This window comes from Antechinus flavipes, chromosome 1 (assembly GCF_016432865.1).
Source record: "Antechinus flavipes isolate AdamAnt ecotype Samford, QLD, Australia chromosome 1, AdamAnt_v2, whole genome shotgun sequence".
In the NCBI taxonomy this organism is placed as follows: Eukaryota; Metazoa; Chordata; class Mammalia; order Dasyuromorphia; family Dasyuridae; genus Antechinus; species Antechinus flavipes.
In genome coordinates, this window is record NC_067398.1 from 180,834,632 (window position 1) to 180,906,720 (window position 72,089).

A 72,089-nucleotide genomic window follows, 5' to 3' on the forward strand; every position below is an offset into this window, starting at 1 on the left:
GGGTATGCACAGCTTGATAACTTTTTGAGCATAGTTCCAAATTGCTCTGCAGAATGGCTGGAGGCATTCACAATTCCACCAACACTGTATCAGTGTCCCAGTTTTCCCACATCCCCTCCAGTATTCATTGTTATCTTTTCCTGTCATTTTAGCCAATATGACAGGTGTGTAGTGGTATCTCAGATTGGTCTTAATTTGCATTTCTCTGATCAATAGTGATTTGGAACACTCTTTCATAAGAGTAGAAATAATTTTAATTTCATCATCTGAAAATTTTCTGTTCATATCCTTTGACCATTTATCAATTGGAGAATGGCTTGACTTCTCATAAATTAGAGCAAATTCTCTATATATTTTGGAAATGAGGCCTTTATCAGAACATTTAATTGCAAAAATGTTTTCCCACTTTATTGCTTCCCTTCTAATCTTGTCTGCATTAGTTTTGTTTGTACAAAGGTTTTTAAATTTGATATAATCAAAATTTTCTATTTTGTGATCAGTAATAATCTCTAGTTCTTCTTTGGTCACAAATTCTTTCCTCCTCCACAAGTCTGAGAAGTAAACTATCCTATATTCGTCTAATTTATTTATAATCTTGTTGTTTATGCCTAAATCATGGACCCATTTTGATCTTATCTTGGTGTATGGTGTTTTTATGGGTCCATGCCTAATTTCTGCCATATCAATTTCCAGTTTTCCCAGCAGTTTTTGTCAAATAGTGAATTCTTATCCCAAAAGTTGGAATCGTTGGGTTTGTCAAACACTAGATTGCTATAGTCATTTATTATTTTGTTCTGTGAACCTAACCTATTCCAATGATCAACTAATCTATTTCTTAGCCAATACCAAATGGTTTTGGTGACTGCTGCTTTATAATACAGTTTTAGATCAGGTACAGCTAGGCCACCTTCATTTGATTTTTTTTTTTCATTAATTCCCTTGAATTTCTTGATCTTTTGTTCTTCCATATGGATTTTGTTATTTTTTTTCCTAGGTCATTAAAATATTTTCTTGGGACTCTGATTGGTATAGCACTAAATAAATAGATTAGTTTAGGGAGTATTGTCATCTTTATTATATTCGCTCAGCCTATCCAAGAGCACTTAATATTTTTCCAATTATTTAAATCTGACTTGTGTGGAAAGTGTTTTGTAATTTTGCTTATATAATTCCTGACTTTCCTTTGTTAGATAGACTCCCAAATATTGTATGCTATCGACAGTTATTTTGAATGGAATTTCTCTTTGTATCTCTTGCTGTTGGATTTTGTTGGTGATGTATAAAAATGCTGAGGATTTATGTGGATTTATTTCGTAGATTTCCATAACTCTTAAAACAACAAGGTCCAGTAATGTGCCCTCTTTTGGCTAGATAAGTCACAGTAAATGTGCAGATTCCCAAGTATAACAGTATTTATTTTGGGTGGGGTCCTGTCTGCATTGTATATTGTGAGAATGTAATTTTTGGAGGCAATAATAGAGGGAAATCTATGAGTGAGTGAGTAGTTGGCATTACAGTTGTGGCCTAAAAATACAGATCTTTATCTTTAGGGATGACAAAAATTTAAACTAATTTTTTTTTATTTGCAAAGAAAATATCATATGATATTAAGATCATAGAATTATGGATTGTAGATTTAGAACTAGACAAAATCTTTAAGTCATTTAATCTAATGTTCCTCCAACTCACATGTTTGAGGCCCAGAGAGCTTACTTGACTTGTCACAATTTGACACAACTAGTAAATGTCTTTACAATTTCAGGTCTATTAAACTATCTACTGCACAACTTCAGAATCATTCAACATATTTTGAACAGGTGTAACCATCAAGTGTAGCTATTTATAATATTTGGAGAGATGAGTAGAAAACAAAAGTAAAAGAAAGATGTACTCTTTTTCTCTCCTATCTTGGGATGTCAACTAACCATTTGTGAGATAGTGGCCATTTCCTCCAGAAAATACCTTCCTCCTCTCACTGAACAGCAACCACTGAACATGACCTTCCTTTGATCCATTCCTCTATTCCATTCCAGGCTTTAGAAACCAGAGCTTCACTGAAATGTATGTATCATAGACTACCTGATCTGCCTCACCAATAACTCAATTAACTTATATAGGTATATGGTTTTTAGTCACATGATTTATTTATTCTTGATATTTAGATTCATATGAATTATTAATAAAAATTTAAAAAAAGTTTATTTTTTTTAAAAAAAGTTTATTTTCCAATTAGCTTAGCCCCAAGTAGAAAAGAAACTCATTCTAGATAGCAATTTAAAACCCTAAAATATTTACTTTTATATAAAAGCAGATCCCAATTACTGTGAATAATGAATACCATGAAGTAGCTGCATGTATTCATATTAGCACTATTTGAAGTTATAATTATGCAAAGTATGATAATTAGTTCTAGCCCAAAGGAAATATATACATTTCAAATTCAAATAAAGTTACTGCTTCTTAGGATTCCTTTTTTTTTTTTTAACCCTAATTGATCAGGACCTAGCTATAGACCAAATTAGTTACTAGCATCTTCTATTGTACTTCCCACCTGCACATGATTAATATTTTTAAGTCACAAATCAATTATTTCTGGCCATAATTTATAGAAGAAAAAATTCAAGATGTAAGAATTTTTAAAAAATAGAGAAAATAATGTATTGTCTGCCAGCTATAGACAACAGAAAAATAAGTTATGCCTTTATTTTACTTGTAGTGATATTCAGGAACAACCACTGCCAGCAATGTTATTCTTTTCTAGCAATTCCCATCAGAATTCTTTCTACTAGAGTAACAGTTATTAAAGTATCATCTGAGGACCCTTTTTAAGGGGTGGCATGGACAAATGATATTTTTATAACAATATCATTATTTTAAAATTTGAATAGAATAAATTTGGACAGCTATAATTTACATAAAGCTTTTGGGGAGTCCTCAATAATTTTTAAGAGTATGAAAGGGTTCTGGGATAAAAGAGCTTGAGAGTTCTAAGGAGTGGAGACAAAAGAATTGAGAACTACTATTCTAGAGAATGGAGCCTAGTCACTTAGGTCAACCTACAATGCTCTGAATTTATATAAAACATGGGAGTCCTCCCAATAATCATCATATTGTTGCTGCGAGGACAGTTAGCAACAGCATAAAACCTTCTGATAGACCCCAACATAGTTGATGTCAATGGAGTTACTGCCATTGCTGTGATTCTCACAAAACTAGAACAAAATCTGAGGCAAGAATCTCAAATCATCAATCTGCCTGCTACTAATGAATCTCAAAATAAAGTTTTGGTTGCCATGGTCAATGTGCCAAGTAGGTTCTCTTAACGATTTTAGTTATTTTTAGTAAGATAGTGCCATACAGATATTTTGCTTTTTTTGAGTCTTCTGCCCCACCCACTAATCTTCCCAGGGATTCTTAGCCAAAACGTGTTTTAAAAAATATTTTGATGATTGCATTTTAATACCTAATGGGGTTTAGGCAGACTTCTATAACTTGTTCAGATTCTGTCTTACCATGTGGAACAGGCTAGAGAGCTCCTCCTGGGAGAAATGGAATGAGATACAAAGTAAATATATTAGAGAATCTGGAATTTGGGTCTGGTTGGCTAATTGTGTGGTTGGGATGAACCTTTTTCTATGGCCTTCGTTGATGAAACTGTTGATATGTTCAAATAGACCTTTAGCTGGTTTTTTGTTTTTTTTGTTTTTTGTTTTTGTTTTCCTGTTCACTGTCTTCAACTGTTCTTTAGTAATATAATTCCATCTGGTGAGAGACTTGGTAAGGTCGACCTTCTCCCTTCTACCTTAAAGTAGACACCTTAAGTGATATAGTATTCCCTTCTTTTTTCCCCATTATAAGATAGAGCCTTTGGGGATTTCTTTGTTCTTTTTAGTTTTAACTGCAGGGGGTGGAGTCTCCAATATTGGTTTAGCAACAGGAAATCAGGATTGGTGGACAGGTGTTACTGTTAGTTCATCAGAAGTGCTAAGAATCAAAGAGATATCTTTGGGAATGATCTTTGGGATCTTAGCTAATACTTGTCTCAATTATTTTTTCTATTACATTAATTTTGTCTTCTCTTAGGGTATTTGTTTTTGAAATTCTTTTCTCATCTTTGTCATAGGTAACATTTCTATAAACTTTATCAAATATTACTGAGAAAAATGGGCACACATGTTTTATTACTTAATTTATTGAGACAACTTCCAGCATGTCACCATACAAATTATTCACAAATTACATTTAAATGCTTATTCTTTGAAGGGTTTTTATCTAAATGACTATAGAATTTTATCAAATGTCTAATTCTTTTTCTATAGTTTTGATGCAGTCATGTTTTTTTATAGTTTTAAAATTTTTAATATTAAAGCACCTTTTAATCCTTTTTGAAGTATATCTTAGTCTCTTTTTCAGATTTATTTTGTATCAATATTCATTAGTTTTTAATATATAGCATTTCACTGTTATTATTCACTTTATTGACTGTGCCTAAAAAATAATCCTTGATATAATATAACTGCAAGTGCCTGATCCAATTTTGGATAGCCCCAAGTGTTAAAAAAGATTCCCCACATCTTACCTAAATTTACTTCTAAATCTCATTTTAGTAGATGGACTTTCAAATATTTATATGGTTATTATGTCCCAAAATATTGTCTTTTCCAAATTAAATGTACCCCATTTCTTCCCCTGAATTTATCTAATATGAACTTGAGGTCCTCTTTCTGCTTGTTTTCCTCTCTTCCTAGCATATCAATGAATTCTCTTAAAAGTAGTGCTTAGAACTGAACAAAATCCTTTAGATGTTGTCAAAAGAGGTCTGAGTATGATGGAATCACATTTATTCTTTGTGTCTTTCTTAATAGAAAGCAAATAATATCTAAAAGTTCTATTTACTGTCTGAGTTGGTATTTGAAAGTGTTGACTTATACTTATAGTCCAATAATGAAATATTGTTTTTGGGTCTAGTTGGCTAATTGTGTAGTTGGGATGGTGGAATAGTGGATAGAGTGCTAAGCCTTGAGTTAGGAAGACCAGAGTTCAATTTTGACTTTAAATACTTACTACCATGTGACCCTGGATAGTTCACATAATCCTGTTTGCCTTAGTTTCCCCATCTGTAAAATGAACTGGAAAAGAAAATGGCAAACCACTCCACTATCTTTGCTAAAACAGCAAAAGCAACAACAAACAAACAAACCTCAAATAAAGTCACAAAGAGTTGAACATGACAGAAAAAAATGACTAAACAACAATAAATATTCCCAGATCATTTTTAGACAAGAAGTGTTTAGGCACATCTCATGTATATTGTATTTTATGAAGTTTATTTTTAAACTCAACTGTAAAACTTTGTATTTGCCCTCATAAAATTTCATCTAATTAAATGATGCCCAATATTCTAGTCTGTCTTTAATTTTTAAAATTCTCAATTCAAAATGTTAACAGTTCTTCCTAGCTTGATGCCATCTTAAAATTTGATCAGTATGCCATCTACATGTTTGCTGACATAATTGATACAATTGTTAAGTAGCCCTGGGTCTAGGAGTACTCTAATAGAGACCTCTTTCTAGCTTTACATAAATCCATAATGACCATTTTCAGATCCAGTAATTCAACTAGGTCTAAATTTATTTAATTTTCCTATAATCCAAATCACATATCTCCATCTTTTTTCAAAGAATAGCTTGAGAAAGTTTTTATAATTAAAAAAATCTAAATAAATGATATTTTGTAGCACTTCTATACTCTACTATTTTAATGATTATAAAGTTAGTTTTTGAAGACATGTTTTTGATGAATCTCTACTGACTTTTTGTGATTCATTTTCCATATAGTAACTAACTAAGTATTTAACCGTGCCTGGGACATAGTAAAAGTTTAATAAATGATTTTTCATTCAATCATTAAAAGTCATTGGCCTTCATTTTACAGAATCCATTTTCTAACTTTTTAAATTTGAAAATGATATCCTTGTGGCATTTTCTACAGTCTTTTAAACATCTGTAACAATGAGAACAATAGCAGCTGTCAATTTGTTCAATTCCAGGGGTCCTCAAACTTTTTAAATAGGGACCCAGTTCACTGTCCCTCAAACTGTTGGAGGGCTGGACAATAATAAAAACAAAAACTTTGTTTTGTGGGCCTTTAAATAAAGAAACTTCAAAGCCCTGGATGAGGGGAATAAACATCCTCAGCTGCTGCATCTGGCCCATAGGCTGTAGTTTGAAGACCCTTGTTAGACTATAGTATATATGGCTCAGGTGACTAAAATTTAAGTATATTCTGGTATAGTTTAATAGTCTATGATATTGGGCATCTACTCTTCATGTACATTTTTATGCTGTTATTTCTAATACAAAAATTATTATTCTTGGTAGAGAAAACAAAAGGAAATTAGTAGTAATTACTTCCTCCTTTTCTCTCATGTTTTATCTCCATCCCAAACACCTTTAGCAGCAGTCCTGTCTTATCCTTTGCCCTTTTGTTACTTATTGTTCAGTTGTTTTCAATTATATCTAAATCTTCATGTTTCCTTTTGGAGTTTTCTTTGCAAAGATACTGAAGTAATGTGCCATTTTCTTCTCCAAATCATTTTATATATGAGGAAATTGAGGCAAATGGTTAAGTGAAGTTCCCAGGGCATCTGGCTAGATAGTCTGAGACCAGTTTGAATTCAGGATGATGAATTTTCTTGACACTAAACCTAATACTCTCTTCATTGTGCTACCTAGCTGCCTCCTCTTTTCCTTATTATAGCCTAAAATTAAGTCTTTTATTATCCTTAACTTGCTTTACCAATTTAAGCTCATTATGAGTTTCAGCCCTTCTTACATATTTATAAGGGTATTCAATTCTTTTTTATTCATTCCTATATGACCTGTCATTTTTCTATTTTTGGCATTTGTCTTTAAACTTCCAAAATAGTAAGATGAATGCATTTGTATTGATATTAGCAAATTAATTACAATTGGAATTGTCTTTTTGTCTTTAAAATCTCATTTTTAAGAGCAAGAGAAATTCTGGATTGATTTTTTTTTCTTGGAGAATATTAGTACATCAGACTTAGGAGTATGTGGGCACATTCTGTAACTTTTTCCAGCTTAATAGGAGCCTCTCAGTTGACTACAGCTGAAAAGCTAGAACCAAGGGGAAAAGACTTTTCAAAAGGCTTTTTTTGAATTGGCCTCTCTCTCTCTCTCTTCATTGGACCACTTCTATTAACTTAACTTCTCTTCAATGGACTTCTTGCTGCTAGATAGCATCTGATGAGATACAGTGCTGTAAGGGAAGAAGCCTCTGGTCTTCTTTCATATGCTGACGTGTCAATCCATGAATGTGGACCTCAGTCCTTTCTTTGCCTCGACATTTGTTCTTTCATTACATATGGAGGAGCTTGATCTGGGGGTCTACAATTTTGTATATTTTGAAAGGTAAGGAAAGCAAGTAACTTGAGGTTACAAGCAAACTTAGTGGAATTTATACTATGTAACTTTGATTCCATCTCTCCAGAGACCAAGGCGGTATAGAAGATTATGTGCCCCCAAGTGTCAGTCTACTCTTGGAGTGGAGTCAAGTGTTCTAAGTCTTCTAAGTCAGTGTTCCTTTCTAAAAACTAATTAGTATTAGTCGATTAAATGGAAGTGGAACTAACAATATGGAGATCATACCAAGAATGAGACTCAAGCTGATAACATTAGGGAAAATTATCTCTACATTCAGAAGATATCCATAGAATCTTTAGGATAAATAATGACTAGCCAGAGAAGTAAGGTCAGAAAATATGCACTTCTTATATATACATATCTGAAACCAAATCTTTTTTTTCTTTCTTTTTTTTTTTTTGAGGGATTTTTGTCTCCTGTGAATTTCTGAAGGTCTCAGAATTGAGACCTTTTTCGGAAAAAGAATGACAGAAAATGGCTATTCTACTTCTTATGTTATAACCTCTCTATGGTGTGTAATACACACATAGTATCTATATGTGTGTGTGTACATACATATGCAATTTCCTCCCTTGTCAAAAGACAAGAAACAAAAGTTTCTTGTTAAAGGTCCTTTTGATCAGATTTGTAAGATACAAGGTAGAGGTAAGGACATTCTTTGCCCATGATAATTTTACTTGTTTCTGGTCCAGGAACATGTAATTACTACTAAATTCCATGCAATAGTCTAAAAATTCAGATTCAATTCTCAGATACCATCTTCTTAATCAGATGTTCACTTCTGAAATCTTGTTCTTTTTGGAGTCTCCCCCATTCAGAGGACAACATTGATAAAAATATCAGCTGTGTAGCTGAGATATTTAGTTTCTTACCTGTAAATGCTCTAACCCTGGGCAATGGTTTTTAATTAACTCTTAGTAACTAGTGCTCCTGAGGAATATCCAGAGTGGGTAGTTTCTAAAAAAAACTTGGACAGCTCTTTGTCCCATCCTAAATAATTCTCTAAGAAGCTGGAATATCTCCCAATAGTTATCATTTTTATGGATGGTTACCACAATATTTTTCAGCATGGTATAATAAACTATCACAGCCCTTCTTTCTCTGACTTTACCATGACTTATTAGGTTAAGCAATTTTTGAGAGAATCTAGTTTCATTAAGCACTTTTGATTTGGTAAGCCTTCTATGGACTATGCACTATGCCAATCACTGAGATTATAAAGAGGGCAAAAGATAGCCCCTACCTTGAAGTAACTAAGAATCTATTTGAAGAGACAATAAGCAAACAAACACGTTAAAAAACATGAAAAGAAATAATTAACAGAGGGAAAGCATGAGATTTAGGAGGGTTTAGGAAAGGTATTCTATAGAAAATAATATAGTCCCCTTCACTTTGGCTTGAACTTCAAATTTAATTCTTAGTTTCAAGTATTCAGTGGCCTTTTTCATCTGTGTAATACTACTATTAACCTTTCAACACTGTCATTGTTCACTTCTGCCTCTTCAAGTGTCTTTTATTTTTATTTTCATGTTGATTAATTATATTCACAAACATAATAAAATATTGATAATTAATATTTCCATATCTTTTTGATTTTTACAAAGTGTTTTGCATACATCATCTCATTTGACACTCAAAAGTTTTAATTTAATAACATTTGTTAAATCATTTCAAAGAAATGCTAATATTCCTTTTAGGGTCTTTGCATTTAAATATTCACTTTTTTATTCTCTCTATTCCACTTATACAATGTTGGCCTTTTGGAAAATTAAATCCTTTGCTCCCTAACTTTATTCAGTGTTGCCAAAAGTATGATTATCGTGTTCTCCCATATCTGATTTGTCATTTGTTAATTTGAAATTATTTTCTTTTTCTGAGTTTTGTCCCCAGAAATATTAATTTATTAGTAATAAAATAATTCTGTTCTAAGGTTTGCAAGGCATTTAAAGCTATATCAACTTACTTGATTTTCAGAAAAATCTTGAAGAGTAAGTACAATTAATCCTCCCATTTTACAGGTAAGGAATTGAGACTGAAAGAAGTTAAGGATCTTCCAGAGCCTTACAGAGTTAATAAGTATCTTGGGAAGGATTAAAACTTACATCTTCTTGACACTAAGTCCAGTGCTCAGTTTAATATATCAATATCTTAGATCAAGGTCTTTAGGAATTACCCAGTTTCATATAGTAAAGTAAAAAGAGTTTCTTACCAAGAATTATGGGACTAAAGCCAAAACCAAGATCCTCCATTCATCTATTACCCTTCTTGGTGTTAATATATCATTCCTTTGCATTTTTATAGCATCTCTCATTCTTCTACTGTTTGTGCAAGATACCTCTGGGAATTTGGATTTCCCAATTCTTTGAGATAGAATGTAGTTATGAGTAGAATTTTCCATGATCAGATACTACCATAACATGCTTGCAAAATAATTTCACCTTCTGCTTTTCATATAATATATAATATTTCTATTTATATATAATTATATATTACCTGTATAATATTTATATTCTATATATAATTGTATATTATATATAGCTGCCTTTTTATTGCTCCATGCTACAAGAAAATGTATCATTGGGCCCACACAACTTTCTTCCTCCCTGGGATAAATATAACTCTTCTTCCAACCCACGATTATGAGCACCACACAACCTACTATTATAAGCACCATACCCCACATTTTGGCATTCACATATGTAGAAAACCATGAAAAACAGAGTACTGTTTTTCTTCAAATTCTAATTGCCAAGCACCATTGCTTCTACTAAGGAGAGAATATACATTTTAAGTCTAGAGAAAGTAACTCAATTTTTTACCATTTTCAATTTCTGTTTTGTTTGGAGTCTGTTTATAGATTTTTTTGACTATCAAACATGCTATAAATATAAACACAGGTGTGTGTATGTACACAGACTTATATAGGTATATGCTATATGTTTATAGTCATGCCATTCCTAAAAAAGCATGTTAGCTACTTCTTGATTTAAAATTTTAGCTTTTTTTTCTATTTATAATTATTTTTTATCTTTCTCATCTGTCCTTTTTTTTTTTTTTTTTTTTTTTTTAATGATTTTGTATGCCCATTTCTTCCCAGGAAGGACTCAAGTTCTTCCCTTTGCATGTGAGTATACGATTCTTCAATGATGATTAAATGCAAGTTCATAGAAAAGTTTACTTTAAAGTTCAAAACAATTTTAAATTTCATAATTTCATGTTTAACATCCCAGAATAAAATAATTTTTAAATTGAAAGGAACTTCATTGACCATTAGTCTAACTTCCACTATAGAATACCTGAAAAGAGGTCATTTAATCTCTTCGTTGAAGAGAGGGAGTATTTACCATTTCCCCCTTTTTGTTCTTGCAAATGAAAACTAGTTTGGGGCAATTCATTCAAAAATTGGTACATGAAAGGCTTCCTTGGCTAATTCTACTGTTTGTTGCTTACTGTTGAAATTTTGAAATCTGTCAAACTTTTTTTGATGAGTTAAAATTAGAATTTCTTTCTGTCAAAATCATGTGTATTTTATAAATGTATCCTTCAACCTCTTTTTCTCATACTTCTTGGAAACTTTTCTTACAAGATTTTCTGAATTTAAAATTGTTGCTAAAATTGTTTTGTTATTGCTGATGTTGTTGTTGTTGGTTTTCTTCTGGAAGAGCTATGATTCCAAGATTATTTCTACACATTCCATCTTCAAAGTTAATTGCCCTGACTTTCAAGATCTCCCACAATTCCCAAATATTGTTACCTTTTGATTTCATTTTGTAAAATTTTAATTTACCTCTGTATTTTTAAGCTCAAAATCTTTAATTTTATTTTTCAAAGAATCCATTCTTTTGGGAACAATTTTCTCTCTTTATCTAAATTCTCTTATATTTGCCATTTAAATTTATTTAAATTTCTTCCCTAATTTCCATCCTTATTTCTCATTTTAATCCTTTTATTACTTTTTTAAATTATTCTGGAAATTTTTGTAATAATTCAGTTATCATATCTGCTGATCTCAGAATAGATTAAAAAAAAACCTCTTCCCTTTCATTAGGGGCTTGAATCAATTTTTTTTATTGTATAATACTTATTCTTTCCCTTGAATCCTTACTGTGAATGTTTACTCATTTCTTTGTTTTATCAGTCTCTACTGTTTATTCACTAGTATTTTTCTTCTTTCTTTCTTGTTATGTTCTTTCTTTCTTTTTTATGTTCTTTCTTTCTTTCTTTCTTATTATGTTCTACTAGTTGGCAAATTTCTTTCTATTTTGAGATAGGAGGGAACTAATTTTAAATAAGACCTCTCACTCAGTCATCTTCCCAGAAGTTTCCCCTACAATCTATTGAATTTATAAATAACATTCATCATTTAACTATATGTGTTCAAAATTGTGTGAAAGTTGATTATAACATATGGAGATTTTGAGATTTACTTTGCTCATTAACTATCTGTCATGACTATAATCACACAGGTGGAGAGAGATAAAGGTGCAGAATACTGATATGTTTTGCAATAACTGTGACTGCATTTTGGTGTCAAAGTTATAAAAACATTTTTTCTATGAATTTACTTAATGATATTTGTTTCATAAAAATTGGTTAAAATGAATAGAAAAAAATGATTATCTGTTTATTGATTAGATTAGCTTGATAATTTTGAAACATAATGAAGAGTCAAAGAACACATGTTTAAATTTGTTCCTTAGATGTTAGCTTTCTTTTGGAGATCCTTATTGCCCATTTTTAGCCATTTTCATTTATTTGGCAAGGAATGTGCTATAACAAATTAGTCTCAAAAAATAAAAATCTTTTTTGTTAAAAAATGTGATGAATGCAGTAAGTACTATACATCATCCCAGAACATTGCCTTAGGGGCAAATCTTGCTTGAAATGCATCAACTGATTTAAAAAATAACAAACTGCAGAAAATATGAGAAAAACAATAAACCTTATAAGTTTATAGGAAAGAATATGTAAATTAGAACACATTTTTCTACTTAGAAATGGAACTGTAGCATGTGTCCATCCCAGAAAAGACCGGACACTGTTTTCATTAAAAAGAGAACATCTGTAGTCACTGTGAGCAGATTAGGAGAATTTTGAACAGAGGCATAGCATATGGTGCTAAATACTGTGAATGTGGAGACACACTTGACTAAATTTAGAACAAACTAAAATTTCTAGGTTTCACTTTAAAACCCAGTGTGAGTCATTCTGGTGTAATTTACCATTAAATAGAGTTAATGTGAGGCTTCCTGGTTCTTACTGATGTCTTATGGCGTACTGCAAGTGTAATGCAAGCTTTCTGATGGGACCTTGTAATCCTTCCACCAAACACATGGCATTTATTTTGATAGACTTCCATAAGCAGCGTATTGTATAGAATAAATATATAACATATATATTTGATATGTTTATGCATATGTATACAAATATATTAAATTAATATATATGCATATAGATATGTATATTTGTACACACATATGTGTATATGACATTTTATATGCATATATACTTTTAGTAATAGCTCTCTATATTTCTAATCTTTCACTTATAAAGCAACTTTATTAGAGCTTTTGATTTCTTTACTTCTCAGATGATATATTACCAGGTGATCCTATTGAAGCACCAAATATTGTCATGTGAGAAAATCTCTTATAAAAGATAAGCAAGAAGGCACTTATATCCTTTTCTGGAAGGTTCATATCTCTGGTAGGTATTATCTCTCAGATCTATCTAGTAGGTCCCCATCTCCTGCTGCAATGTCATTTATCTTCTAGGGACTTTCTACTCTTAATTCTAGTATGAGTATGCTGTGCTCTTTCTTCCTCTGGTTATCTAAATTACTATCAGATTGGCTAAAATGATTGAAGGGAAAAGTGACAAATACTGGATAAGATGTGGAAAAATGGGTACACTAATTCACTGTTGGTGGAACTGAGAACTTATCCAACTATTTTGGAAAGTAATCTGGAATTTTGCCCAAAGAATTATTAAATTGCCTATGCCCTTTGAACTAGCAATAACATTAGTAGGTCTGTTCCCAAAGATGATTATGGGGAAAAGTTATATATGTGGGAAGTCTAACTGTTCTACAATATGTGTGGCAACTATCTTTGTGGTGGCAAGAACTGGAAATTACAGGGATGCCCGTCAATTAGGGAAAAGTTGTGGTATGTGATTGTGATGGAATATTACTGTGCTATAAAACATGATGAGTTAAGTGTTTTAAGAAAAAATATGTGTAAACTTGCATGAAATAATGAACTTCAAAATGAGCAGAACCAAGAGAACATTGTATACAGTAATAGCAATATTATTTTAAGAATGACTTTGAGCAACTAAGTAATTTGACTAATGTACATATCCAAATTAACTACAAAGAATACATGCAGAAAGATACTAACTGCATTCAGAAAAAGAAGTAATTAATAGAAATATGCATTAAATGATTTTACATGTTAGTCATATTTGTTTCTAATAATAGCTATCTCTGGTGGGAGAAAAGAAATAAAAAAGGGAAAAATTACATGATGGCTTTATTATATATATAGTTTTTTTTTTTTTCCCCCTGAGGTGATTGGGGTTAAGTGAATTGTCCAGGGTCACACAGCTAGAAAGTGTTAAGTGTCTGAGAGCAGATTTGAACTCAGGCCCTTCTGAATTCAGGGCTGGTGCTCTATATTAATATTTTAAATGAATAGCAAATTGTACATAATAGATTTTCAGTTTCATGTAGAATCATCTTTTTGAAAAATTTTACTATATTATGGAAATATTTTTTAATTTCTAAAGATAGGAATAAAATAAATACAATTTAACAAAACCATCAACCAATCTCAACAAACTCAGATGATTTTCTGCCTTCATCTTTCAGCTGACTTTTTATGCCTTGATATACTTTTAATTTCAACATAATAAAATCAATTATAGCCTCTTTTATAGCTTTAAAGTAAAACTCTATTTTACTTTGGAGTTAGAGGACATGAATTCACATTCTTCCTCTTTTACTTACTATTTGTATAACTTAGAAACATCACTTAATAAATCTGAGTCTCAGTTTACACAGCTATAAACATAAGGAAAGGTATACTAGATAATTTTTCAAGTTTCTTCTGGCTAAGATCTACGCTCTATATCTTAAGAAGCTTTTGCTATAGCTAATAAGAAAATATAGATCATGGATCCTTTTACCTTTGGACACATATAACACTAAATCCAATTTGTACTCTGAAATGGTATAATTTTTTAACATTTCACAAATGAGGAAATTGATATTAGGAGCAGTGGAGTAACTTGCAGGAGTCACAAAGATACTGTTTCATCTCAGACAAAATTAAAATTATTTTAACTCTTCACTAGAGAACTAGTGCACTGTCCATTGAACCCTTCTGCTTCTATTGAGAAGAGAAGAGGAAAAAGACTTTGCCCATACTTGACAGGAAAAAAAAATCTTTTCTCCCTTCTTGGTCCCATTTGAAGAGTGGACCTTTCTTTTTTGTGGTGAAAGGAATGGGGAGAGAGCTGTGCATAACTTGAAGTCGTGAATAAAGGTCCACTAGCAACACAGAAATAACTTTTCTGTGTTTTAAAGATTTTATCCTTTTGTTTGAAATATCTCCCAATGTAACTATTGTAATGTTGTCTACTCCTTAGTAAATCATTTCATGAGTTGTTATGGATTTTAAAAAAATCATGTTCAACTGCCTGGTATTGAGTCATAAAGAATTTTAATTAAGTTTAATCCTTAGTTGAAACACACACACACACACACACACACACACACACACAGCACTACTGCAGTTTAGCACAATCCTCAAGCCTCTCCTGAGTAGAATGATGGAAGGTCATTTTGTATAGGGACCACTCTTTCCAAATATCTTAGCACAGTACATTATTCAGTAGTATTTAATATATGTGATTATTGTGCTGTATATCACTGAATTTAAGGTGAAGAATCTAGGATCAGTTCCACAGAACTAACCATCAGGATAGTTATTATTATTAAGAAATTATTAAATTATTATTACAAAATAAAACTGCTTAGTGGTCTTTCCCTTTCATCCCAACTACTGGAGAGAAAGAGGCCGAAAGAGCTCAATAGTTTTCAACTGCAGTGGGTAAAATGAATTGTGGGTCTACACTAAATTTGAAAACAATGGGGTGAATTCCCAGGAGTGGGGTGCCACCAGGATTGTTGAGAAGGCCTGATTGCCTCAAGTAAGAAGCAGAATAAGCCCAAGCTTCCATGCTGATCAGTAGTTGAATCTGGTTGTGAGTTACACATATAATAGAGATGAGATAGTGAGATTTAATAAAAAGGAAAGAAGGATGAAAGGAAAAAAAGGAAGGAAAAAAGATAGAAGGAAGGAAAGGAAGAAGAAAGCATGAATAATCAGAAAAGTTATTTATTCCTCCTTCCCTTTATCCTTCCCCTGAAAAAGATGCCCATTTCTTGTGTTTATTTTCTGAAGATATATATAATCATGGCTTTTCCTCAAAGGAAATAAAATAAACTGGTAGCTAAAAAGCTTAAGATTAGGTGAAAGAAAGCCTTTTTTTTTTCCTATAAGAATAACAGATAATTTCTTACCCAGAAGGAGCGTTGGCAACCATGTAGTCTGATCTTTTCATCACAACCATATATCTTTTACTCTAATTGTTAGAACAAGCAAAATTTTAAGGTTCTTTCTAACTAAAGCAATAGTTGGCATTGTTACATTTTATTATATATACTTTTTATTTTTATTATATTTATATAATAAATATTTTAAAAATGTATTATTTTATATATAAATATATTATATTTTATATTTTAAAATTTAAAAATTGTATTTTTATTTATTATATATATTTTATATATATATATATGTATGCACATATAAGAGATAGTACATATACATTCATGTATATGTATGTTTATATATAAATATACATATACATCTGTGTGTGTGTGTGTGTGTGTGTGTAATTTTTTTTAGACCAGGTTTCAAATATGATCCAAGCCAGAAATGCAGCAGCCAGTCATATGAAACTCTCAATATTGGTCATCATGGAAGCTTTTAGCCATTCCATTTCAATCTGAATGTGTTTGTTCCTCTTTGGACAGACTTCTGCTTCTCCAAACCATCACTCAACAAATTAGTGCCTCATTTAATTTGGATACACAGTTGGCTTAACCTATTGTACTCAGAATTCTAATGCTTAAGATATCCTCCAGTCTCATCCTCTTTTCTAGCAGGTATTACAGGGATAACCCACTATGCCCAGTTCTGGTGCTTTTTTTAATTGTGGTAATTATGCTTCATTCAATTGTATTGTATCTAGCATCACCTTTAAATTGACTTCCAGATATATGTCTCATTATCTATTTTGCCTTGCACATTTTCTGAAGATGAATCAATGGAGGAGTCCCACAATGGACTTAATACATTTAATGGAAGAGAAATCAGATATTGGTGAAAAAATTCTATGATCAGATAATTGTGTCTCTATAGTAGGTTTCTATAAAGAAGACTGTCAAAATAAGTATAAATTTCATATCAAGAATTTATCACCTTTATCTATTCAGTGATCTCCACCAGGTTCTTCTTTATACCACAGGGAGGAAAATGTGACCATTATTGTAATTTTTTTTTCAGTTACTGAAAAATTGAAATACAAAGTAGGTAATGCAGCTACTTCTGCTATAGAGGAACAGTAACTGTGTCTCAGCATATCTCAGCATGAAAGCTTATTTTACTATCACTTAAGGAAGTCATTACCCTTTTATGAAGTTGACATGCTGCTTTACTAATACAGCACTCTAGTAACATTATGGAAGCAGCATTATTCTTGCCAGTGGCATTTTACAAAGCAAGGAAACAAGTTGGAAAAGCACCGTCTTAGTGTTCATAGGTTTTGTGCTCTACTAATATTTCCTCACACTTTCATTAGTCTTGGTTTTATTTTAATGCACCCACCATCTGGAAGCTGTTAAAACATAAGGAAATATGCATGATCTTGATGTAATTATAGAGAGAACAGACTTATTTAGATTATTTTTAATAAAATAATGAAGAATTCTGACTCACATGTAATCAGGAAAAAATAGAAGTTTAATAGTGACCATCATCTTACTTTGTATTGCTTTCTAGATAGAATTTGTATACATATGGAAATAAATGCCAGAGGTTCAGTGTTTTGATGTCTTTGCTCTAGCCCATCCCCCCAAATCCATTTAATATTTATGTTTAGAAATAACAAATTAATTGATTTCTGGAATTGGCATGAACATTACAATTATCTAATTCATTGGTTTTCAACCTTTTTGACTATTTACATTTTCCTCAAATGGACCCAACTAACTCTTTTCTTCCTACTTGATTTTGCATTTATCGTTGTCTGTTAGAGTTCAAATGTTGGAGTTTGTTCTTCTCAGGGCACAGCCGGTTTAGAGGCTTAGAGCCCTTCGGATGTCTCCAAATCCAAAGGTTCTGCCCTTCAGCTTCTGCCTCTGCTTTCTTCTGCCTCCAACAGAGATGGAAGATCTCTCTTATCTCCTTCTGGGGAGCCCAGCACCAACTTGCCGCGGAGAGAGGGCTTCTGGCGTAGCTCCACTGAAATCCCAAAAGTGTTCTCTGCAGCAGAGTCGTTTCTCTCGAGTCTAGCGCGATCAGCCAGCCAAGAGGAAAAATGTATTCTGGAATGGCTGTCTCGCCTTATATGTGAACCTTCTGAAAGAATGGGATTATGGGTTTTTTCCCATAGTGCTCTCTGGCCCAAAGAGCTTTAAGGTGTGGACTTTGAGTAAAGGTGGGAACACAAGCCTTGTCTTGATTAGTTCTACTTAGTACCTTGTTTCAGGTTCTGGCCAAAACAACTTCTTGTAAGATTAGATCAACTCTAATTACTTAGCAGTTAGTAAGGATTCCAACAGTTGTCCCATTCAATATCTACTCAAGATAGGCATAATACTGTACCAAACGAAATAGTCATTAATTTGCAGACCCTAATATGAATAAGCATTGTTCATTCATTTCCTTTTTTATATATAGAAAAAAAAATAGGCCAGTCTCTTGAGTAATTATGGATTTCATTTAAGAGATTTTGTAATAATGGGAATTGTGATGACTAGAATACTTCTTTCATAAGCAACAGCATTAGGAGGATTTTGCTCACCTTAGATATTTCTCTTCTTTTTGGACATTTGTATAATGTCAGTGAGAAATATATCAGACAAGCATACAACATGTCCACCATGATCATAATCACAGGTTCATTGAATTATTTGTATGACTACATTTATCAAGGTATCTTGTATAAAGGTCTCTTGATTAGAAAAGACTTTGAAGCTATGATTTGATATACCTCCTCAAATCCATTTGTATAATCAACAAATAATGGCTGTAATAGCTTCTTACATTGTCAAGTGAGTGCTATTATTTCTGTGACTTTTATAGTTTGTATAGTATTAATATTTTTCAGTAGAAAATACATTTGCAAAGGCCTTCTTATTCTTGCCTCATTTTGCTTCAATAGATAGCCATTCTCAGAAAATTTTAATAAAATTGAAAAGCTAGCCAAATGATAATGCAGTTAATCAAGTTTTCTGGATTATTTTTATGGGCTCATAACTTTTTCTCTTTCTTAATACCTTTAATTCCCTAAAATGTGCTGTAAGATGATCCTATGTTTTCAAGATTATATTGCTTCTGGTGTGAATTCCTTGGTGTACACTTGGTCTTGTCTAGCTGCTCTTTCTAGCCTAATTTTCATAATGGCCATTTCAGTTTAATCACATCCAGAGAGGGGCTGCAGCCAACTCAACTTTGCTCATGAGAGTCAACTGTTAAGTTTTCTGTCTAAGCATTAATACTTTGTATATCAGCAAATACTAAATTAGGGCTTGATTTATGTATTTATTTGTTCATTCATTCATTTATTTATGTATTTATTTATTTACTCTAATTATTGTTAATTACTTTTAAGAAAGTGATGGAGAAAATGATAGTAATACCAATTAACTTGTATTTAATAGCAGTTGGTCATTTGTTCTTTTTTGGACATACTTGCTTTTGAATTTTTACAGCACACAAATGATCATGTCCCATAGTGAGATTGTAGAGAGGGGGCCTAGTTCTTAGTTTCAAAATGTAATTCAACCACCAATGATGATGAAAATAAGTCATTGTATACATAGTATACATACATACATAGTATCAGATTTTCTCTATTTTCCATCTTTTTGTGGTCTTTATGCCATCTTTAACTATAAAACTTTTGGAGTTGATATGGCTCATTTGGGTATTATGCTGAACTTTCTGTATATTTTTGTTTTCATTTCCATAGCCCAGTATTTTTTTTTTTTATGATGCAGTAGTACTCATGATCTTCTACTATCTTTCTCCACAATATTTTAACATTACATTGATATTGGCTGTGGCCTTTCTACTTGGGAAAGGGATTAAGCATTTTATTGATTATGACTGTTTCTGGGATCTTTAGATGAAGGTGAATGCTTTGCATTAGTCAGGATTATGTTGTAAATGTTTACACTCTACATCAACATTTTTTTTCGTCAATGTCCACATTTCCTACGGTCTGATTTCAACATTGACAGCTGATTGTGAAATGATTCCCAGATCAGTTGTAATCAGTTATTTAATAGTCACTTGCATTTATTTGGATATTAAGCTGTGATTGTCATGTCTAGATACTTCTGATTATTTTCTGAGATATATATATATATATTTAAAATATTAGAGAGATCCAAGAACTTTTGGTAGCTTTTATTCTTGAACTGAAACAAACTTCTGAATGTGCCTTTTTTTTTTTTAACAGTTCTCCCCTCATCCGCTTTTGCTTTGAAGTTAACTATTCCCAAAGCATTTTTTGACCTTTTTTGCAGGGTATTTTTAAATTATTCACAGAATTCCTTTACTTCTTTTTCCTTTGCAAAAAGATGTTGGTATATAAGGCACAATAATTTTCATAGTGCCATTTTTGCTTATGCTTATCATAAGCACAGCAAGGTGAGATGACAAATTATTCCATGACCCAATATGCATTGCTGTTTATGGGTTTCTGATTAAAACACTCTTTTAATAGCTTCATTTGCCTGTTCAAACAGGACCTATGAGCCATCCTCTCATAAAGCTACAATTTCCTTTTATCTTTCAATTTTGTTTACCATAAGAATATTAACAATGATGCAGTGCAGTTTTTCTATTAAATTTCAGTGTGCCAATCATAAAGCAAAGCTCTCATAGTTAATCTATAATTAGAATATTTTCTCATCTTCTAAAAACTATGTGATTTTTATCACCCTTTGTCCCCTTTTCCACCATAATATCACTGTCACTAATTGGTACTCAGTGCTAAGGATCATTCTTTTTTTTTTTATTTTTTTCAAGAATTTAATACTTTATGGATAGCCTACTGAAATGAAAAGCATTTCCAAGTTGTTTTTTTAACCAGCAGACTAGATCTCTCCATATAAGTTTGAAAATATTTGTTATAATTCATACACCAATGATATATAGTTTGCAGCACAGCCTACAACAGTACAGGCAAGAAAACAGTATGTTGTGGCAATAACTATAGAGAGATCCATAGAAATCAGAATTGAAATGGAATATTAAAAATCATCTAGACTGAGCTCTTCATTCTAAAGATGTGAAAACCGAGGCTCAGAGATAGCAAATAATGTGTACAAGATCACACAGCTTGTTAAAGGCAAAGGTGGTACAAAATCCAAGTTTCCAAATCTTAGTTCAGTGTGTGTCCTTTTTTTCCCTAGCCTATATATGATAAGGATACACCCTAGTTAGCTTACCTATTATAATATTTATTTAAGGGCATAGTTGCTGGCCAAAACATTTCCTACCAACACTTTCCTTGGGGAGTTTCAATAAAGTTGAAATATCCTTTAAATAAAACTGATCATTTCCTCTCTTCTTCCCCCAAAGAAAGAAAACCATTTTACTATACTATAGAAGAATTCTAGCTACCTGACCAACTTTTTTTTTTTTTTTGGCTGGCCCTACATTGAACTGGGATATACGCCAGGGCAGCTGGGGCAAGATGGCACTTCAGGGACCTGAAAAATGTATAACTGTGAGGGCTTGGATACTGAATAACAAATTTGTTCACTACTTTATTCATTTTACAACAGCAAATTTTCAAATGCTAACTTTTCTTGTAACTGGGTATGGTGATACTAATATCTTTGTGTATGTTAGAATTTGATGAGTTAAAGCATAGAGAGGAAAAACCATTATTCTGAACCAACATGCAAATGTTGAAAAAACACTATTATTCTGAACCAATGCATAACTGTTGAGGTTCACATTTTAACTATAATTCATACTTTTGTAGCTGTATTTAAGAAATATGCCAGGTAAATTTGCCTGAAGGCCTAAAATACCAGATGGACAAAAGAGACAAAATTATTGGAGGTAAGTCAGGTCCACCTGCATATTTGGTTTAACAATTTACAAATCAAAACATACTACGCAAACTTTATTATAATTGAGACCAAAATATCCTGATGAATGTTTGTATTTTTAACTGTAAAGAAAATTGACTTTATTGTTGAATTTACAAATATAATTTATTATCATTCAATTTGGATTAAATTAGAAATTTGAATGATATGATCAATCTTCTCTAAAGAAAAATTATGATTTATAAGTATTCTTGACAAATATGTCATAAATTCCTTATTTTTATCACAATTTAATCAATCATCAAGCAATTTATTGAATAACTAATATCTACTAGTACAGTGCAAGGCAATGGATGTAACAATAAAAAGATACATATAGACATAGATATAAAATATTTGCCATAAGGAATATTCTGTTGGGAAGAGAATAGCATGTATTTAAATATATATTTTTAATTTTTCTCTCTATATACATACATACATACATATTTATCTACATATGTATATGTACTACTATATGACATATATATACACACACCTATACCCATATATGTACATATCTACATGTGTGTACACACACATATATGTATATATATGAAACATAGACATATAAAATATGTATAAGAAACATGAGGCACTGTCAGTAGACATAAGCTATTGTAGACATCAAGACAGATTCCATTTAGTTGTAGGAACTTAAGCTCAGCTTTGAAGGAATATTAATTTTGAATGGACATGAATATAATGAACATTCCAGTGACTCAGTTTTCCTCCTTTTGTGCTAGAAATACCTTTAGAAAGTTTTAATTTCTTCAATATGAATATTCTATCTAAATCTAAGTCAATAATTTAAAGGAGGAATTTTCTTTGTGGAGATGATGGGGATAATATTGCCTCATTCATCAAATTTTGTAAGCATTAATTGTATTCTTGATTCTGGTTATCTCTTTAATTCTAAGAATGAGGGAAAGAAGAATAAATAACTCAAAATAAGTTGACAGAAATGCTCCATGCTATCTTAGACAGTCCTTCTGCCTTTTCTATGTCCATGCCTGTACGATGATATCAATGATGCATCTTCTTCACTATTAGGAAATTTAGGGAAAGCAATAGGGGGACTGACGATGTATAAAGTCATGAAGAGGTGACAGAGCTTGGCTTTTGCTGCATGTTTCAGCATCTGCTTCTCCTTGCATTGAGGCGTGCCTCTAAATGGGATTATTTGGCAGAGGTTCACATTCACCACATCGATAGAAGAACTGCTTCATCTGAGAATTGGGAAGGAATTCCTTGATTCTGAACAAGACAAGTGGTAAGATTATCTACCATTTTTCACTCTTCAGAGATTGGGAGTCTGAAGGAAAATGAGAAAAGAGAAAAATTTTAAGGTGAAATAGGAGCAAGAAAGGATTAGAGTATTGTTTAGCAGAATGGATTTTAACATGGGATCTGTGCTGTGATAACCAAGGATTGTGAGATTGATTAGTCAGAAGACAGGAAGATGGATCTTATTTCATCCTACCATAATAATAATGTCATAGATATGTCTCCAAAAAAAGATATAAACTATCCTTCCTCAATCATAGGTGTGTCTCCAAAAAGAAGCATAAACCAGCCTTCTTCCCTTATATTTCAATATCACTCATCTCCTTTCACTGGCACCCAGGAATTGTATCTTTATGATTTTCTCAGGGTGGTAGTAATATTATCGTAGACCTTTCTCCTACACAATTCTCCTAGATGAGCAATATATGACTTTTTTTTTAAGTGGCATCACAAAATGCAAAGGTACATCCATCATGGAAATGTTCTTTTTGTCAGAATTGTGAATCTTCCTCAATAGGACAGTGCTAGTGCTGAAAAAAAAAGGGGGTTAAAAAAATAAAGAATTAAAATGATTATGTTTGTAAATTTCCAAATTATTTAAAATGAATTAAATTTACAAAAGCAAAAAAAATCAGGTTAGTGACAAGTTAGAATCATATCATTTGTGAAGCAGAACTAGATTAGAAGCAGAACTAGATGAGAAAAACGAGAAACAGAAACGCTATTCTTTTACTCCATCCATTTCCAATTTCATTTCCCAAACTTGATGACTACATTCCTTGTCCTTCATCTCATAAGTTTTATTCCCAAATGTGAAAGACAACATTAGCCCTCTTTGAAGAATATTACTGAGAAAGCTGTAGAAAAGAAAAATATGCAGAGAAAATTTAGAAATTAAAGAGGATTCCAATAATAGTTTTTCATTACATTCATATAACTCAATCTGTTTAGCCATTCCCCAACTGATGGGAATCTCCTAGATTTTCAATGCTTTGAACCACAAAGACATCTGCTTTAAATATTTTTGTACACATGAGTCATTTTTCCTTTTATGATCTCTTTTGGATACAAACCTACAAGTGGTATTACTGGATCAAAGAGTATGCACAGTATGGGCATAGTTCCAAATTACTCCAGAATGGTTGGATCACTTCAAAACTGTACAATATAGTTAAATTTTCCAACATCTTCTTTAACAGTTATTATTTACCTTTTCTTTCATATTAGCCAGTCTGATAGTATCATATAGTACCTGAGTTGTTTTAATTTGCATTTTTCTCATTAAGAGTGATTTGGAGCACTTTTTCATATGACTATAAATAGCTTTAATCTTTTCTTTTGAAAAGTGCTAGTTCATATCCTTTGACCATTTATTAGTTGGGGAATGGCATGTGTTCTTATAAATTTGACTTGGACTTTTTGTTAGAAACACTGGCTGTCAACAGCTTTCTGTGTCCCTTCTAATTTAATCTAATTGGCTTTGTGGTCTAAATTTTTTAATTTAATGTGATCAGAACTATCCATTTCGTATTTCATAATATTCTCTGCCTCTTCTTTGACTACAAATCTTTTCCTTCTCCATAGATTTGACAGGTAAACTATACCTTTCTCTCCTGGTTTATTTTTGATATCACCCTTTATGTCTAAATCATGTATCCAATATCTTGGTATAGGATGTTAGATGTTATCAATCCATAATTTTTGCCAGGCTATTTTTCCAGTTTTCCCAGCAGTTTTTTTTTTTTTTTTGACAAATAATGATTTTTTATACTAGAAGCTAGAGTCTTTGGATTTATGAAACACTATATTACTGTGTTCACTTATTATTGTGTCTTGTGTACCTAATCTATTCCATTGATACAGTACTCTATTAGGCAATCCCAAGTAGTTTTGATGATATCTGCTTTCTAATATGGTTTCAGATCTAGTACAGCTAGACCATTTTCCTTTGCATTTAAAAAATTACTTCCCTTAACATTCTTGAAGTCTTATTCTTCCAGCTGAATTTTGTAATTATTTTTCCTATTTGTATAAAATAATTTTGGTGGTTTGTTTTGTATGGTACTGAATAAGTAAATTAATATATGTGAAATTATTATTTTTATTATATTAACTTAGCCTAATCATAAGCAGTTGATATTTTCCCAATTATTTATATCTGACTTGATTTGTGTAAAAATGTTTTTCAGTCGTCTTTATAGTTTTTGAGTTTTTCTTGATAGGTAGACTCCCAAATATTTTATGTTATTTTGCAGTCTACAGTTATTTTAAATGGAATTATCTTTCTGTATCTTGCTGCTGGAATTTGTTAGTATGTAGAAATGTCAGCGACTTATGTGGGTTTATTTTATATCCTGAAACTTCGTTGAAGTTAATAATTTTAAGTAGTTTTCTAGTTGATTCTCTAAGTATACCATCATGTCATTTGCATAGATGATAGTTTCATTTCCTCTTTGCTAATTCTAATTCTTTCAATTTCTTCTTTTATGATTGCTAAAACTATCATTTCCAGTACTGCACTAAATAATAGTTTCACCAGTATATAGCAGATACTTTTGCTTTACTCCTGATCTGATTTGGAAGACCTCTAGCTTAACCCCACTACATAGAATGCTTGCTGATGATTTTACCTAGATACTGCTTATCATTTTAAGAAAAATTCTGTTATTTCTTTGCTCCCTAGTTTTTTTCATTTCTCATATTTTTTTAAAAAATAAATTTTATTTTATTTTCCCAAATACATATAAAGATATGTTTTTTGTATTTATTTTTTATAAGCCTTTTGTCCCAAATTTTTCTTCCTCCATCCCTTACCTTCCTCATCCTTCCTGGCCATTTCAGACAGACCTTTCCTGAAGAAATATCTTAAGATAGAAAATAATTACATTCCAGATGTTTGTGGGTTCTGTTACTCCAAAATCCATCCACAGGCTTGATAAAGCTGAGGAAGTGAGAGAGCGCTCAAGTAATGTCCGGTATTCTCTTTAGCATTTTAGTTCCATCCCCTTTTTAGTGTTTTTAATAGATATGAAAGCTATATTTTATCAAAAAATATTTTGCATCAATTGAGATGATCATATTATTTCTGTTGGTAGTTATTAATATGACCAATTATGCTGATAATTTACATAATATTGAACAAGTTCTGATTTATGCATCTTGGCATAAATTTCACTAGGACATAATATATTATCTTTCTGGTAAATTGCTATAATTTCTTTGCTAAAATTTCATTTAAAAACTTTTCTTCAATATTTACTAGGGAGAGGTAGCTAGGTGGTGCAATCGGTAGAGTACCACCCCTGAAGTAAGTATTTTTTCCTGAGTTCAAATCTGGTCTCAGACACTTAACACTTCCTAACTGTGTGACCCTGGGCAAGTCACTTAACTCAGCAGAAAAAAAAATCATTATGGAGATTATTCTATAATTTTCTTTCTCTGTCTTGGCTTTTCTTAGTTTATGTATCAACATCATATTTGTGTCACAAAAGGAATTTGCCTATTTTTTTTTTTTGAACAGAGGAAGTTTCATTTCATTTATTTATTTATTTTTCTAATAAAATTTTCATTTTTAATACACATTGTTTTATGAACCATCTTGAGAGAGAAAAACCAGAGCATAAGGACAAAATCATGGGAGAGAGAGAGAAAAAAAATAATTAAAAAAAAAGAAGTGAACATAGCATGTATTGATTTATATTTAGTCTTGGTTCTTTTTCTAGATGCAGACAGCATTTTCTGTCCAAAGTCTATTAGGATTGCTTTGGATCACTAAATCACTGAGAATAACCAAGTCTTTCATAGTTGATCATCTCACATTCTTGCTATTATTGTGTTCAATGCATTCTTGGGACTGCTTGTTTCATTCAGCATCAGTTTATGTAAATCTTTCCAGGGCTTTCTAAAATCAGTTTTTTCATCATTTTAAAAAATAGAACTATAATATTCCATTATCTTTATATACCACAACTTGTGCAACCCCTTCTCAATTGATGCACATCTACTTGTTTGTAGTTCTTTGCTACCACCAAAAAAGTTGCTACAAACATTTTTGGACATAGCTCCAAATTGCTCTTCAGAATGGTTGGATCATTACACAACTCTGCCAAAAATGCATTAGTGTGTCAGTTTTCCCATATCTCTTCCAACATTTGTTATTATCTTTTCCTATCATCTAAACCAATCTGAGAGATATTTCTGTTTATTTTTCCAAATAATTTTTGTAATATTAGAATTCATTGTTTTTTGAATATTTGGTAGATTTCACTCATGAATCCATTTGGGCCTTGACATTTTTTCTTAGGGAGTTCATTGATGGTTTATTAAACTTCTTTTTCCCCCAAAATGGGGTTATTTAAGGATTTATTTCTTTTTTTTATTAACCTGGGTAATTTATATTTTCTAAGTATCCATTTCACTTAGATTGTCAGATTTATTAACATACAATTATTTGAAATAGCTCATTGGTGGTGAATTCACTCTTTTCATTTTTGATATTGGTTATTTCATTTTCTTCTTTTTTTAAAATCAAATTAACAGAATAGTATTTATTTTATTGTTTTCCCCTAATATCTGCTGTTTTATTTATTAATTTAATCATTTCCTTATTTTCAATTTTACTAATCTCTCCTTTGATTTTCAGAATTTCTAGTTTGGTATTTAAAGATTTTTGATTGGTTATTTTATTAGCTTTTTAAATTGCAAGACTATTTCATTGATCTCTTCTTTCTCTATTTTATTCATGTAAATAGAGATATAAAACTTCCCCTAAGAACATCTTAGACTACATTTCATAAGTTTTGGTGTATTGTTTCATTCTTTGTCTCACTGATGAAATTATTGATTGTTTCTATAGTTTGTTGTTTGATCCATTCATTATTTAGGATTAGATATTTAGTTTACAATTAGTTTTTAGTCTATCTTTCAAAAGCCTTTGTTACATGTAATTTTTTTAATGCATCATGATCTGAAAAAAGATGTACTTAATACTTCTACCCTTTTGCATTTGATTTTGAAGGTGAATGGCAAACTATGTATTTCCCTCAATCTTATTTTCTTATTTATAACTTTTTTCTTTCTTTTCACTGTTTCTCCTTATTAGTATTTTACTTCTATTGACCACCTCCCTCAAACTGCTTTCTCTTCTATCATCCCACTCCCTTTTTCTCTCCCTTTCCCCTCCTACTTCTGCCTTCCTTTCTATCAACCTTCCCTCTTTTCTTAATTTCTTTTTTATACCATCACTTCAATATCAAATTATACATATACCGTCTGCTTATATATCCATGAACATACAGTCCTTAAGAGTTACAAGTATCACCTTCCCATATAGTTATGTGAACAATTTAACCGTTGAATAACAATTTTTCCTTTCTCATTTAACTTTTTATGTTTCTCTTCAGTCTTGCATTTAAAGATGAAGCTTTCTGTTTAATTCTGTCCTTTTCATAAGAAATGATTGAAAGTCCCCTATTTCATTGAATATCCATCTATTCCCCTGAAAGATTATGCTCAATTTTGCTAAGTGGTTGATTCTTGGATATAGTCAAATATGTTTTCCCTTTTAGAATATCATATTCCAGGTCCAATCATTCTTTAGAAGATATTATGTTTTGTATAATTCTGATTGTTGTTCCTTTATATTTGATTTGTTTCTTTCTATTTCCAGCATTTTCTCCTTGACCTGATAATTCTGGAATTTGGTTACAATATTCCAAGGAATTTTCATTTTGAGATTTATTTCAGGAGGTGATCAGTGGATTCTTTCAATGACTATTGTACCTTCTGATTCTTGGATATCAGGACAGTTTTCCTTGATAATGTCTTGAAAGATGCTGGCCAGGCATTTGATTTGATCATGACTTTCAAGTAGTCCAATAATTTTAAATGATCTTTCATGTGTTTAATTTTTTTCAGATTGTTTTTTCAAGGAGGTATTTTACAATTTCTTTTATTTTTTCATTCTTTTGATTTTTAAACTAATTCTTGTTGTCTCTTTAAGTCATTAGCTTCCCTTTGCCTAACTCTAATTTTTAAGAAATGATTTTCTTCTCTAAGTTTTTTACGTTATTTTCCATTTAGCTAATTATACTTTTAAAGGAATTGTTTTCTTCAATGAATTAACCCCCTCCCCACTATTTGGTCAATTGTATATTTAAGGAATTGTTTTCTTCAGTTAATTTTTGCCCTGCATTTTCTATTCTGATCTTTCTCTCTTTCATACCTCTTGTTTTCTTAATTTTTCTTTTATCTCTGTTATTTGATTTTTAAAATTATTTTTGTGCTCTTCCAAGAAGGTTTTTTGGGCTTGAGATCAATTCATATTCCTTTTTTGAGGTTTCATATTTTGCCATTTTTGTCCTTTTCTGAGTTGGTATTTTTATATTCTTTGTCAACCTAATTACTTTCCATAGTCAAGATTCTTTTTTGTTTTTTGCTCATTTTTTTGTCTATTTCTTGGCTTTCAAAGTTGAGCTCTAGTCCTGGAGCACAGGGAACATTGACCCACACTTCTTCTATTAAGGATCATGTGTGGGGTCACATATTTTGAACACCGGGACCTCAGGTAGGTTGCTCAATGTGCTGGGGTAGCCTGACTGAGTCACGACTATTGTCTGGTTTTCAGGTAGACACTTTGTTTTCCATAATGGGGCTAGAGGCTTCACCACTGGTTTGCTATGCTTATATTTTGTTGAGCAGTGGATGATTAATGCTGTGACTAAGAGCTTCCCACAGACTTGCCAGGACACCATCTATGGTGAGCTATGCTTCCCTTTCACCCAAGTCAGACAGACCTTTCTTGGAGTCTTTCCAAGCTATTTTAAACTGGAATTTTGTTTCATTCTGTCATTTTGTAGGTTTTGTCATTTAGAATTTGTTAAGAGTTTTTATATATTTTGTTTCTGAGGGAAAGTGGGCAGAGCTCAGGTAGATTTCTGGCTTTTCACTGCCATCTTGTGATTTGAATTTAAGTGACGTGGACTTGCATAGAATTTTGTGTCTCACTCTGTTTTCCTGAGTCATTAAAACACAATGGCAGGATAAAAGACTGGTGACTCCTGGGATACAGTGGACAATCTTGCCATCTTCAATGCCTTATCAACCTCTCATCACATTATTACACCTGTTTCAGTCTTCTTCATAGCTGTTGGAATAAATTGTTCTCACTCACTTATTTCACCAGGTAAAGTCTTCATATGCTTCATAGGCTGTAAACGTATAGGTCTGAGTCTTGTCAGTTATTTTCAGCATGGTTTAGCTTATCTGCTAAGACAGTTTTATTGGGATATAACCACTGTGTGACTGATGGAACTACAAATGACAGTTGATTGAAGGTGGACACCAAACATTGTCCAGTAGCTTGAAAAGTAACAATCCTTTCTGAATCCCATGCCAGTAATTACTCTCACTGATGACCCTTTCAACATTATTGGCTTTATGGATGCCTCATTTTTTTTTTTTTTTGACTTGTGTTTCTAATTTCCCTCTGTATTTGTAATATCCTTTTCATAAGAAGGTTCATTATGATGAAGCATAAATTTCTTTCTAAACAGAGAAAAGATAGAGTTTGTACAGTTGTTTTCAGAATCAGACTAATGATTATTTTTGGTTTTTACCATAACCTTGTCTATTACCTTGATAGAATTAGTCTATCCTCCTTTTATTTATATGAAACACAAGAAAATTATCCCTTAACTTCCCACCGATTTGTTGATTGGATTTTCTAAAAAAGATGTCTTTATATTAAAAAGGGTAAGACAGCCGTTTTCAAGATTCTCAGTCTCATTGAATATTCCTCATTGAGGATTTCTGTTCTTTTATATATCATAAATCATGCAATAACTATCCCTTTGTCATGTTAACTAAAAAAAATTATAAATACAAAACTAAGTGACTGGTGATTTATCATTCAGGTAGGTAATCACTAATGGTAAATACCATTTATTGTTTGCTCCTACATTACATAGCCTTCATGTGTGATTTCTGCAACTTTCTTGATAGTAATATATAGCAAAATCTGTTTGAATTCATTTAATAAGAGTGGAGATACAGGAAAGAAAGAAATGTTTGGTTTTCTTACCTTCTTAATATCTGCCAAGAATGTTTTTCCTAGTGTCCTGTCATGTACATTTTAATTCTTCTGTCTATAAAGAAAATTAGAATGCTATTCAATTACTGATTAATTCTGGTCAGTCCACACAAGCAATATTTTTAAGGAAATATTCTTATATGTTCTTTTGGTAAAGCTATTCATGGATTAGAGATGTTATTTATTTATTGTCATATATTAAAGACTTGGACAGGTGGGTTATACTTTCTATGATGAGAAAAAAATATTTATATATACAGAGTTTTCAGCAATATTTGTTTAGCAATATCTCTACATAGTAGTGTCTGACTAATAGGCCACTAAAATATAATAGGAACAAGAGCATTGGAGTTTTAGTTGAAATTCCTTAGCCTCTAAGTTTTTTTTTCCTCATCTCTAAAATGGGATAATAATATTTGCCTTATATATTTTACAAAGTTATTGTGAACAAGTGACATAATATTTTGTTAAAGTGATTTAGAAATTGTAAAGTGCCATATAAATATAGTATTTATTTAATTATTTTTTCAAATGTAATTATTTTTTTCCTGTCAGCTACCTAACAATCACCCCACAAGCTATGTCCAAATTAAAAAAAAATGTACAAATGCTTTTTTTTCAAGGTGGGGAGCCCATGATTATTTCTTAAGGACCCTTAAATGCTTCTTTATTTGGGGACACAAGAAATACCCTACATGGAAGAAAAAAGAAGGTGCCCTAAAAGACTGGGGTTTGGGAAGGAGCAAGAGTTATATCTTTTGTTGGAGACAAATGATCCACCACATAAAAGGAGTGGAAATTTTCAAGTTGTTATAAGGAGGATACATCTTTGAGCCAGAGGGAGGCCTAAAGAAACATAGGAAGCAGTTCCATTCTAATTCTTAATTTATATAGAGTCACAGCTCAATGCCAGTTAGCTGCTCCAAAGTTTAATTTTAGCAGGAGGGTAAAGTACTATTTAGTATTTCATATGACTTTATTGTATTAAAAATCAGAACTTAATATAGTATATTCTCTGATTTTGGCATCATTAAAAATTTAAAAATCTGAATGAATATTTTTATTTATTTATTTGCCTCAGGTTTAAAAAGAATAAAATTCTAATTTAAAAACAATTATGCCCAATGTGAAGGAACCTCCTGAACTTGTCTTCTTCTTTTTACTTTGTTAAAGCTTTTTATTTTCAAAATATATATATGGATAATTTTCAACATTCACCCTTGCCAAATCTTGTGTTCTAAATTTTTCCCTCCCTTCCTCTCATCCCTTCCCCTAGACTTCAAATAATCCAATATATGATAAACACATGCAATTCTTCTATACATATTTCCACAAATATCATGCTGCATAAGAAAAATCAGATTAAAAAGGGGAAAATGAGAAAGAAAACAAAATGTAAGCCACAACAACAAAAAGTGAAAATGCTATGTTGTGATCCACACTCAGTTCCCTCAGTCCTCTCTCTGGGGGCAAATGGCTCTTTTCATCATAAGACCATTGGAACTGGCCTAAATCATCTCATTTTTGAAGAGAGCCATGTCCATCAGAATTGATCATCATATAATCTTGCTGTTGCTGTGTATAATGATCTCCTGAATCTGCTCATTTCACTCAGCATCAGTTCACGTAAGTCTCCCCAGACTTTTCTGAAATCATTTTGCTGATTGTTTCTTATAGAACTATAATATTCCATAACATTCATATGTCATAATTTATTCAGCCATTCTCTAACTAATGAATATCCACTCAGCTTCCAGTTCCTTGTCACCATAAAAAAAGGCTGCCAGAAACATTTTTGCACATGTGGGTCTCGTTTCCTCCTTTAACATCTCTTTGGGATATAAGCCCAGTAGAAAAACTGCTGCATCAAACAGTATACACAGTTTGATAATCATTTGGACATATTTCCAAATTGCTTTCCAGAATGGTTGAATTAGTTTGAACTTATGTTCTTGAGTTGCCATATTTTCCAGACACACAGGACCAGAATTATATGTGGGGACCTGAATATGTCAAGATGAAAGCACCTTCTAAGCTGACATAAATTATTGGTTGGACTCTCTCTCTGTGTGTCCTTGGGTGTCACAATCAGACTGCCCTGAGAATTTGCACATCTAGGAGCCTTGCAGATAAGTCGATCTTCCTTATCTTCATAGTCTAGCAGTTTTCAAGGAAATAGAATGTTTCTTTTTCCAATACCTTTCTCCTCCCCTTTGGGAAGGGATTAATCCTTTTTGTCCTTCCCTCGTGGAATTTAAATACCCAAGGTTTTCCCTGTACTAGTAGACTCTTGGATATAAGGAGTGGGAACATTTACGTGTCTTTCTCTTGTAGCAAATCCAGTTGCAACATGTCTCATCTTTTTTCATGAACAATAAACATACACATATACAATCATACACATACATATATACATATATTTCCATATAAATATAATTGAATAAATAAATAGGTGTAGTTGCTTATTTTTCATATTTGAAGAGGATCAATGACATCATGGGGTGATGTCTTGACTGATGTATGCATGTGCAACTCTACCTCAGTTAAATACAAAAGTCTTTAGTCTCACTGTCTCTTCCTAAGTCATCAAAGTCCAATGGTAAGACAAGTCATGAAAACCTGTGATGGTCTGAGTTGCAATGGATGACCTTGGCACATTTGAGGTCTGACCAAGCTATAAGTATTCCAAAGCAGGACTCTTAAGCCACCTTCATGGACATTGGGACAAATTGTTTTTATCCATATACATTGGAGTATGCAATTACCTATTGCTGACAACTGTCTTGACTAGATTCTTTGTCTTTCCATATAGGTATTCTTAGAAGTCCTTCATCTTCAAAAAACTATCATTGGCTAAGTTACTAATTAATTATCTTAATTTCCCCTGCAACTTCTAAGATGCAAATGCTTATTTAAAGTAATTTGATCCACTGTTTTCTACACATAGATTTAAGATTCAAGAGATATTGTTTAGTTTTAAGTTTTCCAAACAGATTGTTTTTCCCTTAAATGTAATTTTGGAACCTTATCTCATTAGAATATTTCCTTATGCCCCTTTGACCTGAGTAAATGCAAGACATAGCAAGTTCATCTTCTTTTTTTGCAATGGTGATCCCATATCTCAGTTTCTCAAAGTCCATCAGTTAGTCATTATTGTTTTATCACCTGATAGAGAGGCAGAAGTTTCAACTCACTGCCAGCTAATTCTCAAATTCCAAAATAGTTTAAAATATGATTGGGAAATGTTTAACAAAATAATTAAAAATATAACACAATATAGATAATTTAACAATGGTAACGTAAGTAAGTGTTTTTCTATATCAATCTGGAGCTCTATGGGGAATCCTATTTCTATTTGAATTTGATGCCACTGTACTACTATTTAGAATAGTGCTTGCATTGTCAGGCTTCTTTTCTTACTCATGTATACATATATATGAGATATCCCATGTCCAAGTAGTTTCCATTCAGACTATTGACTCTGGAGATAAGAAATATAGTAGATCATATTTTTAATGAATAATAATAAGATAAGTTATAATTATATAATATATAATAGCACAATTATATAATAATATATTTCTTTTCTATTTATGTTAAATTATATAATAATAAAATGAACAATTTAATAGTTTATACACAAATACATATATACATATATGCATATAAATAAAACATATGTATAACTAGGCATACATATTTATTTATTTGTTCTAGCATCCAGACATCAATCTATTTTTGACATACTAGAAATAGTATGATACTAGATATCATACCAAATAAAAGGACTAAAGAAGTTTGCCAAAAAGAGAGAAAGAGAGAAAGGGATACACATACACACACACACACACACACACACACACACACACACACATACACACACACAGAAAGAGAGAGAGAGAGAGAGAGAGAGAGAGAGAAAGAGAGAGAGAGAGAACAAGCTCTTTAACAGTGTAGCACGCCAGATAGGAATCACTTTGATTTTGGATGCCTTTTCTCATAGATATCTGCAGGTTAAAACTGGTTAGCATAGAAATGGCCAGTGAGGATGGAATGATATGACAGCTAATTTGATTGGAAACCTTTCCGAAGATATTTAGAGGAAGATGTACAAAAACCTGAGTGATGAAGTGAGTTTCATAACAATAATTTTTTAAAGAATAGGTCAGGATAAGCAAAGGAGATGCCAGAGAAATGTTAAATGGCCTTTAGATTCCAAAGATTTAGGGTGGGGGGAAAGGAATAATGATACTTTGAGCAGCAGCTGATCCACAGGTGTAAGAGTGAGGTTGCCAGTGTAGATGTGGTGAGACCAAATATTGTCCTACTTTATGACTGATATTGGAGGTAGAGAATGACTGTAACTCTCCCTTGGAAAGAGTCATTTTCCCTGGCAAAAATAAAATTGGGAACTGAGTTGGGAACTCAAGCCTCAATTTTATAGATATCTCCAGCTGCTTGGGTCTTATTTATTTATTTTTAAAATATTGTTTCCTTTAAAGTTCTAATTTAATGTAGCAAAAGTACTTTTTTTCTGTACTATAAAGGTATTTTGCTTTTGAGTCATGCAAAATTGGGAAGAAAATAAAATTTATGGCACAAGGCAGAAATGCATTTTTTATACATTTATAATATATTGTATATAAATTTAACCTTATGAATTTGTATGTGAATTTAAATCCTAGATTGAATAGTAAAGAAGGTGGAAAAGGCAAGAAGAGGTCAGAATCCAAAAGATCTGATTAGCATTGTTTTTTTTTTTCTTCCAGTGCCCAGATAAAAAGGAAATGAATAAGTTTATTGATTTAATTTATTTCCCCCCAAAATTACAATGATTTTTTTCCTTCCTAACTACCTTCTTTCCACAAAAAGAATCCTGAAAAAAATATACTTGACAAATATTCATAGTCAAAGAAAAATATGTTCCTTTATTGAGCACATTGAGAATGTGCCTCATTCTGCTTTTTTGAGTCCACCATCTCTATATAGATAACTTCTGGAGCATCACTATATCTAAGGGATTAACATTGTTCATTTCATTGAGTAGTATATTTAAGTCTTTCAAAGATTTTTATCTTTATAATGTTGTTACTATTGAATAATCTGTGATCTTCCTTATTGTTTGTTTTCTACTGAACTCTTCTCAGAGATTTGAAAGAGACTTTATTCTTTGTTTCTCCATTAAAAATGTTCTTTTATCTCTAAGTTATTTAGGATTATTATTTATCCTCTTATTTTAAATTATTTCTTCAATGGAACATATTTTTTTTTTGCATTGTGGTCATTAAAGGATATATTTAACATTATTGAATTGTGTATTTGTTACTTTTTATTCAATAAGATCTTATCATTTCTTTTAAAGTCTCATGTATAACTGAGCTTTTTGAAACTTCTGTTCTAGCACTTGAGTTCTTTCTTATTTATTTTTGGCTATCAATCTATCCTAAATTCTGTTCTTCCCTTTATTCTCCTTCTTCAGTCCTGTTTCTTAGTGCACAGATTATGTAAAATTAATCCCCCCTACTCTTTCTCTCTTAGTATATCTTTCCCAGTTACCATCCCTTTCTCAATTATAATATAAATAATCTTTATAAAGTCTCTACTTACTGCTCCATATACATATACACATTAAAAATATGTGTTTATATGTGTGTATGTGTATAATCTTTTTCTTGACTCCAATTTATACGTTCAATTTTCTGCTGATCTTTGAATTTTTAATGAGTGCTTAGAAGTCCTAATTTTCATTGAATATCTGTTTTTCTTCTTTAGAATTATACTCAGTTTTAAATGAGTTAGTGATTCTCAGTTGTAACTCTATCTACTATGAGTTTTAGAAAATCACATCCCATGCTTTGTACTTCTTTACAATGGTAGCTGATAAAACTAGGTGACTGTGAGGTTATTTCCAATTTCTTTTTATCTTTTTGTACTAATATGTTTGGACACTGTTCTTCCATGGTTTCTTAAAATATGATATCTAGGACCTGAATTTTGTTGTGACTTTAAATTAGTTCAGTGATTCCCAAAATATCTCTCCCTGAAATGTTTTCCATATCAATTGTTTTACACATAGGATATTTTATGTTTTCTTCTCTCTCTCTCTCTCTCTCTCTCTCTCTTTTTGTTTTTATTTTCAGTTGTGATAATGATTATCAGTTTAAAAGAAAGCAGTTATCTTAGCACCACTGTAGCTTTGCTAAAGTTGTTAATTATTTCAAGTAGTTTCTTAGTTGATTCTCTAGGATTCCCCACTTTTATTTCCTCATTGCCTATTCTAATTTCTTCATTTTTTTTCTTTTCTCATTGCTATAACAACATTTCTAGTATAATATTGAATAATAGTAATGATAATTGACATGTTTGCTTCATGCTTGATCTTATCAGAAAAGCTTCTAGCTTATGCCCATTGCAGAAAATGTTTGTTGATTATTATATATAAAATTTATCTTTTAAAGAAAACATCATTAATTCTTAAGCTCCTTAGCTTTTTCTTATAGGAATGAGTATTGTATTTTATCAAAAGCTTTTTTTCTGCATCTATTGAGATAAATGTTATTTTTATTGTTTTTGTTATTGCTATGGTCAATTAAGTTCATAGTTTCCCTTACATTAAACCAATGCTGCATTCCTGGTATAAATTCCACCTCATCATAGTATATGATTTTTGTGATATAGTGTTGTAATACTCTTGCTGGTATTTATGTAAAATCTTTGCATCAATATTCAATAGGGAAATATTTTTCTTTCTCTATTTTTTACTCTTTTTGGTTTAGCTATCAATACTATAGAACAAAAAAATAAAGAAAATAAAAAAAAAGTTTAAAAAGTATGTTTCAGACACCATCAATTTTTTCTCTGGGAATAGATAGAAATTGTCATCACAATTTCTTTAGAATTGTCTTGGATCTTTGTATTGCTGAGAAAAGCTAAATCTCAGCTGATCATCTTGCAATATTATTGATACTTTGTACATAGTAAATTTCACTTTGCATTAGCTCATGTAAGTCTTTCCAGATTTTTCTGAGAGCATCCTGCTCATCATTTTTTATAATAGTATTCAATTATAATTACAAACCACAATTTATTAAGCCATTCCCCAAATGATAAGGATGCCCTAAATTTCCATTTTTTTTTTGCCCCAGAAAAGATCTGCTATAAAATTTGGGATACAGACCTAGTAGTGACCCATCATTTTTTAGGATTCAATTAGTTTATTTCCAATTAATTTTAGACTATGTCTTTGTAGCACTTTATTTAATGTAAATTTTATTCTATTATGGTCTAAGAAAGATGCATATAGTATTTTTTTCTTTTCTGCATTTGGTTGTAAGATTTTTGTACCCTAATTCATGGTCAATATAAGTATCAATGTTAATACTATTGAGAAAAGATACATTTCTATTTTCATATAATTTTTTCTCCAAAAGTTTGTCATATCTAATATCATATCTAACATTTTTAATTTTTTTCATCTTCCTAATTTTTTTCTTATTTTTTGGTTAGATTTATGTAGTTCTGAGAGGGGAAAGTTGATGTACCCCACTAGTATAATTTTATTGTCTATTTACTTCTATAACTTTTTCTTTACAAATTTGGATATTTTGCTATTTGGTGCATATATATACATATTCAATTTTAATATTATTTCATTGTCCATTATAAACTTTTAGCAAAATGTAGTTTCCTTTATCTTTCTCAATTAGGGTTATTTTTGATTTTGCTTTGAGATCATGGTTTCTATCTCTGCTTTTTATTTTTTTAACTTAAGCTGAAGCAAGCACCTTACCTATGTTATCTCTGTTTCTCTTTATTTCAGATGTGTTCCTTGTATGCAGCATATTGCCAGATTCTGTTTTTTTAAATCCACTAAATCTATTTAATCTGTTTCCATGTTATAGGTAAATTTATTTATTTTACTTTCACAGTTATGATTACTGTGTTTCTCTCTACCTTTCTCCCCATTTATTCTTCTTTCTTTTCTTTTCCTTTATCCCTCCTTAAAAGCTGTTTGCTTCTGACACCTTTCTAAAGCCACTTAAGGAAAGATAAATTTCTCTTTTCAGCTGAAGTTTTTGTAATTTCCTCTTTAAGCCAATTCTGACGAGTAAGGTACAAGCATTGCTTACCTTTTCATATTCTCTTCCATTATATAAGAACTTTTGTGCCTGATTTCTGTTGGATAGATAACCCATTTTCCTTATTCCTTCCTTCTTCTTTCAATGTATCCCTATTTCTCACACTTAATTAAAAAAATATCCCATCATAGTCAACTTATATATATGTCATCCATCTCCTTATACTCCTTCTAAATGCCTTAATAATAAGAAAGTTCTTAGAAGTTACAAAATCATTTTCCTATGTTGGAATGTAGAGTTTAATTTTATTGAATCTCTTTCCTGTAGGCCTTTTTATGTTTCTTTTGAATCTTGTATTTGGAATTCAGATTTCCTGCTCAGTTCCATGTTTTGTTTTTTTTTCCCCAATCAGGAATGCTCAAAAGTCTTCTATTTCCTTAAATATCCATGTTTCCCCTGAAGAATTATGCTCAATTTCATGGGATACATTATTTTTGGTTGTAATATTAGCTCTTTTGCTCACTGCAATAATTTATTCCAAGCCCTTCAATCCTTTAATATAGAAGCTGCTAAATCTTGTGTGTCTTTGATTATGACTCCACAATATTTGAATTTTTTTTTGGCTTGCTTGCAGTATTTCCTTCTTTATCTGGGAATTCTAAAATCTGGGTATAATATTCCTAGGAGTTTTGAGATCTCTTTTAGGAGATTATCAATGGATTCTATTTTATCTCTGGTTCTATTTCATGGTAGTTTCCCACAATAATTTCCTAAAATGTGAGGTTCATTTTTTTTAATTGAACATGGCTTTTAGATACTCAAATAATTATTTTTCTCATATGATGGTATAATTTATTTATTTTCCCTATCATTTAAAAAATTATTATTAAAGCTTTTTATTTACAAAGCATATGCATGGGTAATTTTTCCAACATTGACCCTTGCATAACCTTTTGTTCCAACTTTTTCCCTCCTTCCCCCCACTCCCTCCCCTAGTTGGCAGGCAGTCCAATACATGTTAAATACGTTGAAATCTATGTTAGATACAATATATGTATATATATATTTATACAGTTACATGTTTCACAAGAAAAATTAGATTAAAAAGGAAGATAAAGAAAAACTGAGAAAGAAAACAAAATATAAGCAAATAACAACAGAGAGAGTTAGAATGCTATGTTGTGTTCTACATTCTGTTTCACTGGTTTGAATTATCTCAATGTTGAAGAGAGCCATTCCATTGAAATTGAATATTGTATAGTCATGTTTTTCCTGTGCATAATGATCTCCTGGTTCTGCTCATTTCACTTAGCATCAATTCATGTAAGTTTCTCCAAGCTTCTCTGAAATCATCCTGCTGATCGTTTCTTACAGAACAAGAACATTTAATAGCATTCATATACCATAATTTAATCAGCTATTCTCCAATTGATGAGCTTCCATTCAGTTTCCAGTTTCTTGCCACTACAAAAAGGGCTGCAACAAACATTTTTGTACATGTGGATCCCTTTCCCTCCTTTAAGATCTCTCTGGGATATAATCCCAGTAGAAACACTGCTGGATCAAAGGGTATGCACAGTTTGATAACTTTTTCATCATTATGAAATGTTTCATCATTTCTTTTCCTCTTATCTTAGCCAATCTAAGAGGTGTGTAGTGGTATCTCAGAGCTGTCTTAATTTGCATTTCTCTGATCAACAGTGATTTGGAGTACCTTTTCATATGGCTACAATAGTTTCGATTTCTTCATCTGAAAATTGTCCGTTCATATGCTTTGACCATTCAAGAATTGGAGAATGGCTTAAGCCATTATAAATTTGAGTTCTAGTTCTTCTTTGGTCACAAATCCCTTGCTCCTCCATAGATCTGAGAAGTAAACTATCCTAGGTTCTTCGAATTTGTTTATAGTATCATTCTTTATGTCTGACTCATGAACCCATTTCAACCTTATCTTGGTATATGGTGTTAGGTGTGGGTCTATGCCTACTTTCTCCTATACTTCTTTCCAATTTTCCCAGCAGTTTTTGTCAAATAGTGAGTTCTTATCCCAAAAGCTGGGGTCTTTGGGTTTGTGAAGTATTAGATTGCTACAATCATTGACTATTTTTTTCTGTGAACCCAACCTATTGCACTGATCAACTTCTCTATTTCTTAGCCAGTACAAAGTAATGACTGCTGCTTTATAATATAGTTTTAGATCTGGTACAGTGAGCCCACATTAATTTTCTTTTTTTTTTTCATTAATTCCCTTGAAATTCTTGGCCTTTTTCTTTTTCCAGATTAATTTTGTTATTTTTTTTAGATCAGTAAAATAGTTTCTTGGGGCTTTGATTGGTATAGCACTAAATAAATAGATTAGTTTAGGTAGCAATTGTTATATTCGCTTGACATATCCAAGAGCACTTAATATTTTTCCAAATGTTTAGATCTGACTTTATTTGTGTGGAAAGTATTTTGTAGTTTTGCTCACATAGTTCTTGACTTTCCCTTGGCAGATAGATTCCCAAATAACTTGGCAGTTATTTTAAAAGGAATTTCTCTTTGTATCTCTTGCTGTTGGATTTTGTTAGTGATATATAAAAATGCTGATGATTTATGTGGATTCATTTTGTATCCTGCAACTTTGCTGAAGTTGTGAATTATTTATAATAGTTTTTTTTAGTAGATTCTCTGGGGTTCTCTAAGTATGCCATCATATCATCTGCAAAGAATGATAATTTGGTTTCCTCATTACCTACTCTAATTTCTTTAATCTCTTTTTCATCTCATTGCCAAAGCTAGCATTTCTAATACAATATTGAATAATAATGGTGATAGTTGGCAACCTTGTATATATATATATATATATATATATATACATATATATATGTATACACACATATACATACACATACATAATATATACCTATGTATATATACATATACACACATAATATATAATATATGTATATATATATATACATACACATGCATATATGTGTATGTGTATATATGTGTATGTTTTATATGTATATATAAAACACACACAAAGTAGATACAAGGTAACCTAAAAAGACAAAATATTGCTAGCTGGGGTGGACCAGAAACTTCTAAAGAAGGTGGTACTTCAGTATGAGATGAGGAGGGTACAAATTCCATGCCCAAGAAACAAGCAGTCCAAAGGTTCAAAGATGGAAGAGGAAAGTTTAAAAAATATTAAAATATTTTAATATTTTAAAAATATATACTTCAAGATATCCAAAAGACAGTAATAGGAGAATAGGAGAGAGGTCAGGGTTGGATATATAGTACATGAAATCTGCAGAAAGATAAAAATTGAATCCATGGGAAATGATGATCTCATCATGTGCTAGCTCCAAATGAGCTAGTATAGAAGAAGAGGAAATCCATACTTAGTGAGGCTGAATGAAATTTAGCACTGTATTCACTAGAAAGCTAGCAGCACATTTTTTTCAACAAGCTTGAAAGAGGAAAATGATAACATTTAACTTTAACCTTCTGGGATCCTTTCACCAATATAAATGATATAAATGGATATTTATGTTTATATATATACTGAGAATACTAAAATTTGAACAGATTTATTATGTTATATTTTTCAAATTTAATCCTTTCTTCATTTACATTGGGAAAAATGGGAAAACACTTTGGTCAAATTTGGGATAAATTGAGATAAATTTGACAATGCAAGCAATTGAATCAGCCTATTAATATGGATTTTAGGAATACACTTGAGATGGATAATGAATATGGATAAGGTTTAAGGATAGAGTTGGTTAGAAAAACTGGACAGTGTTACAGGTCCTAGGAATTGTACTGAAGTTCAACAGTGTCCAATATGCCTGACCATTGGCTCTTATTTTCAAACTGTGAGACATAAAATTATCATTCAGATTCTCTTCTTGCTCTACACTTAGACTTTGGCTCTGGAGAAGATTGGGACTCAGTTTATTTCTAGGTAGAGAACCTTGGGAATAAAAGTACTATATGAGCTCTTAGTTCCATCAAAGACTGGCCAGTAATGACATATATATGTTAGCATTAATTGCAGCAAAGATCTCATTCCTTTCTTTATAAGCTCATAGGTTTACTGACCTTCCAAATTATGTGTCTTCTCCTTGCTAATATGTAAAGGGCTGGAACTATGCACTGAGATTGGGACTGCCAAGTGCTTGAGGCTAACTTCTGATTGGACTATACTCTATGGACATATGCTTGGAAAATGGTCCTTTCCACTATCCGTACTGGCTCAATGATTGGTGTATAGAGGATTTTAGGAGGGACTAAGGGGTGGAGTAAAGTGAGCCAGAGACACCACTCAAAAGGTGAAGGTGGTCATGGAGATTCTGCTTCTCTCCTGTTCAATCCTGAGTCTGGGGACCAAGAATAAAGATTGAGGACTTTTGCTTATCCTGACTCCAGCTGATTCCGGGGATGTCCTGGGTGCGAGCTCGGTCGTTACACTAATATAAGCAGATTTCAATTATTTTAAATGATTTTCATAAAAGAAAAGGAATATAAGACACTATTTAGGATATGTCTGATCACAAAGGAAGGAAGGTTATTTTAGTGAAAATGAAATTCAAAAGATTAATGATCCAAGTGATACATTGGTAACTTTGAAATTAAAACAAAACAAACAACAGCAGTGACTACAAAAAAGCCTTCAGCTTCCTAGATGAATCCTCTATAGAATATTTATAGTAAAACATGAATGAGAATCACACAGGATGTGGTATGTAGGAGTATCCATCTGTGTTGTTGAAAAAAAACTACATTAATTAAACTTAGGATAATCTAAGTTATCAATGTAAATGATCAACAGAAAAATAAGTAAAAATAAAAACAAAACTCTCAAACATTCCTCAAGGTCACTTTATAAATACAAAGCTATAATAAAGGAAAATATCAAATAAAATATTTAATCAGGTTATTTATGTTTCTCCTTAGAAGAAGAAACTGAAAATTCTGAAATAATAAGATACTCCCTGAAGCTGTATTGTGGTATATGATGCTATGGATGAAATAGATATGTATGTTCAACATTTTTTTTTTCATTCTACATTATGCACAATCTTTCCGTCCTTCATTTCACTATTTCATGATAAGGTGGATAAAGACAATTCCTAAATTGTATGTTTGACCTTATCATTTTTCATCTTCTCTAGCAGATTGTTTCCACAATAATCCTCCATCCCAATCCTCAGTTGCATGCTATCTATCGACTCCCTCCCTGATGCTTCCTAAATGGCAAATTAACCTGATATCCTTTCAAATGATCAATTTATATTTCTCCTATCAAACTAGAAGCAAAAATCTGGCTGATAATGGTGACCAGTCTGCTCTTTATTGTCTTTGTCCTTTCTACTATTCACAGTCTGGTTTGCAATTTTATCACTCAGGTGAAACTGTCACCTTCAATGTAAAATCTTCTCAGCTACTAGTGCTTCCCATATCTAAAATTACCCTGTAGTTACTACATATATGTATATTTGTGTGTGTGTATTTGCATATATGTGTACATGCATACATAAATCCATAGAGCATTTATTACATAATTGCTATGTGTTGTGCTACATATTATGCTATGTGATAAGTGTTAGAGATTTTGAAAGTATGCAAAACAGTCCCTATTCTACAGGATCTTCCATTCTAATGAGGGAAGACAAAATATACAGAAAGAGGGAAGAGAAAAAAATGGGATCCTCACAGATGCAATGTGACAAGCAAAGAGGAAGAAATGAAGTAAGAAAACATATGTAAGTGAGACAAAGCATGACTGGAGTCTCTCCATAAATGATAGTTAAAGGAGATTCCCCAATCCGAAGAGGAGGGCTCAGGTTATAACTTTCTCACTGTGGCAATTCAGCAGCTAAGGAGGAGGAAGACTCTTGAAATTGGGTCCAGATGTTAGAAACAACAGGTTTATATGTGGCTTCTCTAGAGAGAATATAAGCCTCTTTGGGACAGATTCTATTTGATTTTTGTCTTTCTGTCTTTTGTGCCTTACACGTAGCTGGGACTTAATAAATGTTTTTTGACTGATTGATTAAAATATTTAATTACAGTAGAGGTGACATACTGTAGTGGAAAGAGCACCAAATTTGGTGAAGAGAAAGACAAAAAAAATTAAATAGAATTCAAATCCCCTTCAAATCCCATTCCTGCTTTTTGCTACAAGCTATGACTAACTTCCATTTCTATAACGCTTAAAAATGTGTGAAATATTTTGCATATATTATCTTTATTTGTACAATCTTTAATTAATCATTTCTGTCTGTGGGCTTCAATTTCTTTGTTAACAAGTGAGGTACTTTGATTTGATAATTTTTTTTTTCCTAAGGTCCCTTGCAGCTCTAAGTCTAGTGATCTTGTCTTTATAAGTCATCATCCAACTTTAGTTCAGCATACCCATTTTAGAGTGATTTTACATACACTGGGAATTTCTGGTAACTGTGTTATGGGAGGTAATGAAAATGGCAGGAACAACTCATAGTAAAACTCCACATTATTTTCTAGCTAATATTGTTTCTAATACAAATCCTTTTCTTTTTCCTATGCTTTTCCATAGTAGTACATACTTATATACATGAAAATGTATTATTAATGTTCAGCCTATACATTCCTTACCACTACTTTAGAACTAATAATCCTAATCTTTTCAAATCTAACTACATGCTAACATTGTTGTACAGTAATAATAATTCATTTAGCTTTATAGTTTGCAACATACTTTTTTCAAAAAAAAAAACCTTGGAATGATAGGTTTTAAATACATACAGAGATAGACAGAAACAGAGAGATAGAGACAGAGAGATAGTCATTGAAAGAGACAGAGATAGAGATAGGTATTGAGAGAGACAGAGAGCAAAGGTAGACACACAGAGGGACAGAGAGTTATTGCCCACCCATTAACAAATAAAGTAACTTACAGAGCTAATATGTAGTACTGCTGAGAAAAAAATTCATATCTTTAGATGCCAGGTTCATTATTCTTTCCATCACATTAGATCACAAATAAGATAGGTCATAGAACAATTGGTTAACAGGAATAATGCGATGGTTCTGATACCTTAACCATAAAAATCTTTTGTTGCTACAACAAACACAATATAAGGATTAGTGCCTAGTATTGTTTTTATCTAAACTCAGTCAAGTTATGGATATTGAGGGTTTAGACAATACAACACAGTTAATGTAGACTGGTTACCTTTGACTCCAAAAATCAAAACGAGGAACAGAAGGTAGAAGTTCTAAAGAAGTAAATTTAAGTTTGAAATGAAGCTATACTTCCTATCAATCAGAAGTGATTTGTGTCTTGGGAGGCAGAATGTTATCCTTTAATAAAAATAGTCAAAGGAAGAAAGGATATCAACTTGATAAAAATATAAAATCAGATTACTGCATAGCTATGAGCTATATTAGATATTCTTTTAAATTGTCTCCAATGCATGTGATTTTGATTCTGAGATATAATAGTTTAACAAGCTTTGGAACAATAAAAATTATTTTATAAAATAAATTGAACTATTTCTCTAATATTAAATTTATTATGTTCAACTTTTTTTGATTCTGAGGACTATAGCATACCATTCTCTGCTAGATCCTGAAGTCTGTACAAACTTATGTTCATTGTTTCCATCTCATCTACTCATCTCATACTCTACCATTACTTTTTCCCTTTTTCTTCAATCTTTCACAACATCATAGTCTTTTTCCAGTGAGTCCTGTCTTCTCATTACATGATGAAAGTATTTAAGCTTCAGCCTCAGTACCTGACATTTCAGTGAACAATTTAAATTTATTTCTTTAGTATTGATTGATTTAATATCATTGCTATCTATGAGACTCTTAAGAATCTTCTCCAGCATCACAGTTTGAAAGTGTTGATTCTGTAGTGTTCAGCTTTCCTTATAGTCCAATACTCACAGTCATACAATGCTGCTGAAAAAAAAATAGCTTTGACTACACAGACTTTTGTCAGCAATGTGAAGTCTCTGCTTTTTAGTATGCTATCCAGATTTGTTATATACTACTCTAGTGCATTATCTCATATCATCCTTGTAACATTACTGGAGTATGCTACAGGATAGGTATGATTATATTTACTTTACAGATGGCAATCGTCCAAGAAACTCAAAGCAAATCAGAGTATGGAGAAAGGAGTGATCTTTCCTAGTTCCATAGTTGATTAATCTGCTTTATGATTCTGTCCTTGTAAAAGATATCATGTCACCAGAAAGCCATAACTAATACTTCTTGTATTTGTTTTCACCATTAGTAACTGTTTGAATATTGTCTAAAACCAAAAAAATCTAATTTTGAAGCTGAGATCTAATATGGATCTATTTTCTTGCCTTCTTCCTTCTTTCCACTTGTGAAATGAGGTAATAATAGCTATCACCAAACCTACTTGTATCAAGTAATTAAACCAGTGCATAAAGTCCTTTAAAATGAATAATTTAATTTAGCTTGTGTCCATCATACTAAATTATTCAATTATTTAGCTAAGATGCAGATAATTCAGGTAGTTTTAATACTATCTATTGTGTCTACAATTGTACTCTTGTAAGCAAATCAAATTGATCCTAATTGTCAGGGAAGACAGGGAATTAATCTTTAAAAAGTTGCAGTTCTTAGAAGCAGATTTGTATTCATTTTCCCAACTTTAACTCATTCTCTAAACTGACATACTTTCTGAGTATGTCTTATTTATCTCTGTATCCCTCACAATGCCTACCATAGGCCTTTGTATATCATAGCTGCTCAATAAACATCTGACAAAATGAATTAAAGCACTTTATGTAAGCATTTTATTTCTTAGCTTTTTTTCTGATATGCTAATCCAAGGGCTCAAGAGATCTAACTCATGTTCAAAATAAATAATAATTCATATTTATTTATCCTTTTTTGAAGCCAGACTTTTCTTCATATACCTTCAAAGTATATAGGTGACCCTAGGTTCTTAAAGGTAATATTGATGGATCACAAGCTCTGACAAGTCTTATACCATTAGGAAGGCTTCAAAAAGGGATCTGGAAATTGAAGTATGAATGTCATCTGAATTCTAATTTAGTTAAGGTGGTAAGACTCTTCATAAAAAATTATTATAATTATTATTGTTTTGTCCACAATAATTCCTGAAACTTTCTCTAATTAAGTGGAGAACTTTTGATCTCTTCTGAATACCTTAATGTTTTAACTGCCAGTCCCACAAAGCATTCAGAGGCTCAGATCTGTCATTGTTGACACCACAGTCCATCAAGATAGAAATTATGTGGAATATACTACACTGATAAAATCACAGGTCCTTGAAGTAGTCATTTATAATGAATGATCTTTATGCCAAGGAGCTATTTAGAATTTTCCTTTTAAGTATTTCCTTTCCTTCCCCTCCATCCCCTTACTATGAGGAATTTAAATAGGATGATTCTCATTGTGTGGTCTTCTGCATAATAAACAATAGTTATATGCAATGAAAAAAAAAAGTAATACAGAAACCAAAAGAATGCATGCCTTTAATGTATGTTGTATGATTCTTTAAACTCTGACTGCTATAATTCATTTCATAGGGTCAGATTTATGGTTTCTCTGACCCTTCTTATGAAGGCTATATGGATATTCTTGCTTGTTAGAATTCTGTAACTGCAAATGCTATCATTCCTTTGGAGAATGTAAAGAATTGATATTGTTTACACTAAAATATATACAGGCACACACACCTTTCTACATATTTATGTTTATAATAATTGACAATCTTTGCATATTGGAAACATATTTGTTCTCCCCCTTTAGAATATAAATCAAAATTCATATGTGAAATCCCAAGAGCAAATTCTGCAAATAGTTCCATCAGAGTGCCTTTGATCCTCACTTGAGAGAACAACTGAAGACCTGGCTGGCCAGGAAATTTAGATGAAGACTCAGGGGAAGATTCATGTCTACAGTATTTGGTTTCTATTCTTTATACTTCTATGATTTTAATTACTTTACTCCTAAAACTTATGAAGTTCTATTCTTTCCTCAATTATAATTGCATAGATCAGCATCCGCCTGAGTCTATAAGACTTTAGAATCAAATATAAAGTCCTTCATATACTCTTTATCAGCAAGCAGAGAATATATTGGGAAATATTCCAAACCCATATTATTGTTCCCTTTAACCAGTTGCTTCACTCAATGATATCAAAGCATACATAGGGAAGCAAAGTAACATATAAATTATCAACCAATCAGCATCTTGGATCTCTAAAAGAGGGAATATCCTCGATCATGTCAGAGATGTGAGTTTTCTTGTACAAAAAAAGGGAGGAAAAGATGTTTGGGAAGTCATCTTTAAGAAGACACTATCACTATCCCAGTTTGTACAAAGATTTAAAGAACCATATCATCCTTCCCTACTCTATTTCTAGCTAAAGGAAAAGCATTTTTTCTAATAAGTGCCTTGGGCACGTATCTTTTGCATGGCTTATTTTTCTCTTTTCCTTTTTTTTTTAAATGAAGATGCTGTGACTACATGATTACGTGAGGTCTTTTCTTGCCTAATGTAGAAACTGAACTGTATAGAAGAAACTGATGAAATATCTTTAAAAACTTATCAAACTCAGCCCTCATTCAGATTTTTCTGCAATGAGTTGTAGGTAATTTGACATGCAACATATTTTCTATTCTTTATAGTAGAATACTAATTATCTTTAAGAAACACTATACAAGTCAAATCATTAGCAGTGTCTTGTATTACAATGACTTGCTATACAACTTTATAATTTATCTATGTGTAATTTCTGATGTCATTTTCACTTCTATAATTTTAGATATTTATATTTTGCTAGCATGTTTTCCTTTTGTGTGGAAGAAACTAGTAACAAAACCTATTTCGTATTGTGAAAAATGTTAGATAGTAGGAAAACAACTTTTTAAAATTAATTTTGTTGATGAATAATATATCCCTCTGATATTCAAAAAGTATTCAAAAATTTATAAAATGTCTTTAGAATATTTATTTTATTGAAGCCTGACCAGAGTCAGAGAATCTTTGTGTAACATACATTGCTAATATCTTTTTCTTTCTTTCTTTCTCTTTTTTATTTTGTTTCTATTCTTCTAGGGGAAGTAAAAAATACATTGAGTATGCCTTGTAGTGAAGATGATAAAAAGAGATTGTCTTTTGATAAATTCATACAGGATTTAGAAACTATTTCTTCCAATCTCTTAGGAGGGTGAGTCTATCATGTTTTTTTCACTGGTGATTCTATAAAACCAATCAATAATGATAGAGATGAGAAAGAAAGATAGATGTAGAGAAATAAAACTTTTACGAGCTGTAGAATATACTAAGACACTTCTATGTAATAATCTATTAATAAGCATATTTGCCTTGAAGGTATGTGATTGGAGAAAATCAAGAGCATGAAAAAATTTCATACAGATACTATAAAAAAATACTCCACTAATCATTTTCCTATGATATATAATGTATACAAATATTTGTATTTTAAGGTGTTATCATTGTATAGTCTATTTCTGATCCACTGTCAAATTATCAGTACTCCATCAAAATGTTTTATGTACATACTAAAATATAATGTATGTACAATCATGGTTTTTTGCTCTCACATATGTTCCTCCTATTATTCCAAGAACTATATTCTCATGTATAATATATATATATACTTACATGATTTCATAATTTCAATTTTGGTAGACTGGGACATCTATAACAACAATTCTAAACATATGTAGGCCTGCTAAGCCTAGCAGTAGGAATATTAAAGAAAATTGTTTATCAAATTTTCGTCATATTTTCTCTCTTGTTTTATTTAGAGAATTTTAACTTATGATTAACTTTTGGTTATTTTTGAAGTGATATATTAGTACTTATCACAGATAATCCACAAACTTTTTAAAATATCCACCGAATAGGATTATGAAAAGGCATGTGTTGCAATTGATAAGAGTGCTGATCTTGGATCCAGGAAAACCTAATTTCAAGTCCTTTCTGTAACATAGACTGTGTGTTCATTAGCAATTTATTTACCTTCTCAATGCTCTAGGCAATCTTAAGACTCTTAAGTTTCAGATACAGTTCTGATTTGCATTGGAAAAGGGAATTTCTTTATTAAAAGTTATATATATGTGTATATATATAATAATAATTATTATTATTACAAGTCCTATTCCTATCCAATTATCATAAGGAACTATTGTATATTCAAGCATTTAATGAATATTTATCAAATGGCTCCTACATGCATAATGCTGTGATAGAAAATGACATCAGAACAAATAAAGCATGGTTATTACCCTTAATGCATTTGTAAACTAAAAAGGGTTTCTCTAGTATATATAAGGTAAGTTTTCACGTTGTTTTTAGTAGGCTATTTAAGCAAGGGTGTTAATAAAGCCCCAAAAAGTTCTGGCTTGTTATATGAAAATGAAATATATTCCATCTTCCAATTTTTTCCAAATTATTTGTGATTGCAACTCTTCACTCTTTCTAGTTCTAATATCTTCAGTGCTAGGAACCATGTAGAGTTAATTCATTATATTAAAATCAGTTTCAGACAAGATGCAAATAAAATATTTGTTTATCCTGAATGAATCTTAACAGTAATACTTATTAGGATATTTAAAAAGCTCAAATACCACATTCACTGCAACTTTAGATACTATTATTGGGAGCATACTGTATCTACCTAAAATGCCTCCTCTACTAGTAAGCACATGTGGGTATTAAAGAAGACCATGAGTCAAAAGTCTACTGTTTGAATGTTGTGCTCCATTAGACTTGCCCTCAATATATTGAACAGAGCCACAGGGAGATTGGCTATTCAAGGTTTATGGTACTCTGTAGGTCTGCACTTCTAAAAGGATAACTCACAAGCCCCCAATAATGTGTTTGCTTTTCATTAGTCTGCCAGGAGACAAAATTAGTTTAATTAGCAAAGCCATTAACTAAAATCACTAAGTAAGAATTATGACAGAACATTTCCTAGTCTATACACATTTGTTTTCCTCTCCCACAGACAAATACACTCTCAATAGGAGAATAAAAATGTTTTGAAATAAAATTTGGGGAACTTGCACATGAGGAACATATGTTATTGGACAGCTTATTTAGTCGATTTTCCAGGACCCCTGATATCCTCTTGTGATATCTCCATACTGCTCCTCACTATATGTAATATCTTGGCTAGGTACATTGTCTCACTAGATCTTGCCAAATATCTGAATCACTGGGAACGTTCTGTGACTGGACTTAATAAACCTGCTAAATTGGCTAAATTGGCATACTGGAAAATAATTCAACTCCATTTTTCTGTCTTGTTGCTTTGGATCTGAGCTCTCCATCTCCTAAGTGGCAGATAATCCACTCTATTCATCAAATGTTTTTTTTTCTTTTAACATCTTCAATGACATTAATGTGTCAACATTAAAAAAAAAAAACTATTAGTTTCCTTCATTTGGCCATAAATTAGTAGGTTGAAAAAATGCCATACCTAGGGAAAAGTCCATTGTTTCTGTCAATCCTATCCATGTAATATTCAAATGATTCTTTAAAGAATGATGCCATATAATTTCATCAATCTGACCAAAGGCATTCAGTTAGTCAGGAATCCCCTGATTAACTATATGCTTCTCAAGTTTGAGGAAAGACTTTGTTAATGGTTGACTCTCAGTGATTATTTGATCAACTCGGACTCAGTCACTGAATCCCTTAGCTTGTAGCAAGAAGCAGACACCCATAAAGGAATTCTTATTTCTAAGGGATAAAAAATACCTGTGTTTTCCTGGATCAGTGCCCAAGACACTGGCCTAGAAGAATATACAAAACTATAACTCAAGATGACTGATCACCAAATGTTGAAAGGATGGAGTTAGTTGGCAGAATGAAGTCAAATATGAATTTATTAGTATCATTTCACTTAGAGGCATATACAGCTCTGCAAATAGCACTCAAGCATGGTTAGAGGGTGGTCAGATACAAAAATTAGCATGAAAGGGCATTTTCTGCAGAATTTTATAAATGCAGTCTGCCACACATCTGTTTCTATATGGATGGCATAACTTCCCTTAAGTATGGCTGCAGGTAAGAGATGTGGCCAGCTGTTCCCAAGATGTTCCCATTTGTGAACATCTGCTTTAAGACATATACATTTCATATGCAGACTCATGGAGACTAGCAGCTGATGTGAGAGAGCCAAATCACTGTCACATGTACATGATTATCTGTATCTTTTAAAATATATATTAGCCAGAATGTTTTGGTAAGGAAAGCCATCGAACCCTGACCAAATGAAAACTATGTTCTTAATTTGCTATGGGACTTGTCATTCCATGGAACCAATACCCCTAAATAATGTTTTTTTCTCATACCAAATATGAAGTCAGATTATTGTTTGATTCCCGGATTATTTATTATTTGGATATCCTTAAGCAAGTTACTTAACCTGTTTTAAGATTCATTTTTCTAATCTTTTAAAAGATGCATTGGATTAGATCATCTCTAATAAAGGTTATGGATGTATGATCTTGTCTGATCACTTTTCTTTTCACATTCCCCAAAGCATGAGTCCATGACTTTTTCTAGTGAATTCTTGCTCCCATTCTTTTCTTTACTACCTAGGCTATTTGCTATTGATATTTATCAGTGAAAAAGGAAATATTTTCCCCTTCTCCCTTGTTTGCTCACTGAAATCAACACATAATCCCTTTGCAAGAGTTTGTTATAGGGTTTACTATAGCCATTAGGTGGCACAGGTGAATGGAATTCTGGAACAAAAATCAAAAAGAATTGGGTTTAAATCTAACCTTAGATATTTACTAGGTCTGTATGATCCTGGGCAATCAATCAAATTCTGTATGCCTCAGTTTCTCACATTAAATGAGTAAAATAATATAGCACCTATCTCCCAAAGTTGTTGAGTTCAACTGATGTAATTTTTCTTTAGTTCTTTGTGAATCTTAAAGCACTATGTACATGGTAATTCTTATTATAACAGAGTAATGAACAGTGGTTCAAATAACATGACAAAGTTAAAAAATTATAATATATTAACAATATTTCCTATAAAATGCATTAATTTTTAAAATTTCTCCTCATTCAACCCTCAACTTCTTTTTTTCTCTTCTCACTCTAATTCATCCTTCACACATCTGTCTAACAGATCTGTCTACAGCTTAAGTTTGATCATGTTACACCCTCAATCCTTACCCCTTCCCCGCAAAAAATCAGTTAACTCCAGATAATTCTTTGTTATCTTGATCTTTCAGATAATCTACGCTAATTCCTCCATTTCACAGATGATAGTTAAGGGAGGAAGAATTTGGACTTAAGTCCACTGATTATTTTTCTTCCTTTACCTTTGCAAAGTATTCCTCAGTACAAGGATTACTTTCTCAATGACCATTTTGCCAAGGGTTTATTATTACCCTATGTTCCTACATCCCCTCTAAAATGTACAGTTTTTTTTTTACCTTTTATCATATTTGTCGATTTATAAATGTGAGGTGAAACATTGGAGCTCTATTCATTTTTTGTTTCTTTTTTTCCTGATTCAGGACCACTGTATATGATTCTTGATAGTTTGAATTTCTTATATTGATAACAATTTGTTCATTTCCTTGGAATATATCTGTAGGATATATTTTAATCCTCTTTATATTTATGATGACAGGCTTTTATCATTTATGTGATATAAAGAAAAGGAAGGCAGAAGAATAGAAAGGTATGTGAGAGAGTTGGTTATAAAGAGATTTGAATATCAGAGAATTTTATGTTTAATCCTGGAGGTAATAGGGAACCACATACTTAGTGGGGAGTGAGAAGGGTTATATAATTTAGGAAGCTGACAACTGAGTGGAAGGATGGAAATTTACTATAAATCTACAGAGTGATGTGGTAGTTCAAACAAACAAACAAACAAAACTAAGACAGTTCTGAGCTGATATCTTAAAACAATAAGAATAGATCAGAGTCACTCTCCCCTACAATAGTGAGATTTCATCTGGAGTACTCAGTTCTGGTTGCCATAGCTTAAGATAGACATTTGCAAGTTGGAGAGTATTCAGAGAACAATCTGGGAATCTTTGAACCTAAGTCACATGGAGATTAAATGAAGGAAGTGAGCATGTTAACCTGGACTTAAGAAGAATCAGGTGAGGCGCGGTATTACTTTTCAAGTGTTTGACAGGCTGTCATGTGAAAGGGAGATTGAATTTGGTCAGTTTTATTCTACAGGACAGAACTAGGTATAATTGGTAGAAGCTGGAAAGAAAAAAATAGGACTTAAAATAAAATGGTTTGCCTCAAGAGGTAGTGCATTCTCCTTTTTTAAATATCTACAAGTAGAGTCAAAATGATCACTCATGGGATATGTTATTGTGTTCATTTCTTTGGTTCTGATTCAATTTTAGGAAAAGTAAAATCATAATAGATGACATTAGTAATAATAAAATATAATTGTTCTAATAGATTCATTATTTTTTTTTGAAAAAATACAATACTGATTTCTGTTAAAATATTAAAAAATCACAAGAATAAATGGGTCTTTTCTTAATATGGTAAGTAGTATCTATCTGGAAACAAGAACCAGCATTATTTGTAGTGGAACAATGCTAGAGGACTTTCTAATAAAATCAGATGTAATGTTAGGACATATATTCTCACCACTATTATTTGAGATTATTTTAGATATTCTTACTATAGCAATATGACACAAAAAAGAAATTAAAGTAATAAGCATAAATGTGGAAAATACAATTATCATGTTTTTCAGATGATATGATGGTTTACTTAGAGAACTTTGTAGATTCAACTAAAATTATTGCAATAATAAATTCAGCAAAGCATTAGAATATAAAAGGAAACCACAAAATTGATATCTTTATGCATATAAAGATTAAAGACAAATAAATTGTTTATTAAATGCCAGTCACTATGCTAACTACTGTGAATATAAATACAAGCAAACAAGATAAGTCCCTAACCTATAATAAAGGGGAATTAAAAAGCAGGAATAGAGGATTATTTGAGTATGAAGGGGATACCTGAACAAAATAAGGACTTCTCAAGAAAGTCAAGTTGTGAATGAAGTCAAGCATGTACTAGGCCTTTCCTTAAACAGTTATAGGGGAATGTAGTCACCAATCAGGATAGCATGGGGCAAGTTAGTTTGTGAGGAAGAGAAAATAAAGGGAAGAGAATTGTGTCCTTAGTAAAGTGGAATAAGGCTTGGGCTCTTTTGCAAATAGTGGTACAGGAAGATATGTACCAATATGTCACTACTATATAATTTTTTTTTGCGTATAATTTTCTCCCCTCTCCATTATTTCCCACATGGAGACCATTTTAATTGGTTCAGTAATTTTTGAATTTTAATATTCATTCTTTAAAATTTTGTTTGAAACAATTGTGAGTTTTGAGCTGTCTTTGCACATTCTATTTTGACAGTTTTTGTAGCAATTTCATGCATTTTCATGTTCTTATTTTTAAATATTGTTCTAGTATTTTTTTCCTTCTCTACTTTTTTTGGTGTTTTTTTAAAAAATCCATTAAAAAAAGATCATTTCTTTCATATTTTCATCTCCATTTTTTCACTTTTTTAAAAATTTTGAACCATTTCAAAGGTATTTGGTGGTGGGTAGACAGTTCATCCTGTTCCAGTATGTTCCAGGAAAATTTGTCAATTTTTAGGAATTATGATAGTTACTATAATTTCCTTTTATCAGAAATTTTCATGGTGTTTTTTTTTTTTTTAAGAACATATGTGCACTGTATTAGAGCCTTTTCTTGAATTTTCATTCTTTTTTCTTTTAAAATGAACTCTTCTGCTGGCTTTTCCTCTTTTAAAAAAATATTTTATTTAATTTTTAAAAAAAAATTAAATGTAAAAGAAAGAAATTGTCATGTGTACAGCAAAACATGAGAAGGATTTAAAATATAAAGCAATAAATTTCCATTTCAAGGAAGTCTATAGAATAAATACTACACACTGTGTTCAGAGATGTCCATCTTCTCAGATGGTTTTTCAAAAATGTCTTTAAATATGAATTCATTTGTCTTTACTATTTGTTGTTAACCTTCTCTCTATTTAAATCTTTCCCCCGCTTTTAACCATTCTGAGATAATAGACAGGAACTAGGTTTAGGCATGGCATCCTGTTTTTCACCATGGTTTTCTCTGGTTATGATCATTTTATATCTTTATAATTTTTTCCATTCATTGGCCAAATGGAGATAACACGCAAATTTTAGGATCAATACTCCATTGGATACCTTTCATAATGTTTGTATGTATGTAATATATAAATCGATAGATTAATAACAATAAAGTAATGAGTCATTAACCCAGGTTTTACTCCTCCTCATGGTTAGACGCTCCCAGAGATTTTATGGCTTTTTAATATTTCCAAATAACATGTTCAGATATAAAACAATACAAATATTTTTTCACTGTACTGCTTCCCATCATATAGACAATTAATTCTCCAAATGATCTTAAATTTAACCTGATTAAGAGGACAGTGGAAGTAAGAATTGGATTAAGATAAGATGAAGAGGACAAGAGATCACAATTAGAATGAAGAACCGGTTCAGCAAGAGAGAAAAAGTGGGAAAAACAGGTAAGAAGGTGTGGTTACATAGAAATGTTTCCAGATTTGAAGAAATTAGAGATAGAATAGTTCCAAGTAATGACAAAATTTAAGCTTTGATTTTTTGTGGAAAGCCATGGAGACAAAGATTCTTAAAATTGAGGTTGAAGTATAGGAATTGGGTAATATAACCTGTTGTATATGTATATGTATGTGTGTGTATGAATACACACATACCCACACTAAATAAAGAGGAAGACAATTAGGTAGGGGCTAAAGACTGAGGAAGGATTTCAATCATGGATCTTCTGTTTAATACCAATACCTATGAGCAAAAATCCATTTATCTATTATGTTTGTGGGAATCAACATAGCCTTCTTTCCTCACCATTTTCTAGGTCTTTCAGGAATAGCTCAACAATATTTAGATTATCCTGACGCCTACACAGCATAAAATGTTTTATCTTCTATTGATTCCTTCATTTCCCTAACAGGGCAAGTCACATAATTCTGAAACTTAATTTCCTTGTGTGCAAAATGCAGGGGCTGGTACTGAAAACCTAGAAGGTATCTTCCAGAATTCTAATTCCATTATCTTCATGAAGGATGCAGGATTTAAGGAAGTTACCTTGAAATAGAACACAGGAAAGCTTTTATAAATCACCTATTATGTGCTAGGCATTATGCTGAATGACTTTTTTATAGAAACAAATATTATGTTTAATATTTGATCCTCACAAAAATTCTCCAAGGCAGATGTTGTTATTATCCCAATTTAAATTAGCCCAATTTTAGAGTTGACAAAGCTGAGGTAGTCCAAAGTCATCCAGGTCTGTTTTGATCAGACTCAAAGTCCAGAATTGAATCTGGTCACTTTGCTTTAGAGGAAGTGAATGTTAGAGTCATAGGTAAGAATAGATCTGGTCTCAAAAAAAAAGAATCAATCTGGATCTGGTCTCAATATTTGCATTTAGAATAGTAATTACATGTGACAGAGATAGAAGAAGCAGGATGTTGTAACCTAACAAAATTGTAGCAATATGATAGACTTTAGTTATTAGAAGAGTGTGTAGAATTCATGGTTCAAGCTTTATAGAAAGCACTGTGTCTCCTCAGGTATTGGACTTTAAATGTGAGTATTTTGGAGCTCTGTCTATAGATTACAAAAGCATACAAATATCTTTGCTGGTAATAGCAGAGGATCACAAATTCTCATATGAAGGAACCCTAGTGACCACGAAGATCAATCCCTTCCTCCATTTAGTGAGGAAACTGAAACCCTAGAAATTATTACTATTATTTCTTTGTGAGGCAACTGGAATTAAGTGAATTTGCCCAGGAAGTATTAAGTGTCTGAGGTAAACTTTGTACTGAGGTCCTTTTGATTCCAGGGCTGGTGCTCTTACCACAATGGTATCTAGCTACCCCAGGACCCTAGAATATTGAGTTTTACTAGTTTTCCCATCCATTGGCCAAATGAAGATATCATACTAAATTTACATACATACATGTAGATCACTGAGGGGATAAATGTCTGAGATAGAAGTGACCTGAGATCTTCTGGAAGCTGCTAGGTAGAAAATGGAGTACTGGATTTGGGATCAGAAAAGTCTCAGCCTCATGTTAGCTGTTTGATCCTGGGCAAGTCATGTAACTTCTGTTTAACTTAGTTCACTCATATTTACAGAAGGGAGAAAACAAACATTTATTAAGTATTTACAGTGTGTTAGACTCTGTATAAAAAGTCTTTACAAATATTTCATTCAATCTTCATAACAATAGAGGTAAATGCTATTACAGGTGAGGAAACTGAGGCAGAGTTAAATGACTCACAGTCTCTGAGTATCTGAGGTTGGATTTCCATTCTACTCTTCTCAACTTCAGACCTACCATATTCTATCATACACCTCATTGTCTTTGCAAAAAATATTCAGCATGATTTTAGATTAGATTGAGATAATGCTGGGAAGGTGCTTTGCAAATGTGAAAATGTAATATGAATGTTGGGTTGTGGTGATACTAAAACCAATGTTTTTCACATTGATTTCCCCACAAAAAAAGCAATTTATAAGCCCAAATGAAAAGAGAATGCCCTCTTTATTTGTGTTTATTGATAGCTCTCTGAAAGACAACATGGTGGGTGATTATAGTGTTGATCTTTATAGAGTCAGTTTTATAGTCCCAAATCTGAAACCTTTTGATTGCATAATTCTGGGCAAGCCTCCTAATATCTCAGGGCCCTCCAGCAGTACTCCAAGATTCTAAATTACAGAGCAGCTGGGATATCTACATTGTAGAAGAAATAATTTTTGTTTGCTTGTTTGTTTTTACTTTATAATTAATTGCTTAATTAAATTTATTTTTTGTTGGTTATTTGCTTAGGAACTCCCTCTACTTACTCAGTTTCACATCTTATTAAAAAAAGGCTTCCCTATGACCTTGCTAAGGAAAATTTTCCTGCCTAAAATGCAGAATGTTGAGGAATCTATGTCTGAAATTTCTTTCTTAAAAGAAAAAAATTCATTTCAAAATTCTGAATTTAATGAACACAAAAAAGGGGAATATTTTCATACAGATAGTAAAATGGGGAAAAAAGGATTCTACATGAAGTTGCAGATCTCTCTTAATTATTGTTATAACTCTTCAAGATCCTATGGACCATATATAGCACACCAGGTCCTTCTATCCTTCACTATCTCCTGAAATATGTCTAATCTTTGGTTTCCATGATATTATCTATCCATCTCATCCTCTTCTCTTTTTGCCTTTAACCTTTCCCAATATCAGGATCTTTTCCAATAAATTCTGAATTCTCATTAGATGGCCAAAGCATTTAAATTTCAACTTTCGTATTAGTTCTTTCAATGAATATCTGAATTAATTATTTTAAGTATTAACCAATTTGTTCCTCTTGTTGTCCAAGGGACTCTCACAAATTTTCTCCAGTACGACAATTTGAAAAGATTGATTCTGTGGCACTCAGCTTTCCTCATAGTCTAACTCTCACAGTCATACATCATTAGACAAACTAGATGTGACTAAACATAACTTATTTGATAAGGTCATGTCTTTTCCTTTTCATATGCTGTCCATATTTGCCTTAACTTTTTATCCAAGGAGCAAAAGACTTAATTTCATGACTGCAGTTGCCATCTGTAGTGATCTTTGAGCCCAAGAATATAAAATCTGACACTGCTTCCATTTCTTCTCCTTCTATTTGCCAGAAAAGTGTGGGACCAGTTGCCATGATCAATTTTTTTTTTTTACTGTTAAGCTTCAAGCCAGATTTTATGCTTTTAATTATAGATTGCTTTAAAGAAGTAAGTATATAATAAATTCAACCCAGAGTTTCAAAATTATCATGCTTATCTATTTCCTTCTAAAAGTCCTTTTGTGTGCACTTACTAAAAGCTTCAATAACTCTTCCCTTCCCCCTTCTTTTAGCCACACTATCCCTAGCTCCCACATGCCTTCTGAATCCCTCTCCCCAATTAAAAAAGAACATAATTTTAACAAATAAGCATAATAAAGCAAAATAAATCCACAAATTTTCTGTATACAAATATTAATATTTCATTCTATACTTTTAATGCATAACCTTTTTGTTGGAGATAGGTCATGTGTTTCATCATCAACAGAATGGAGTTGATCATTGCATTGATTGAAAACATTTCAAGTATGTTTTTCACAAAATATTGTTACTGTGTGAATTGTCCTCCTAGTTCTTTTCACTTCATTTTGCATCATTTAATACATATCTTTCCAGTTTCCTCTGTAATATGCCATTAAATTTCTCTGTAAGTTATGCCATTAAATTTATATTATAATTTGTCTGGCTATTCTGTTAGAATCCTTACAAGGTGTTAAATCACTAGAATTGATAGAAACAGTGCTTATGTTTACACCTTTGAGAGTTCACCCATTAGCTCACACATTAGTTCACAGTTTGGGAGATTTCAGGATTCAGTATGAGATTCACAAGTTTACATTTCCCATAATCCCAATCTCTCAGAGGAGGAGTCAACCCTTGGGTTCACACCTTTAAGAGATCATATATAAGGAGCTCCTGGAGTCAGTTGAGAAGAGTAGAACCAAGATTCAGAGAGAGCTGGAGGCTGAAGCTGGCAGACAAGCTGCAAAAGTTCTTGGAATCAAGGAGGGAGATAGGCCTCTAAGAAAACTAACTGAAGGATTTTGAAGGAGACAATAAAGGATTTAAACTTTTAACACCTATCTGCAATTGAGGTGATTATTGATCTGAACTGAAACTGAGGCTGCCTCCAGAAGCTCCCCAGGAAACCTGTTCCCAGAGAACCATCAATCTAGAAAAGAAGAGAACACTACAATTCCCTATCTATCTGTTGGGTATCTCCTGTTTCTAGCTGTTTGGTGGCAAAGAAATGAGTTGCTGTAAATATTTTTTAAGTAGATATACTTTTTCTTCAACATTGTGCTGGTATCTTTGGGAAAAAGAATACACAGATTTTAGTGATTTAGGAGGAGTGTTTTTCTAAATTGTTTCCAGGATAGCCAGACCAACTCTATCATCAGTGAATCAATGTGTCTGAGTTTAAATCTGGCTTCAAATATGTACTCGCTGTGAGACCCTGAGCAAGTCATTTTACTGTGTACCTTACTTCCTCATCTATAAAATAAGCTGGAGAAGAAAATGACAAGTATCTCTGCCAAGAAAACCCAAATGGGGTCATGAAGGGTTGCATATGACTGAAACAATACAAAACAATAATTTATAGAATATCATTCTGTACTTATTTATATATTGCTTTCTGGTAACTCTTCTATCACTTCCAATATTTTGTTCTATCTACTTAATTAGATTTGAAACTACTTAAAAGCAGGATGTTACCTTTGTATTTATTTCTCATTTTACCCTCCTCTCCCATTTTATATACACTATGCATTAAATAAATATCTCTAGTTTAAACAGAATCTGGTGTCTTTCAAGGTTCACTTGAAATAATCTAATAAAAGAAAACCTAGATTGAAAAAAAGACAAAAAATGGGTATTATTGTTTGTCTATTAATAGGATTCAATATATAAATATATATTGTATTCATTCTTTACTTATGTATGAAATTGATCCTCTGATTATTAGTACACATTAGAGTGATCATAAGTAAGCCCAGAGATAGACTCAAAGTTCCAGAGGAAAGCAAATCTCTGAAGAAGGGAATTAGAGATCACTAGCTTTTGGGGAGCTTTTTTTTATTGTATTCTCTGTCTCTATTTCATTCCAAAAGGCTGCAGAATTGCTATTAGAAGTTCTATTCTCAGAAATCTTAAGATTGTGATCAGAGTTTTCAAGTCTTACAAAAGATTGTGAGACCAAGAAAACAAGAAAATGAAGGGGATGAAAGAGTTAAATGTGTTACTTTCCTTTTTTTGCATAATAATGTTTATGCAAAGAATTATACATACTTAAATACATACCATCTCTTAGTACATTAAAAATCAATATCTCATTTTTAATGGATCTATATATTGGTCCTTATTTAAATATATATATATATACTTCAAAAATGGTTCCTGATTTTTCAGAGACTCTAAGAATCAGTAGATAATCATCTTCAATTCAGTTGTCCTGTAAATGAGCACTGTGGTTGCTCACTGACTTTCTTTTGATCTTTGTAATATTTTCCTAAATCCCTAGCCCATCTCTCTGAATAAACTGCTTTTGAAAATGTTTCCTGTTTTGTTCCCTACCGCCCCCTCACAGGGCAACTTATTTCATAGTAAGCTTATTTAAATGAGCAATCTTTATCTTAAAGTATCCGGAGCATTTCCCATTGTCCCTTGGTGGGATGGTCACTCAATGATCAAATTAGAGCTTACTCAACCCCATCAGCAGTAACAACAGTAACCAGGCTTATGTTAGTCCCCCATTTCAGATTTACAGAGCATCCAGGTGGAGTTCATTACTGTGAATCACCCAGCATGGTCCCCTTGGCAGTACATTAAGAAAACAGTAGAAATTAGGAATGGTGTTCGACTAAACTCGTTTCCTGTTCAAAATGTTAGGGCCCCCTACTCTTGCCCATATACATCTTGTCTGCAGCATGTTTTCTATCCAGGGAGAACTCTATTACTATTTGCTATTGTATTTGTATAATACTTGAAATATTTATGAATCTGAAAGTTGAAAAAATTACAGGTTTCCAGCTATTGAATTTCACAGCTGCATGCCCTTGGTTTGCAAATTTATAACTGGGAATTTACCACTAACAAATTTTGGGCTTTGAAGAACTGGAACAGCATCTCTGAAACTTCAATTTGATGCCCAGTCCCTGCTTCTCTCATTCCCCAGGCAACAAGGGCTGGGACAGCAGCAGTGGTGGCACTGTGATGTGCCCCTGGGGAGGGAGAGAGGGAAGAAGCGCCTGCCATCACTCACCAGCAACCCCTCTGGCTGATTAAGTAGCAGGTGTTAATAGGAACCCAAGGGAGTTCCATTGGGTCCTCTTTAGCTAGAAAGATGGTTAGTATGACTCAGGGCCTGGAGGGTTTGGGGTTGGGATATGTGTGCTTGTGTGCGGTTAGGGAAGGGCTAGGGGAGGCAGAGGTGTAAAGTGAAAAATAATGGGAAAATATGTTGTTTTGAAAGACTTGTCCCAACTGTTAAGCTGTCTGCAATATCTAAGGATGTTAGCAGTCATATTTCTGATAGAGATGTACAAGAATCCCCAGGCATTTAAAAAAATCCTAGGTGATGAAGGAACCTTTTCAAACTGCTGCTCTAGATATATGACCTCTGGGATTGTTAGAAACTATGTCAGAAACACTGTTATAAGTATTAATGATGGGATAGGAAATATAAACAGATGGCAATGCAGCTACCAATAATAATTCAAGTACATCCAACTTCTTAACTCTGTAGATCTCAAAGCACTCTCACAAATGTTACCTAATTTGACTATAGAGTCACTGTAGGAAAAGGCAGATATTCCTAATTTTCAGCAATGATCATATTTTTAATATATCTCAATTTAAGTCATTAAAAACCTAATGTGTATTTTAGAAAATTTATTGGACAGATTTTTTAAAAATCCATATAAATTAGAAGCTTGTTTTAATAGAGCTTAATGTTATCCTATAGCTAGCATTTATATAGAGGTTGCAAATTTATATTAAAATTTGTAAAGCACTTTATAATACATACTATAATATATTACATATATGTCATATATATGTAATATATATTTATGTTAATCTTTACAATAATCCTGTGTGATCCTTATAACAACTTTCTAATTCTCTCTTTAAATTCTACTTAATGAAGTATCTTGTTACAAGAAGAAGATTAAGTTCTCTTTCAACAGAGATATTGGAAAACCTGGATTGAAATTCCTAGTCTTATTTTGCAATTTTGTTCAAGTGACTTAGGCTATTGATCTGTTTATCTATAAATGTAATCATCCTTATGTTAAGTACTTTCTAGGCTTGGTATGTCCATTGCATAGGTTTATCTCTATAAAATATTTTGTAAATGCAAACAAACGAAAAGGAAAATAAAATGTACAGACCTCACATTTATTAGCTCCAGTAGTATAACATTATAGTAAGTTTCATGTGTATGTAGAATTATTTATATTTTAGGTAAGGCTGTGTTTCCCAAATCCTAATAATTACCTGTGAGGCAGTTTATTAGGAATCAGAACTTGGGTTCAAGTTCTGATTCTGTCATAAATTAGTTATGTGGCCTTTTTCAAGGCCTTAGTGCAAATCACTCTTGATAAATTTGCAGAGCACATTAAAATATTTCCATGGCTGGGAGTTTATTCTAACAGAAAAAATTGGATAGGTCCAGTGCCAAAAAAGGAAAAAAAAAAAAAGGAAATTTAAAGCTTAATAAAACCTAAATAATGTATAGCACAAATAGTATTGTTCTATATGACATGATTTATACCTCTATTTAACTAATATAGTTCACTTAGTATCTCAGTTTGTGAGAGATTATTTCTGTGTTCTCTGTGAATATTCTATGTTCTTAACATGAAGTCATCATGATTGCTTATTTATCGTCCACTTGGTGAGACAGAGTATTCAAGTTGTACACATCACTAACAAAAATGAGCTTGCTGTGTGTCCTCTGGAAAAAATTAGGGAGAGATGCAATTCTCTTACTGTTTCGCCTATGCCAGAGAATGACCTCATCCCTTCCTCTTATTGTGTGTATCTCTGAGCATATATATGTACACAAGTTTCTTTTGTTGGGTAGAGTATTCTTGGTTATAATCCTAGTTCCTTTGTCTTCTGGAATATTATATTCCTAACACTCTGCTCCTTTAATGTGAAAGCTGTTCAGTTTTGTGTGATCTTGACTGTAGCTCTATGATATTTCAATCATTTTTTTTTTCTTTCTGGTCAGTTGCAATACTTTTTCCTTGACCTGAGAGTCCTAGAATTTGACTATAATATTTGTGAGGGCTTTCATTTTGGGACCTTTTTCAGGAGGTAATAAATAGATTTTTTTAATTTTAATTTTATTTTATAATTACTTGAAATAAGATGTCTAGGATTAAGATGTCTAGGATCTTTTATTGATCGTGGGTTTCAGATTGTCCAAATAATTCTCAAATTATGTCTTCTCAATTTATTTTCCACATCAGTTGTTTTTCCAATAAAATATTTCACATTTTCTTCTATATTTCATTCCTTCTACTTTGTTGTTTTATTTCTTGATGTTTTGTGGAATAATTAGCTTCCACTTGCCCAATTTTAATTTTAAAGGAATTTTATTCCATTTGTTTAATTCTGCTTTTTTAAGGAATTATTTTCTTCAGTGAGGGTTTTTTTTTTTTTTACCTTTTTTTAAAACTATTAGGCCAATTTTGTTTTTTTTTAGGTGGTATTTTCCTGCTATTTTTCTCAGAACTATGTCTGTGGATCTGTAAGTTTTTAATGTTTCCAGAGTTAAATGATAGGGAGAGGTGTAGTCACTGCTTTTCTGGTTCATGATCTGGGCTTAGCAAAGATCTCTGCTTCAATTCAGCAATAAGCACTAGAATTCCTCTTGATAATGGATCTATGGCCGTGCCCCTGCTCTCCTGTGGCCACAAGTAGTAGTGTTCCTTTCTGTCCTAGAACTAGACTATGGTTCCTGCTCCTTTCTGCCTGACTGATTGCAAATGCATCTCTATGCCTTGGAACTGCAACCCAGAATCATATATGGACAAGAAATTCCAATTAATACCTGCTGCATCCAGTATTTGCTAAGGGTCCCATGGGATATGACCCTATTACCATCTCTGGCCTGAGAGCTTCAAAAGCTGTTGTTGCCCCTGCACTTTCACAGCTACCTCCAAGGTCCATTGCTGGTGTTCAGACGATACTCTGGTTTGACCCCCACTCCAGCATCACATTTTTCCTGATAATGTCCTGAATTGTTTTAGGCTGGAAAAATGTCTCTCTCTAACTTTTTGTTGATTATGTCACTCTAAAATTTGAGTTGAGGAGTTATTTTAAAGTTGTTTGGAAGGAAATGTTGGGAGAGTTTATTACCTGTACTTTGCCATCCTAGCTCTTTGCTGCCCACAACTTATAGTTTTAAAGAGTTGCTTATGGAACTCAAAAATCAGATGATTTACTTAAGGCCAAAAAGCCTGTAAGTTTCAGAGGTAGAACAGGAATTCAGGTCTTTGCAACTCCTTAGCTAGCATTCTATGCACTTTGTAATTAATTAATTGTAATTAATTAATTTTGATTAATTAAGTAGGAGCCACTAATAAAGAACTGACCAGCATTACATGCCTAAATCAAAGAAAGCATTCTATGAGTGAAGCAGAATTGCTTATCTATAGCTATTTTTGTAATCTGATGATTGAGGTAGAATTTTAGAAATGATTTAATTTTCATTTTATTGATCATAAAGGATTATGTATATCTTTCTCCAACTATAAATATAAATATGTCTACATCATATCTATATCTATATATCTACTTAGATATATAGATATATAAAGATATGGGTATGGGGTATGGTATGGGGAGACAAACTCATGCATTTTTGGTGAAACTATAAATTGGTACAGCAATTTTAGAGAATTATTTTGAACTCTGCTCTCAAAATCACTAAACAGCAAATCCTCATTGACTCTGCAGTACCACTATTAAGTTTATACCACAAGATCAAAGAAAGGAAAATGTATATATCTATATATGCAAAAAAAAATTTCTAAAAGCTACTTTTGGAAGAGCAACAAAGTAAACACTAAGAGGATGTTTACTTTTGGAAAATGGCTAAAATAATTCTGTATATGAATGGGATGTTACTATGAATGGAAAGGAAATATTATTAAGGCATAATAAATGATGAAATGAATGATTTAAAAGAAAACAAGGAAGGTATATATGAATTGATGGAATGTGAAATATGCACAAACAGCAGAACAAATTATAAGAAAAATATTGTAAAAAGAAATAACTTTAAAAGACTTGAAAACTCAATCAATGTGATATCAAACCACAATCCCAGAGGGTGAAGGATAAAGCATATTATTGATCTCTTGACTCAGAATTGATGCAAGATGTAAAATGAGACATACATTTAGGATACAGCCAATTTGATCATTCACTTTGATTAATGATATAGATTTCTTATAGAGGTTTTCTCCTTGCTTTTCCCCATCTCTTCCTCTTTCTCTAGAAAAAAAAAAATGTGCAATGCAGCCAAAGTAGTAAGGGGGAAATTTATATCTCTAGATATAGTATGTATCTACTATAAAATTGAGAAAAAGAAGATCAATGAATTGGTCTTGCAATTAAAAAAGCTAGAAAAAGAACAAATTAAAAACCTCCAATCAAATACCAACATTGAAATTCTAAACATAAAAGGAGAGATTAATAAAATTAAAAGTAAAAAAAAAACTATTGAGTTAATAAATAAGAGTTATTTTTATGAAAAAGCCAACAAAATAGACAAACCTTTAGTTAATTTGATTTAAAAAAGGAAAAAGGAAAATCAAATTATTAGTCTCAAAAATGAAAAGGGAGAACACCCATTCCTATTAAAAACACTAGAAAATATAGGAATTAATGGACTATTCCTTAAGATACTAGCATCTTTTTAAAACCATCAACAAGCATTATATGTATTGGAGATAAACTGGAACCATTCCCAATAAGATCAGGAATGAAACAAGGTTGCCCACTATCACCATTACTATTCAATATTGTATTAGAAATGCTAGCTTTGGCAATAAGATGAAAAAGATTAAAGGAATTAGAGTAGGTAATTAGGAAACCAAATTATCACTCTTTTCAGATGAGATAATGGTATACTTGGAGAACCCTAGAGAATACACTAAAAAAAAAAAAAAACTATAAGAAATAATCTACAACTTGAGCAAAGTTTCAGGATACAAAATAAATTCACATAAATAATCAGCATTTTTATACATCAATAACAAAACCCAACAGCAAGAGATACAATGTGAAATTCCATTTAAAATAACTGTCGATAGTATAAAATATTTGGGAATCTATTTGCCAAGAGAATGTCAGGAACTATATGAGCAAAACTACAAAACACTTTCCACAAAATAAAGTCAGATCTAAACAATTGGAAAAATATTAAGCGCTCTTGGATAGGTCAAGTGAATATAATAAAGATGACAATACTACCTAAACTAATCTATGTATTTAGTGCTATATCAATCAAACTCCCAAGAAACTATTTTACTGACCTAAAAAAAATGACAAAATTCATCTGGAAGAACAAAAGGTCAAGAATTTCAAGGGAATTAATGAAAAAGAAAAAAGAAAATGAAGGTGATCTAGCTGTACTAGATCTAAAACTATATAAATATATATATTTATTATAGCTTTTTATTTACAATTTGACAATTGCCAAACCTTTTGTTCCAATTTTTCCCATTCTTCCCTCAACCCCTCCCCTAGATGGCAGGATGACCAGTACATGTTAAATATATTAAAGTATAAATTAAATACAAAATAAGTTTATATGTCCAAACCATTATTTTGCTATATAAAAAGAATTGGACTCTGAAATATTGTACAATTAGCCTTGAAGGAAATTTGAAAAAAATATGCAGGCAGGCAAAAAATATAGGGATTGGGAATTCGATGTAATGGTTCTTAGTCATCTCCCAGAGTTCTTTTGCTGGGTGTAGCTGGTTCAGTTCATTACTGCTCTCTTGGAACTGATTTGGCTCATCTCATTGCTGAAGATGGCCAGGTCCATCAGAATTGATCATCATATAGTATTGTTGTTGAAGTATATAATAATCTCCTGGTCCTGCTCATTTCACTCAGCATGAGTTTGTGTAAGTCTCTCCAGGTCTTTCTGAAATCATCCTGTTGGTCATTTCTTACTGAACAGTAATATTCCATAATATTCATATGCCACAATTTATTCAGCCATTCTCCAATTGATGGGCATCCACTCAGTTTCCAATTTCTGGACACTACAAAGAGGGCTGCCACAAACATTCTTGCACATACAGGTCCCTTTCCTTTCTTTAAGATCTCTTTGGGATATAAGCCCAGTAGTAACACTGCTGGATCAAAAGTTATGCACAATTTGATAACTTTTTGAGCATCATTCCAAATTGCTCTCCAAAATGGCTGGATGTATTCACAATTCTACCAACAATGTATTGATGTCCCTGTTTCTAAAACTATATTATAAAGCAATATCATCAAAACCATTTGGTACTGGCTAAGAAATAGAGAAGTTGAACATTGCAATAGGTTAAGTTCACAGAACAAAATAGTCAATGATTGTAGCAATCTAATATTTGACAAACCCAAAGACCCCAACTTTTGGCACACAAATTCACTATTTGACAAAAACTGCTGGGAAAATTGAAAACAAGTTATGTAAAACTTAACACTATATACCAACATAAGGTTGAAATGGGTTCATGACCTAGACATAAAGAATGATATTATAAACAAATTAGAAGAACATCAAGTAGTTTACTTGTCAGATCTATGGAGGAGGAAGGAATTTGTGACTAAAGAAGAACTAGAAATCAGTATTGATAACAAAATAGATAATTTTGATTATATTAAGTTAAAAAGTTTTTGTATAAATAAAACTAATGAAGACAAGTTTAGAAGGGATGCAATAAACTGGGAAAACATTTCTAAAATATATAGAGAATTGACTCAAATTTATAAAAAATCAAGCCCTTCTCCAATTGATAAATGGTGAAAGGAATTTTCAGATAAAGAAATTGAAATTATTTGTAGTCTTATGAAAAGGTGCTCCAAATCACTATTGATCAGAGAAATGCAAATTAAGACAACTCTGAAATACTACTACACACCTGTCAGATTCACTAAGATGAAAGGAAAAGATAATGATGAAGGTAGGAGGGGATGTGGGAAAACTGGGACATTAATACATTGTTGGTGGAACTATGAATAGCTCCAGCCATTCTGGAGAGTGATTTGGGACTATGCTCAAAATGTTATCAAACTGTGCAAATCCTTTGACCCAGAATTGTTTCTACTAGGCCTATATCCCAAAGAAATCTCAGAGGAGGGAAAGGAACCCACATGGGCAAAAATGTTTGAGGCAGACCTTTTTGTAGTGGCAAGAAACTGGAAATTGAATGAATGCCCATCAATTGGAGAATGGCTGAATAAGTTTTGGTATATGAATATTATGGAATATTATTATTCTGTAAGAAACAACCAGCAGAATGATTTCAGAAAGGCCTGGAGAGACTTACATGAACTATTGCTGGGTGAAATGAGCAGAACCAAGAGATTATTTTACACTGACAACAGCGAGACTGTACAATGATCAATTCTGACTGAATGACTCTCTTCAATAATGAGACAATTCAAACCAATTCCAATTGTTCAGTGATAAACCCAAAAAGAGGACCATGGGAACTCACTGTGGAGCACAACATAGCAGTCTCACTCTTTCTGTTGTTGTTTGCTTGTATTTTGTTTTCTTTCCCAGTTTTTTCCTACTTAATCTGATTTTTCTTGTGTAGCAAGATAATTGTGTGTGTATACATATATACACACACATAAATTGGAATTAACATATATTTTAACACATTTAACATGTATTGGACTACCTGCCTTTTAAGGGAGGGGATGGGGGGGAAGGAGGGAATAATTTGGAACAGAAGTTT

The 72,089-nt window shown here is 31.9% G+C and overlaps 1 long non-coding RNA gene across 1 annotated transcript; it reads right to left on the reverse strand.

The window, feature by feature from the left end:
• Window positions 1-22,545: 22,545 nt before the first annotated feature.
• LOC127559659 (uncharacterized) lies at window positions 22,546-46,357 on the reverse strand. Its single transcript, XR_007953183.1, has 3 exons — window positions 46,293-46,357; window positions 31,274-31,337; window positions 22,546-23,221 (listed from the first exon to the last, which is right to left on the reverse strand). It is a non-coding gene; the product is annotated as an uncharacterized LOC127559659 (long non-coding RNA).
• Window positions 46,358-72,089: the final 25,732 nt, after the last annotated feature.